Consider the following 72,089-nt stretch of genomic DNA (forward strand, 5'->3'; position numbering starts at 1 on the left):
AAGTCGACTGGTCAAATATCAAGCATAGGTAGAGGTCAAAGTAGTCCACCAAACTCCTCTAAATTGGTGTGGCAGATAGAGGAGCCTATATGTGGCAGGGCAATGTTAAAAGTCAAGTCGACTGGTCAAATATCAAGCAGAGGTAGAGGTCAAAGTAGTCCACCAAACTCCTCTAAATTGGTCCATCCGACTCTTTTAGCTTGGTTATCAAACTCCTATAGATCCTTCATCCGACTCCTTCTACTTGGTTATCCGAACATTTTACTCGGTCAGCTGACAGCTTGGTCATTCGACTCCTCCTACTCGATCATCCCTCCATCAACTCGATAACTTGACTCCTCTGACTAGGTCAAAAGGCTCCTTCAAATCCATCAGACTTTTACTCGATCATCTGACTCCTCCTACTTGGTCGCCCGACTCCATCGGTCACTCTTCTCCTCTGAGTTGGCCGGCAAGGTCCTTTAGCCCAATCACTCTTGGTTGGGCCCTACATCCTACGTGGCTCGTTGAACTATTTCTTCGAAAGACGTGGACAACATAGTGGTTTCTTCTCGAAGACATGGATAATGTAGCTGTTTTGCCTTGAAGACGTGGCAACATAAGCATTCATGTCGGAACACATGGGGAACATAAGAGCACAATTACAGCTCTTTAAAGGCCTCTTGCTTCCACGGGCATAAGTATGTGCACATAGACATTCAAACTTTTCTACTACTCCATTGCTTTTCACCTTTTCCTAGCCCTTGTGCTAACTTGAGCATCGGAGTGGTCACACCGAGTCCAACCTTAGCGCTCATTCTAACTTCTTGCTGAGTGTTTGTAGAGCTTTATGGTCCCCCTTTGCCATCTTGTCATTTGCAATCTTGTCCACGATAATTGCTCTTCGCTGATTCACCTGACAGTGATCTAAGACAAGAACAAATGGTATGAGACATCTAAGGGAATATAAGACAAGGAATATTATAGTGCAACAATGATGGTAGTTGGAAGTGTTAGGAACCGTGCGACCGACAAGAGAGGAGTTGAATTGCCTATAAATTAAAAATGGACCTTTCTCGATCTTTCAAACAAGATTAGTAGTACAATTAATTTAAAGCAATTTAACAACTAATGAAATAAAGAGGCAAAGAAAGTTACTTGATTACAACCTAGGTGGTTGTTAATCTAAGATAAAAGAAAGCACTAAAGATCTTTGTGTTGATCCGTAGGTGATACAAAATCGTATTTTATAATTAATAGAATTTTAAAGTAGGTTTTGAAGAATACCTCCATGTGCTTCTTCTACGTTGCGAAGTCTCCCTCAAATTTCGACAGGAAGATGCTGGATCCGGCCATTTCTTTTGCTTCGGATGGTGGTTAGTCATTTTGAAACGAACCTGAGACACATCAAGGAGGACTGCCCAAAGATGAAAAAGAAGGATAATAAGAAGGGACTTGCATTGATGGCAAGTCATAGGAGGAGGAGAGCATAGATTAAAGGGGAGACTCTTCAGAAGAAAGTTGCAGCGAGGAGGAAGAAATAGACTTCAGAGCGGATCTGGTAAGTGAGGTATGTTTACTACCCCCTGACTAGTTATACTCAGGTATTAAATCTATGACTATATCACTATGTAAGCTAAAATTGAAAAATAATAACTTAAAAAGAGAAGTTCTTTAATTAACAACAAGCTTAGCAAAAACTTGCCCTTTAAAAATATATGATAAGTTAAAGGAAGAAAATGAAAAATTGAAGGACCAAATTAAAAAATCTAAAAATTCTGCACATCTTAATAAAAATACCTGAAAAAATTATAGAAGTCTAAATTGGTATCTTAAATATCATAAGGGATAAATTAAAAAAATATCACAAAGATATGTTCCAAAGAAATTTCTTATTAACCCTGTAGTTAAAAAATTATATTGGGTCACAAAATCTTTTTTAGAATAAATAAAGGATTATGCATGTTTAGAAATATTAATTTGCAAAACCAAGTTTGCATGCTTACTGTTAATAATTATTGCTGATTTTTTTTGTTACTAGAATAGAAAATCTCTTAGTATTAAACTTTTCAGAATTTTTCTTCAAATAAAATATTTTTTATTAAAAATAATAATTTAAAACTTAAAATTCTTCATATAAGTATTTTGAAAAATCTAAGTTTATGAAAAATTACAGTTATGTTCTGAATACATAGAAAAATCAACCTGATTTTTGGACTAATAAAACTATTTTTAAAATATTTATTTCTCAAAAGAATCATAACTGGTCAAAATATTTTTTTTTTGTATAATCTTTCTGTAAGAAATTCTTATCCAAATTTTTTCTACTAAAAGAATAATTGAATTTCTGTTCGAAAATATATTTTTTATAAAATTTTGATAAATAATAAATTTTCAATTGATTATTTATTGAAAACTTTATTTTTAAATCTAAAAAAATCTTGAAACTTTATTTTTGAAAATTTTAATTTGTTTGTACTAAAATACTTGTAAATTTTTCTGTTGAACTTTAAGATAAATTTTTAAAATTTAAACTCATTTTTTTTTACAAATGTGGTTATTAATCGTGGAAATTTAGTTTTTTTTTAATAAAAATTGAAATATGTTTCCTTACCCTTAGATAAGTTTCAAATTCTTTATCTAACTTTATTTTTTTTTCAACTTTATTTTTTGATGTGATCAAAGGGGGAGAATGAGAGTTGAGAGCTTAAGTCAAGGGGAAGATTATATTTACTTTTCCCAACTTTATTTTTTATGATGTTTTTCCTAACTCTAACTCGGGTTAATGCACATCAAAAAGGGGGCGATTGTTAGTACCCCGAGGTAGTTTTGAAGTGGCCAACCGAGTTAAGTTAGATCCTGTGTGTATTTGATGCCTTGTGTCTAAGTGTGTAGGAACTTGTGAGCACAGGAAGTCAAGCGAAAAACATAGATAGCGAGAAGGACGACACTGGAGAGAGTCGATGGATTTGGTGCATCCGAGGGATGAGGTACTGTGTAAGAGGACGTTGGCAAATGAGAAGGAAGCGGGCGATGTTTCTGAGGGATAAGAAGCCGGAGTGGAAGCTTGCTCAAGGAGAAGGCCGGAAGATGGGTCCGGGTGAGCCCAATTCCGGATGGACGAAATCACCCAGGCGATCAGAGCATTAGATAAGCAAATGGAGTACTGTGGAGTTGCTGGAGGCACCCTCAACAACGTTGAAGGCGCCCTCGCGCCTTTTTGGTGGAAGGCGCCTTCAATCTCTTGAAGGCGCCTTCGCGCTTTTATGGAAGGTGCCTTCAACCCTTTGAAGGTGCATTCGATTGAGGAAACAGTAATTGTTAGCGAAGATAAAGTTTATCTTTGCACGGATAAAACTTGCCACGCTGGAGGCGCCTTCAAGCTTATTAAAGTCGCCTTCCAATCTCGAATAGAATTGTTTAGGGGCTATAAAAAGACTCATGGAGTTAGGAAATATTCAACAACTCAAGTATTCGTTTCCTAGTAACTTTCTGAGCATTCAACGAGTGTAGAGGCTTCTACGCCTTCACCGAAGGAGATCTTTAGTACTTTCTTTTATCTTGGATTAACAACCACCTAAGTTGTAATCAAGTAACTTTCTCTGTCTCTTTATTTTATTAGTTGTTAAATTAGTTTAAGTTAATTGTGCTATTAATCTTATTTGAAAGATTGAGAAAGATCCATTTTTAATTTACAGGTAATTCACCCCTCCTCTTGTCGGCCGCACGGGTCATAACAGGAAGAAGGTGAACTATGCAGATGACACATGAAAGATGACACACGGAGTGAGTCAAAAGCTTGGTGCATCTAGGGGACATGTAACCTAGTGGGAGATGACCTTAGTAATGGTTATAGAAGATAAGCTTTTGTGTGAGTTGTGAGTGTTGAGAGACATATATTCTTTGGAGAGGTAGGTTTCAACTTAAGCAAAGACTCGATCATTAGGATAACTATAGTTGGGGCTCTAGTCGTCTGATTAGTGTTCCTAATCGATTATTGAGACGAGTCGATTTAAGATTGGTGGCTCATGAATAAAATGTTTTTATTTGTAGTTTGACTAGACAACCAACTGATGAATTGAATCAACCCAGAACTCAGCTCTAGCTTGGATCTAGTTGATTGATTGACAATAGAATACCAAAACAGTAAGTGAAATTAAAGAAGAATAAAGGTTACAAAAGGAGAATCAAGAACATTTGAAGGCTTTCAAGTGAACCGAGAGTACCAAGAGGATCAAGTAGATTGTATATCTTGGAGATTAGATGACCAAGCTAGCTAGAGGAGGTGAATAGTGATCATTACCTATAAATCATATTTTATCTGCTCTTGCTCTCAATATCAAGGTCATAACAAGGATTGCGTAGAATAAACATCAACAAACATTCATACTTATCAATTGCTAACACGTTTGTTTAACATGATTCAATAGACCTTAGACTTCTACTCTATTCTATTATATGTCGATAGATCACTCTTGGAATATAGTACTATCTTTTTCCTTCTCGATCAAATATCAAAGGTGGAGAAATCTCTTACAAGTTTAATATTACAAAAATTACAAGAGAGGAGAGCACAAAAGAGAATACAAGGCTCTAATATGTTAATTAACGCCATTATATTTCACCTAGCTTAGAAACCTCCACTATTCCTCTTTAATAGCCTTTGAATCCTCATTGTAAGTTTGCTTGTCGCTTTAACAATTGACTAATATGTTGTCATTAGTTGATTAGTCCTCATGATTTGTACTATTAGAGTGCAGCAACAACCCTTTTTTGCATTTTACGTTGATAATAATTCCATTAGTCACTTAACCATTCTATTTGCTAGCCCCTTAACCTAGTCATCTACCTCAGTTGACCAATCATCTAGTATATTGGAATCCATATCAATCGACTATGACCAATTCTAAGATCAAGTCCACTTATATTAAGCTTTACCTTTATCCCCATAGATATATGTCACTCAACACCTAGTTAATTGGAGCCTTACCATTACATTTCGACTTCATCCCTTGACCATCTATTGTCAGGTTATTCATCCCTTGGATGCACTTGAGCTCTCAATTCCTCTACATGTTATCCTTCATGCTTCAAGCCTATGTAATCTACCTCCAATGACTATTTTCCTCACTATCTCAATGCTCCTCATTCTGCAGTCCTTGGTTTGTCTTATGCAATCTTCTCTAATTTATACAGTGTTGGTGCAAGAACCATCAGATGATCGAATTTAAGTTTTAATAATGACAAAAGATTCAAAGTTAAGGTTTGTTGTTGTTATAATAAATTTAAATAAGTGTACAGGAAATTCCTAAGTAATCTTAGGCAAGGTGAAAGTCCTAGTTGAGGCTAAATAAAGAAGTCCTAGTGGATACTAGATAGGTGGAAAGTCCTAGTTATGGCTAGGCAAAAAGTCATGGTCCGAGGGGCTGCCAAAAGTCTTAGCAAGATGAAGACATCAAGTAGAAAATTCTACGGGTCGAGGACAATTGATGAAAGTTTTGGTGGTCGCGGACACCAGGTGGAAGATTAGACGGGTCATGGTTTGGATGCCCAACGAAAAGTCCTTAAGTTTCGGATGCTGAGCAAAAATTCAAACGGTTTGAAGGACCGATTTGACAAAGATAAACTCTCCTAAAAGGAGTATGTGAGGATGAGTTCTCCGTAGAGAAAATAGTAGGCATCGATATGACCAAAATTTCAGCAAAGCTCAAAGTAAGGATCAGACAATCACAAGACTGTCCAAATTATATTATGTCTATTTATTCTAACTCTGTGGTGCAGGATATTGAAACTGGAAGCTGGCTGAAGAAGGAGCTCCAGGCGCCTAAACATAGTCCAAGCGCTGGGACTGGGTTGAACCCAGGCACTCAAGAGCAAATGAGGTGGTGCTCACTAATTAGTCGACACACGTCACAATCCGGGCGCTCGTAGATGGATAAAGTTCACCGAATAGAATTTCGACCAGAGCACGCCACGCCATCCTTGTGGGGGCGCCCGAGACCAGTCTAGGCACTCGAATAGGGCTATAAAAGAAGGGTTCAACCAACACCTCCGAGAGAACTTCTTCAACTTTCATTCTTGCACGGTGCTTTGAAAAGTTCTCGACGATGCTCAAACGCTGCTTCAACAACCTACGATCAAGTTCTGCCGATTCTCTTGTCAAATTTTCTTTGTAGTTCTTGTACTTAAATCTTGTAATCTTATTCAAACTATTAGTAGATTGCCTAACAAAAGTGATCGTCGATCGCAAGCCTTGAATAGGAGTTATCACAGGCTCCAAACTAAGTAAAAGAAAAGTGTTAGCGTTTGTTTTCTTTTGCTATTATCTTTATTTTGCTGCATTTACTCTGACTATTTTGCAAAATTATGAAAAAGCCATAAGCACGATTCACCCTCCTCTAGTGTTTTTGATTCTGCATATGGATCTCGAGCCATCAAGCTGCTAACTTGACCACGCTAGATCAACACTCTAGAGTTGCACCAATGCTACTTTAATGCTTCTTGTTTTGTAATCCCTTGTGATCCTGTCCGAGAGTCGAGACAATGGATGCTGGGGACGTGGCGCTCCTGATGATTGGTGGCGGACTCCTCGTCAATGAAGCTTGCAACCACAGCAACGTCAGTGCCGAGCCGGGGAGGGGTTTCCCAGCGATGGCCCTCCGACGCTCAAGTCAAACACCGGAGATGCAGAAGAAATGAGGAAACGAAATGACAGAGTAACTGTGGCTACAGTAGAGATTATGCATACCTCCGTCGAAACTTGGGGGTCTTTATATAGGATTCCCTAGGTGTGCATGCACGCTCCTCAAAACATACCCTGAAGAGACGTGTCAGAAAAGTATCCCTGACACCATACCTTAACGACCCGAGCATATCTCTGACAAGACAGCGGAAGCTTCCATCGTACGATCTTCTGCCTGACCATGCCGCCATGCATGCCGTCTATCGACAACATAGGTTCCCAGAAGGATATCCTCTGATCCTCCTTTTGTCTGTTACAGGTCGAGCAGAAGAGCCGCTCGGCCATCTATCGGTCGTCCGGGCGATCTTGTGTTGGTTGCTACTCGGAAAACCATCCTAGTTCCCCTGTACAAAAATTTGTACAAGCATAGAACTATCCTAGCTACCCATGTGTTCTACTAAAGTTAAATTTAGATTGCAAACGATGTTTAATATTATTAATCTAAATCCACCCATGTTACAAAGTTGATTAAATATTTATTTCAAGGATCGGCTTCGAGGTTAAACATGGCGAGGCACTAGGCCTTCTTGGGTATGGGATCATCCACCACTTCCTAGACAAAGCCTTTCAACGAAATTCAATATTTAATCTCCTTATAATAACCCTAGGTTTAACCACTAAGAACAATCGAATCACAAGATCGAAAAAACAAAAGAAACACAAAATCGAATCATAAATTCGAAACCTAGAATCATTAGCCTCTTGTGTTTGGTATTTCAAAATCCATATAAAGAAAACTAGTATGATGCGGAATAAGACAACTAGTTATACCTTTCTTTGTAGCTAAAGACCTCTTGATCTTCTGTTGTATTCCTCACCTCCTCTTGGACGTCGTGTGGGCCACGATCTACTAAGATAAATTCCACCAGGACCACTTCTTCTTCTCCAAGACTCTTGAGCCATCAATGGATGTCAAAATAGGAAATTTCCTTCCTCTTATTCTCCTCCAAGCAACCGACCACCTAGTGCATCTCCTCTTCTTCTTCTTCCTATCTAAGTAACCGACCACAAGGACTAAGGAGACCTTGATGCCGCCGACCCTAAGGAAGCAAAAGAGGAGACAAGAGGTAATGATGTCGCCGGCCATAAAAGAAGAAAACAAAGAGAAGGAAGAGATGCAATGGCCAGCCACCAAGGAAGAAAGGAGCATGAAGGGGTCGGCCACACCAAGGAAGAGAGGAAAAAGAATAAGGGTTGTATCTCATGAGGCACCCTCTCCCTCTCTTTTATAATCCTTGTTCTTGGCAAAAAAAGAAAATTTTAATAGCAATTAAAACCTCTCTCTTTTAAATTTCCTATTGTACATGACAATAAAGGAAAATTTTAAAATTAATCTCTCTCTTTTAAAACATGTAGACAACTACAAAGAAGGAAGGATTAATTAAAACTTCTCTTTTTAAAACATGGTTACAAAAAAGTAAAGTTTTATCAAAAATTAAAATCTCTCTTTTAAACATTATAGATAACTACAAATAAGGAAAGATTTTAACAAAATTAAAATCTCTCTTTAATCTTTTGTAGATAGCTATAAAAGGAAAGATTTTAAAATTTTAAAACTCTCTTTTAAAACCATGAGGATGGCTATAGAAGGAAAATTAAAATATTTCTTTTAACCAGTGTAGATAAATACAAAAAAGGAAAGATTTTAACAAAATAAAATCTCTCTTTTAACCATTGTAGATAACTACAAAAAAGGAAAGATTTTAACAAAATAAAATCTCTCTTTTAGCCATTATAGATAACTACAAATAAGGAAAAATTTTAACAAAATTTTGTTTTAAACAAAACTTCATTTTCCTTTTATTCTCCATGTGCCCGACCCTTAGCTTGGGCACCAAGCTATGGCCAACCACCTCTTGGCTTCCAAGCTCATGCTTGGTCGGCCCCTTGCACCAAGCAAGGATGTGGCCGACCCATTACTTGGGTAAGAAGTGGACTTTGTGGATACAAGGTTTTATAGAGGCTACAACAGGGGCCGAGAGGAGAAATTAGTTTTGGTCTTCCGATGAGCTTGAGCTTCCTGTGTTCGCCCTGAACACCCAACTCAAGCTCATCAATAATAACTCATACCACTAAAGAGTTATTATTGAACTACCGCATCAATCCCAAATTACATTATGGGCTCCTTCTTATTATGAGTGCATTAATCTCCCTGTGTTTAAGATATAGAATGCCCACTAATTAAATGAGTTACTGACAACTCACTTAATTAATATCTAGCTCCAAGAGTAGTATCACTCAACTTCATTGTCATATCAGACTAGGTCCACCTACAAGGTTTACATAACAATCATTATGAGCTCCTCAAGGGGACATCATCAACCTAGATTACTAGGACACAGTTTCATTCTATAATCAACAACACACCATATAAATCATATCATTTTTCAACTTATTGGGCATATTGATTAAACCAGCTAAATCACACCCTCTGATAAATCAAAGAAATAAATATTAAATATACATGCTTATTATTATATCATGATTAAGAGCATGCACTTCCATAATAATAGAGGTTTTGTTCTCTTATATAGTCAGTATAAAAAGAAACTACCTCAGATGGTCCTGCTTAATACACTCATAGTGTACTAATGTAATTTTATAGTCTAGATAAACTAATACCAAATTACACTACAACACTCCAATGGTTTGTCCATTCCATCTTGGTTATGAGCTACTATTTATAATTTATAAGGACCTAATAACATGATATTCTGTGTGTCTCCTCACATCATGTTATCTACAATATAAATTAAATGGACAACTACACATAGCATAAATGTAGATATTTGACCAATGTGATTCTTATTTTTAAATAAATGTTTATACAAAAGCTAAGCTTTTAGTATATATTCCAACATCTTGTCCTCGGACCGAGCGGAATGGTCGCTCAGCTATCACCCGAGGTCCAGGCTTTGCTGCTATGTAGAATGACACTGTGCCTGAATGTAGTCTGCTCGGTCGTCCCTGTTTTGTCGGTGTGAGTCCGAGCGGGCTTGCCGCTCAGCACATACCTTGTCTATCTGAGCGCCGGAAGCTCGGTACCTGGCTGAGTTGTGCTAACGTCTGCTTCATGTAGGCTCGACGGTTCTTCCTCCTGGTCGGAAAAGGGGGTTGCCCGATCGGACGATAATACTGAGACGTTGACCAGCTTGACTTTGACTTCCACCCTGTCATTGACCACCCTGCTTACCGGGGCCCCTCCTTATCACAGGATCATATGCCTCCCCCTCAAGTCTAGTTGAAGGAGGCTGCAAGTCTGACTGACTAGACGAGCTAGTCTGGAGATCGATTGGCCGAATGACAGTGATACTGGTTGGAACTCCGACCGATCTGCCCAAGGGTATCGGACAACCCTGCGATTGCTGTCATGCCCCGAGGGAGTCTCTGTCCGAAGAAATTTCGGCAGCACCTCCCCTGTACGGGTGACAATCTGAAGCACTTCTACAGGCATAATATACCTCAGCCACATGTGGCTGGAATCATAACAATAAAAGAAAACAAACACCACGCAGTTAATATCAAATTCAGCCTCTGGCTGACACAACCACGCAGTTAAAAGTAAAGCAACCCACTCGGCTGTACCAAAACCAAAACACAACAAAAACTGACAGAAGCCAAATATAACCAAACACAAAACTGCTAGCCGGCTAGGCTTACACAATCAACAACATAACACCCGGAAACAAAATCAGAACACCAATCGAAATACAGAAATTTCATATACCAAGATAAAACAACAGAAAAGCAGCGATATGTCTTTTGATGTGACGCGGGGACCAGCAGACAGGATGCTCCAAGCGACACCATAAATAACCTGGTACCTGAAAAGATAGTGTCTACGGGGGTGAGTTCAACAACTCAGCGAATACCAATAGACATGCCTAGTAAGATATATCTAACAGCAATAAACATGGAATACAGCTTCCGAATAATATATAGGAAATATACAAAACTGAAAAGTAACCAAGGAAGCTGTACTTACCAGGAACTCCTATCCTGAACTAAAGGGTCATCAAACCGATACTCAGTATGTCTCCTGTATGCATGTCAAACAAATGCATCCACCAAAATGCAGCATATAAGTGCAGCAAACGCAAGCAAATAAATACAATCAATGCATGTGATGATCGTGCACTCTAACATCACTGCTCCTGAACAGTGACCGAGTGGACGGAATGCTGTCGGAGTACTCCTGTCCTGTGACCCCAAATCATAAATGGGGGAGCTCAATGCTCTCATCTCCCGGTACACGATGACGGGGAGGAAATCTCTGCCGGCTACCACGCTGAGTCACCTGACCAACGGAGCCAAACAGAGTCCACCGTCTGCCGGCTACCACGCTGCTACACTAAATGCCAGCGGAGCCAAACAGAGCGGAACTGTCTGCCGGCTACCACGCTGAGTCGCATGACCAACAGAGCCAAACAGCAGAACCGCCACACACCTGCCTGATATACCACTAAACCATGAGTGGGGGTGTGTGCAGTACATGTAACTGGCGATGGGCTCAACCATAGTGGAGCCGACAATCGCACAGCATGCAATCATGATGCATGTCACTATGCATAGCAAAAACAGATCAACATAACCATATCTATATATACAAAATGGGTACTGTAAAAGCGATGGTCACATACCAAAATCTAGAGTATACAGGTCAGATAGAATATCAAAACATATGTCCTGAACATAACAAGTATGGTATATCCCGATCAGCATAGAAAAATCCATATATATATAATATGGGTACCACAGTATCAGTAGGTCAAATCCACGGATCTAGGGTATACAAGTCCTCTAAGGTATAACAACCTAGATCCTAAACATATTCCCCTTCCATAACATATGTACCAACTATATACACGGATCAAAGAATCAAGGTCTAGGTACACGAATCATATATGATATACAAATAGAGGTACTCAAATCTGGTATGGCACAAAACCTAAGTATCAGATAATTTAGATACACATGCCAGAAACAAAAATCCAGAACCTAATCCTAATCTCAGTAAAGCATGGTATGTCACTCTAGAAACTAAGATACTCATGGCAATAAGATACTCATGGCAACAAATCACGAGATATAAGCATGGACACATCACAGACGACAAACCTAACATGCTATGGATATCAAACAGTGACATACCAAAGGCAAACATGTTCATTGCTTGTAGTTATAAAATACTATGCATATCCAAATGACAATATCATAAAAGATAAGTCAAGAGGTACCCGCCTCCAATGTAGATCGTGTTGTATGCCCTCAAATCAGAGCTCTTGTCTCAACTCAAAAACCCAAAACAAGCATCCAACTTCCATCCTCACAACCTTGATAGTTGATCCACATCACACAACTCTGCAGAAAAGAACCTTACTGTTGGAATCAACGAATCAAGAACAAGATCAAGCAATGGAATTTATGGATCAAACATCAACCCAACTCACCTTTTGATTTAGCCGGAGAAGTGTTGCCTCAGCCTATAGCTCCCTGTTGGAGCAAATCTACTGTTGGAGTAAGGTAACTAGCCCTACAAGAAGTTACGGCCAGAACTATGTTGCCGACACTGCAAACAAAACTACCATCAGGGACATCCATCTCAGTCAATACCACATCCATAAGTTCGGAGCTCGTACGAATCAAGAACGCAACCAACTGACTTACCCAATTTCACATGCTTGAATTGTGCCGATGCTAGGACACCGGAGATGCCAACACACAGTGATCTAGAGCTAGATCAGAAAGAGGCGACCCGACGGCAACTCTATGGCACTATCAGAAGCATGGCTGCCGAGAGCCCCATGGGTACCTGCGGCCAAAAGTGGAAATCCAACAATGGCAACAAGCAGATCAAAGCGAGGATGCGCAAGAAAGAGGAAATCTAGGGCACGGGAGGAAATCGACAACCCTACCTCGACCGGCGGTGTCTCGACCGGAGCAGGCGGCGGTGGAGACAACTAGGGCCCCGGTGCTAGGCAGAGGGGAGGTGGCGCCCGACGACAAGGTGGCGCTCGGCGCCGTCGCTCAGCGAAAAGGAAGAGAAGATGAAGAGGAGGGCTCGGCCGCAGAGGGAAAAGGCGTCGCTAGGGCACGCGAGGAAGGGAAAGAAGGAACTGCCTCGAAGCGATTTTGGGTGCGGCGTCGGGGAGGCATCGGGTAAGTGCACAGCGCAAGGAAGAGAATCCGTGCGGCGCCGGCGGTTAGGGCAGGAGAGTCGGGCGCGAGGAGAGCTCGGGTGCGCAAGTTCGGCGAGAGAGATGAGGGAATCAGCGAAGATGAGAGGAAATAAAGGAAAAAGAAAAAGGAATATAAAATAAACATTTCCTCGCTTAAATGGGTCGCCTAAACAGGCTTTTCCCGGACCCCGTTTTCATCCCCGTTAACTCGTTCGTACGAGTTCCGAAAAATTCCCGAAAAATTTCCAAAAATTTCGGAAAATTCCCTTATTAATATTTCTCTATTTTCCAGTATTTTACATTGTCCCCCACTAATAAAATTTTGGTCCCCAAATTTTGTTATCTACCAAGTACTAACAACAGCTAAAGCGTATATATGCTGAACGACAAACTAAATCACATACCTCAAGTGAAAAGATGGGGATATCGAGCTCGGATCGTATCCTCGAGCTCCCAAGTAGTCTCCTCGTCCGAATGATGCTGCCATCCGATTTTAACCAGCTAGATAGTCTTGTTCCGCAACTGACGCTCCTTCCGGTCGAGAATCCGTACCGGAACCTTCTAATAAGTAATGTCAGGCTGAACTGGAACTGAGACATCTGTCAGCACATGCGTCGGGTCAGGTACGTATCTCCTCAGCATAGATATGTGAAAAACATCGTGAATGCCTGACAGGGACAGTGGTAGTGCCAGTTGGTAAGCTACCGCTCCGATCCTCTCCAAGATCTCGAAAGGGTCAATATACCGCGGGGCCAGCTTACCCCTGAGGCCAAATCTCTTCACCCCTTTCGTGGGTGAAACTCGCAGAAATACATGGTCGCAAATGGAGAACTCTAAGAGTCTCCGACTCCGATCAGCATAGCTCTTCTGGCAATCCTGTGCCTCTAACACTCTCCGTCTAATAATCGGACCAACTCCGCCTCATGCTGAGCTCTATGAGGTCCCAACAACTGGGCCTCCCCAACCTCATCCAGAGAGTAGGTGTCCGACAAGGCCTACCATACAACGCTTCAACGATGGCATTTGGATAGCCGAATGCAAACCGTTGTTGTAGACAAACTCTACCAATGGCAAATGATCCTCCTAACTGCCCCTAAAATCCAATATACAAGACCTCAACATGTCCTCTTGAGTCTGAATGGTCCGCTCTACTGTCCTTCTGTCTGCGGATGGAAAGTTGTACTGAAACAGAGCTGCGTGCCTAAGGTCTGCTGCAGACTCCGCCAGAAACGAGACGTGAACCGGGGGTCTCTATCTGAAATAATACTCAATGGGCCACCACGTGATCTAATGATCTCCCGACAAAACAGATCTACCAATCGATCTAGGAAATCTGTCCTCCGAATAGCTAAAAAGTGCGCGGATTTGGTTAATTGATCAACGATTACCCAAATCGCGTCTTGGTCTCGTCATGTCCTCGACAAACTCACCACAAAGTCCATAGTAATATGTTCTCATTTCCACTCAGGAATAGAAATCTGCTGAAGTAAGCCGGCAGATCTCTAATGCTCGGTCTTCACTTGCTGACAGACAAGACATCTAGCTACAAAATCCGCGATGTCTTCCTTCATGTCGTTCCACCAATAGAAACACCTCGAATCTTGGTACACACGGGTACCGCCTGGGTGGACAGCAAATCATGAGCGATGAGCCTCCGGAAGTAACTCTTATAAGACCGGATGAGACTGAAGTACGCAATATCTGCCTTGGAAGTGTATAACACCCTCCTCGTCTCGTGTGAACTCGGTCTGCTACCCGGAAGCTATCTAGCTGCAAATAAACTGCCAATACTGATCAGTAACATAGGGCTCTCGGATCCTCGTACTGATCGACGACTGAGCAACCATGGTAAGAAGAATACCCTGCTCTTCAAGGCCCAATTCGGAGAATCCCTGAATCAAGTTCATAACCACAACTCGGTGGCAAGCCAAAGTCTCTCTGGACTTTCTGCCAAGTGTATCGACAACCACATTAGCTCTCCCTGAGTGATAGCTAATGGTACAATCAAAATCCTTCAGGAACTCCATCCATCTCCTCTATCGGAGATTAGGTTCCTTCTAAGTAAAACAGATATTTGAGACTCTTATGGCCAGTGAGAATCTCAAATGTAACGTCATATAAATAATGTCGCCAAATCTTCATGGCAAAAAATAATGGCGACTAGCTCCCGATCATATACAGGGTAGTTCTTCTCATGCTTCTTCAACCGATGAGAAGCATAGGAGACTACTCTATCGTGCTGCATCAAAACAGCGTCCAAACCCGGTAGAGGTGCGTCAGTATAGAGCACGAATCCGTTCTCTTCGAAGGGTAAAACCAAAATCGGAGCCGACACTAATCTCCGCTTCAGCTTCTGGAAGCTGGTCTCGTAGTCCTCGGACCACGTGAACTTCACGCCTTCCCTGGTTAAGCGTATCAGTGACATAACTATGTGAAAGAAACCCTCGACGAAAGGTCTGTAATATCCTGCCAGTCCCAAGGACTGCGGATCTCCTGCACTAATTTCGGCTGCTCCCAACGGTAACAACCTCTATCTCCTGTGGAACCATGGTATACTCCTACCGGTGACCGTGTGTCCCAAACATCATCACAAAAGACAATCCAAATCAGCACTACTGATAATCACATATACATGTTCTCGTCGAAACATCTTTAGATCTATACAAAGGTAGTGTACGTGACTCACCTCAGATCCGTAATAAATCACAACATCGTCAACAAAGACAATGGAAACCGATCCAAACATTCTAGGGATACCCAAATCATCGAGTCCATGATAACATCTAGGGCACCACAAGCACTAATGGTAAAACCAAGACACATAATGTCCGTATCACAGACATTCCTAACCATAAGATCCTGAACAATAAACAGATCTAATCACCAACGATATATAATCACCAAAGAATAGAACCTCCAGTGTGAGAGCAATGCTCTATCACACGAAATACCACATATGTGGGAGCAACGCTCTACCACAAGAAATCCTCCATATGTGGGAGCAACGCTCCACCACAAATAATCCAAAATATGTATCCACAATAAATATGGGAGCAATGCTCCGCTACAAACAATCCGCAATATGTAGGAGCAACGCTCCACTACAAAACAATCCCAATATGTGGAATCCATCACAAAGCTATCCCTAAACACGATCCATAACATGTGGGAGCTACACTCTACCACAACAATACATAAGTGCCCAAAGCACCTAACTATCTAGCTAGAGACTGCACAAGATCTCTCTACCACAGATCACTGTGGGTAGCCTAGGGTATAACCACCCAGTAAGCAAATCAAATCCATAGTCAACTCTATCATCCTCCTAGTGGGTCGGTCACCCACTAATGGGAGAATTAGTTGACAGGGTAAAACAACCAATATCATAACGTAGACATTTAATATTCTACATTAACATAGATAGAATCATCATGATGCTACCAACCATACATCTGACACACGTGCACACACAACATATGTATGATCGACATAATCCTCCAATTGGTACACACCAAAAATACTCACATCATAGGTATAAATCACCGTGATACCTCCAACAATGTATACCGAACCCGTGTGCATATATCATCATAGGTAAAATCAACAATACCCCTCAAACAACACTCACATGACAAATATACACATATGCCAAGAGTATAATCAACATATACTTCCAATAAGGCATACTAAAACCCAGGTGCATTCACAAATCACACATAATCAACAAGATACCTCGGATACCACACCAAACACATATGTACATATCACAACACCGATGTAGTCGACAAGATACTTCCAACATGACATTCACACCCATGTGCACATACCACGACACAGATTTAAATCGATAAGATACCTCCAATATGTCAATCAGGCACGTACAGCTAACTAAATAGCTATAATCCACAAGGAACCTACAATAACCATATCTAGATGGGAATACCCACACTATCCACAAATGAACTATCCATCATAGAACTCCTTCAACTCATAACAATCATATGTACACTTCATAGATATGCATAATCAGCATATTTAATCCAATCTACCACACAAACTCTATGCCACCTTCTAAGTTATCCTACAAGATACAAACAGTCTAAATTTAAGGTACCCACGGAATAGGATAAATCAATCCTCTAAAGACTGACCAAAATCGACAATGATATACGATCAACTCAGTCTTTTCCACGTCAGTACAAAACATGTACTCAAATGTGCTCTAGATACCAAACTAAGCACAAACAACCCAAAGATCAGCATCTCCATAAAAATAGGGTATGATGGTCCTCTACTGATCGGTCCAACAAAACTAAATCCGCCATCTACCAACTTATCAAGATTACATTAATCCCCTTCAAGAAACTATGGTAAATCAAACTTCTACTGACCGATCTCACAAGAGTAGATCAATTATCTACTAATGAAATTAACTAAGATAACATGGTATACTACTGGCTAGGTTAAGATAAAGATATAAATACTATCCACTACCCAGCTATTAAAAGTAGAGGCTGGTATGTGACTCAATCTGCTAACCAACTAGTAATAACATAAGCTAAAAACTACTAGTGTATGATATGATAAATCACCAGAAACTGTAACCCTTAATCTCTATCAAGGTCGATCATCATCAGGGTTTTACCTAATACATAAAATATCTACTATCTCAACTAGACAGGTACTAGTAAAGAGTGCTAATACATGTCACAAACTATAATAGTCAACGGTGCATATACTAACAAAAGTGTAGGATAACAGTATACCAGCATACCTCCTATAGCTTGGAGATGTCTTGCTGCTGCCAGGTCCCAAAACCCGAAAAGTCACATCGAGAAGACCAAAACAGAAAATCCGAAACACCGGGAAAATAAGACTCGTAAGCTGATCTCTGATACCAAATAAATTAATATCAGATAAATCTCGAAAATCCAAAACACATAGAAAGTATCGTATACCTGCTCTGATACCACTTAAATTGTCACGCCCGAGGAGTCTCCGTCAAGAAATTTCAAGACTCCCTCAGACGGTGACAATCAAGCACTTCTACAGTATATATACCTCACCACATGTGGTGGAATCATAACAATAAAAGAAAACAAACACGCGGTTAATATCAAATTCAGCCTCTGGCTGACACAACCACGCAGTTAAAAGTAAAGCAACCCACTCGGCTGTACCAAAACCAAAACACAACAAAAACTAACAGAAGCCAAATATAACCAAACACAAAACTGCTAGCCGGCTAGGCTTACACAATCAACAACATAACACCCGGAAACAAAATCGAACACCAATCGAAATACGTAAATTTCATATACCAAGATAAAACAACAGAAAAGCAGCGATATGTCTTTTGATGTGACGCGGGGACCAGCAGACAGGATGCTCCAAGCGACACCATAAATAACCTGGTACCTGAAAAGATAGTGTCTACGGGGGTGAGTTCAACAACTCAGCGAATACCAATAGACATGCCTAGTAAGATATATCTAACAGCAATAAACATGGAATACAGCTTCCGAATAATATATAGGAAATATACAAAACTGAAAAGTAACCAAGGAAGCTGTACTTACCAGGAACTCCTATCCTGAACTAAAGGGTCATCAAACCGATACTCAGTATGTCTCCTGTATGCATGTCAAACAAATGCATCCACCAAAATGCAGCATATAAGTGCAGCAAACGCAAGCAAATAAATACAATCAATGCATGTGATGATCGTGCACTCTAACATCACTGCTCCTGAACAGTGACCGAGTGGACGGAATGCTGTCGGAGTACTCCTGTCCTGTGACCCCAAATCATAAATGGGGGAGCTCAATGCTCTCATGTCCCGGTACACGATGACGGGGAGGAAATCTCTGTCGGCTACCACGCTGAGTCACCTGACCAACGGAGCCAAACAGAGTCCACCGTCTGCCGGCTACCACGCTGCTACACTAAATGCCAGCGGAGCCAAACAGAGCGGAACTGTCTGCCGGCTACCACGCTGAGTCGCATGACCAACAGAGCCAAACAGCAGAACCGCCACACACCTGCCTGATATACCACTAAACCATGAGTGGGGGTGTGTGCAGTACATGTAACTGGCGATGGGCTCAACCATAGTGGAGCCGACAATCGCACAGCATGCAATCATGATGCATGTCACTATGCATAGCAAAAACAGATCAACATAACCATATCTATATATACAAAATGGGTACTGTAAAAGCGATGGTCACATACCAAAATCTAGAGTATACAGGTCAGATAGAATATCAAAAACATATGTCCTGAACATAACAAGTATGGTATATCCTGATCAGCATAGAAAAATCCATATATATATAATATGGGTACCACAGTATCAGTAGGTCAAATCCACGGATCTAGGGTATACAAGTCCTCTAAGGTATAACAACCTAGATCCTAAACATATCCCCCTTCCATAACATATGTACCAACTATATACACAGATCAAAGAATCAAGGTCTAGGTACACGAATCATATATGATATACAAATAGAGGTACTCAAATCTGGTATGGCACAAAAACCTAAGTATCAGATAATTTAGATACACATGCCAGAAACAAAAATCCAGAACCTAATCCTAATCTCAGTAAAGCATGGTATGTCACTCTAGAAACTAAGATACTCATGGCAATAAGATACTCATGGCAACAAATCACGAGATATAAGCATGGACACATCACAGACGACAAACCTAACATGCTATGGATATCAAACAGTGACATACCAAAGGCAAACATGTTCATTGCTTGTAGTTATAAAATACTATGCATATCCAAATGACAATATCATAAAAGATAAGTCAAGAGGTACCCGCCTCCAATGTAGATCGTGTTGTATGCCCTCAAATCAGAGCTCTTGTCTCAACTCAAAAACCCAAAACAAGCATCCAACTTCCATCCTCACAACCTTGATAGTTGATCCACATCACACAACTCTGCAGAAAAGAACCTTACTGTTGGAATCAACGAATCAAGAACAAGATCAAGCAATGGAATTTATGGATCAAACATCAACCCAACTCACCTTTTGATTTAGCCGGAGAAGTGTTGCCTCAGCCTATAGCTCCCTGTTGGAGCAAATCTACTGTTGGAGTAAGGTAACTAGCCCTACAAGAAGTTACGGCCAGAACTATGTTGCCGACACTGCAAACAAAACTACCATCAGGGACATCCATCTCAGTCAATACCACATCCATAAGTTCGGAGCTCGTACGAATCAAGAACGCAACCAACTGACTTACCCAATTTCACATGCTTGAATTGTGCCGATGCTAGGACACCGGAGATGCCAACACACAGTGATCTAGAGCTAGATCAGAAAGAGGCGACCCGACGGCAACTCTATGGCACTATCAGAAGCATGGCTGTCGAGAGCCCCATGGGTACCTGCGGCCAAAAGTGGAAATCCAACAATGACAACAAGCAGATCAAAGCGAGGATGCGCAAGAAAGAGGAAATCTAGGGCACGGGAGGAAATCGACAACCCTACCTCGACCGGCGGTGTCTCGACCGGAGCAGGCGGCGGTGGAGACAACTAGGGCCCCGGTGCTAGGCAGAGGGGAGGTGGCGCCCGACGACAAGGTGGCGCTCGGCGCCGTCGCTCAGCGAAAAGGAAGAGAAGATGAAGAGGAGGGCTCGGCCGCAGAGGGAAAAGGCGTCGCTAGGGCACGCGAGGAAGGGAAAGAAGGAACTGCCTCGAAGCGATTTTGGGTGCGGCGTCGGGGAGGCATCGGGTAAGTGCACAGCGCAAGGAAGAGAATCCGTGCGGCGCCGGCGGTTAGGGCAGGAGAGTCGGGCGCGAGGAGAGCTCGGGTGCGCAAGTTCGGCGAGAGAGATGAGGGAATCAGCGAAGATGAGAGGAAATAAAGGAAAAAGAAAAAGGAATATAAAATAAACATTTCCTCGCTTAAATGGGTCGCCTAAACAGGCTTTTCCCGGACCCCGTTTTCATCCCCGTTAACTCGTTCGTACGAGTTCCGAAAAATTCCCGAAAAATTTCCAAAAATTTCGGAAAATTCCCTTATTAATATTTCTCTATTTTCCAGTATTTTACAATTGCTCCTTGAGGTCGATCGGTACTTCGCCACTCGCACTTGGAGAAGTTTGTAGTTTCTATCCTTGGCTGAGAGCAGTCAACGCTGACATCATCTGAATCCCTTCGGAATTCGTGCAAATCTTCTCCATTAAAGCCGAGCACACGCCCACGCCTGCTAATAGCATTTATTAAATGCTGCCCTGTAGGCGTGTGCCATGTGTCACTGTCGCCGTCATCGCACGCCTGAAGCGACAGACGTTGATGTGATGTTTGGCGGTTTAAATTCAATAGCTGGATATGCGCTCCAGCTTTCGTGACATGGATCGGACGCCCCCGGTCGACCGAGCTCAAGCTTTATAAAGCCGTGATGTCGGAGTCTTTCTCTTGCGTTTTTTGCGAAGGCTGTCAGCGTTCCTCTGCGTAACCAGTGTTCCGGCGATCTCCGCTCCTGTTTCCAGCGACCTTTTCTTCTCTTGTAAGCTCTCCTGTTCTTCAATATTTTCGTTACTTAGTTGTTTTTCATTATCCGCTGTGTTCTGTGTCTGTCTTTCTTCTCGTCGAACCTGTCTTCTTGTTCTCCGGCAATGGCCAGTTCTTCACAACTTTCGGACCCCTCGCATGGGCTCTGATATTATACCATGGAGACCAGGTTCGATGCGGGCGATGCTGAAAGCCTTAGAAACACCTTCAGAATCCCTTATAACCATGAGGTCATTCTGGCTTCTTCGTCTGATCGACCACATTACCCACCGTCCGACACTATCTGCTTGTTCCGAAATCGGTTTGTGGTCGGTCTTCGCTTCCCGATCCACCCTTTCATCCTTGAAGTCTGTAATTACTTTCGTGTTCCTCTCCCCCAACTAGTACCCAATTCCTTTCGTCTGCTGTGCGACGTTGTCGTCCTGTTCCGGCTGCACGACATTCCTTTAACCCCTCAAGTTTTTCATTATTTTTACTACCCCAAGCAGTCTGAGTTGGGGACCTATCTCTTTCAGTCTTGGATCGGTCTAGTATTTTTTGATAAGATGCCTACTTCGAATAAACGCTGGAAGGAGTATTTCTTCTTCATGCGGCTTCCCGAACGGCCAAGCTTCCGGACCCAATGGCAGGTCGGACTACCACCTCCGCCTGACTTGAAGAAGTATAAGAGTCGATCAGATTATCTTCACGTCGGGAGCATGCTGGCTGGTCAAAAATATGATATCCACAAGCTGTTGCTAGAGGGTGTCATGTATATCTTCGGGCTGAGTCCAATTCGCACGAGGCTCCCGAGCGGCTTAGGTATGGAATTTCTTGGCTCCTTTCTCTTGAGTCTAACTGATTTACTTTTTTTCTTTTGCAGCCAACGTCATGATGCGAGCACACGTGACCGACATAACAAAGCTGAAAGATGCTAAGATCGAAGCGGCTGCTGCTAAGAGATGGCGAGCCTTGGCCTAGTGCCGGTCGACTCCAATGAAAGCACGCAAGCCGAGAGCGGGGAGACCCCTACCGTCGTTCAGACAGCCAGCATCGAAGAAGTTACTGTGCCGCCCCAACACTGGAAACACGACCCACCGCTCAAACCGAGGGTATCGAGTCTTCGATGAGGGGTTGCCACTTAGTAGGCGCAAGAGGCGTCGTACGGAAAACACCTCCCGGTCCGCCACCTCAGCCGTGGGTACCACCGAGGGCACTTCGTCTACTATGGTTGTCCCAATAGCGGAAGCCACCTCGTCCGATCGAACACCCTCCCTATCTGAGCCACCATCCGAAGTCATCGCTGCTCCCCCGGTCTCCTTTTTGTCGCCGCCCCGAACCCTACGAAGACCTCGGGTGTCCAGGATCGATCTGACATCTAACGTCGCTCCTTTGGGTCCAGCGGTCTCCTCCTCGTCAAACCCAAGTGGTCGGCGATCGGTGACGGCGACTATCAACCTGCCGATGGAGGACTATCTTGAGCAGTGTGCCCGTCCGACCATCCCCGAACACAAGATCCTAATCCGTGGGTCGCTTGCCGGTGTTTAGGAGGAGGCGAGGGCTCGAGCGGCCACAATGTCTCTCGGGCAGCTCAGCAACAGCCATATGCGAATGTCTACGGGGGTACGTTTATCAGTTTCAGTTCACGCCTTACCTCTGATCGACGCTTGACCTTTATCTTTTTATTCGCAATATTGGGTGGAGAGTGTGACCATATGTCAACTACTCGCCTTCGTGGAGGAAGAACTGAAGAAGCTCAAGCTTTTGGGTGAGGCTTCTTCCTCCCAGGGACCATTAGTCGCCCAGCTGCAAGCCGATCTGGAAAAGGCCCAACAATTCCTCGAGGCAGAGCAGCAGAAGTCGGCCGATCATGCTAGTAGGCTAGGCCAGATCGAGACCCAGTTGAAGACCTACGACAGAAAGCTCGAGTTGGCCTCCACAAGGAAGTAGCGAGCCATCGCCAACCTGGAACTGAAGAACCAAGAGGCTCGACGGCTCGCCCAAAAGCTCAAAGAGGCCGAGGACTATCTGATCGCCGAGCGGGCCTGCCGAGCGGCTGGAGAGGAGTCTCTGAATAAGAAGCTCAAGGGGGTCGAAGATGCCCTGGAGGCCTCCTGTTATGCCCTGACATTCTACCAACATGAAGAGCTGAGCCGCTTTGCAGTGATGAAACAGGAGTATCTCCGCTCGGACCAGTTTACTGAAAAAGTTGTCCAGCGGATCATCCGAGCGTTCGAGTTAGCCGTTGATGGGACCCTCCAACAGCTCAAGGCGGGCGATCACCTCCTCGAATCCCTTACAGACAACGTTATTAGCCGCAGTCAGCTGAATGACTCCATGCCTGATGATGTATTTGATTATATAGAGTGAGTTGGAGTCTTGTAAAAGTTTTGAGTCTTAAATGTAATCCTGCCGCTTCGTAGTATCTTTTTGCGAAATGAACGTTTTGCCTGCTCTGCAGGGCTTTTCTTCACGATTTATTTGTTTCCATGCTTGTACCAAGTGTTTTTGCTCGGCTATAATAATGGCCATCCCGGTGACTTGCGGGTCATCGATCGGCCATTTGACGATTTCAAACAAGGTTCATACCTTTTCCTGGGTTTAAGGTCGTTGCTCGACCGTTGTTGGAAACCGGGGTTTAAGGTCGCTACTCGACCATTGTTGAAGACTGGGGTTTAATGTCGCCGCTCGACGGTTCGGAGAAGACAGGGGTTTAACGTTGCCGCTCGACGGTTCAGTGAAGACAGGGGTTTAACATCGCTGCTCGACGGTTCGGTGAAGATAGAGGTTTAACGTCACCGCTCAACGGTTCGGTGAAGACAGGAGTTTAACGTCGTCGCTTGATGGTTAGACATGTCGTTCGGTACAAAGCTTGAAGGTTAATCTTTTATTTCATGTCCTGCATTCAAGGAACATAGGGGAATAAAGGTACATTGATCACATAGGTGCACCTCTCATCCGGCTCGGTAAGGCTGGAGATGGTTCGCACTCCACGATTATTCTAGTCGCCGCCCATCCTTGTCCTGTAAATAGTAGACACCCGAACAAAGCTTTTCTACGACCTTGAAGGGGCCAGCCCACGGAGCTTCCAGTTTGGTGACGTCGCCAACCGACTTTACTTTCTTTCACACCAAGTCACCAACCTGAAACGATATCGGGATCACCCTTCGGTTATAGCTCTGCCTCATTCTATGTCGGTACACCATCAGCCGGACGACCGCTTTAGCGTGCGTTTCACCCACCAAGTCCAGCTCCAGAAGTCTCCGCTCAGTGTTGTCTTCGTTGTAGTGTTGTATCCGGTTGGATTCAACCCCAACTTCCATGGGGACGACCGCTTCGCCGCCATATACTAGGTGGAAGGGCGTTGCCCCAGTCCCTTCCTTAGGAGTTGTGCAGATCGCCCATAGCACGCTGGGGAGTTCATATACCTAACTCCCTTTGACGTGGTCAAGCCGAGCGTGCAGGATCCAAAGTATTTCTCGGTTGGCAACCTCCGCTTGCCCATTGCTCTGAGAGTAGGCTACCGAGGTGAAGGATTGTTGAATGTCGTACCCTTCGCACCACTCCTGAAGCCTCTGACCCATGAATTGTCTCCCATTATCGGAGATGAGCCGACGCCGGATCCCGAACCGACAAATGATGTGCTGCCAAATAAACTTCATGACCATCTGCTCGGTTATCCTCGTAAGCGGCTCGGCTTTAATCCATTTGAAGAAATTGTCCACCGTGATGAGGAGGAACTTCCTCTGACCCGTCGCCATGGGGAAGGGGCCCATGATGTCCATGCCCCATTGGTCGAACGGACATGCCACTGTGGACGCCTTCATCTCCTTGGTCGGTCGGTGCGAGAGGTTGTGATACTTCTGGCAGGACAAGCAGGTGGCAATTGTCCGCACGACATCCTCCTAGAGGGTCGGCCAAAAGTATCCGACAAGTAAAATCTTCCTTGCCAATGAGCGACTGCCCGGGTGTCCTCTGCAGGATCCTTGATGTACCTCCTACAGTATGTAGTTGGCATCCTCCGCCTCAACACACTTAAGTAGGGCCTCGATAAAACCTTTTTGTAGAGCTGATCTCCGATCAGGGTAAACGAACAGCCCTCTTTCTCAATAAGCGGGTCTCCTTCCGGTTGGATGGTGTAGCTCCCAATCGTAAAAACTCTGTCAACGCCGTCCTCCAGTCGTCTGGGAAGGTAAGTCCTTCCATCCGGTCAATGTGAGTCACCAAAGCCACCTGCTCGATCGGTTGCGATATGATGATCGACGATAACGAACTGGCCAGTTTGGCTAATTCATCTGCAGCTTAGTTCTCCGCTCGGGGGACCTTCTGTATTATGACCTCCCGAAAGTTGGCCTTAAGCTTCTCAAAAGCCTCTGAGTAGAGCCTGAGCCGCGTGTTGCTTATCTCGAACGTTTCAGCTAGCTGCTGCGCGACCAACTGTGAGTCTGAGTGGATGAGGACCTTGATGGCTCCGACATGCCGGGCAGCTTGTAGGCCAACTATAAGTGCTTCATATTCAGCTTCATTGTTGGTTGCCCGGTAGTCTAGCCAAACGGACAGTCGCATCCGCTCCTCTTGGGAGGAGATGAGCAGTATTCCGATCCCGCTCCCTTGCCGAGTGGCCGAACCATCTACATATATTCTCCAAATAGCTTATGTTTCAAGATTTTGTACCTCAGTGAAGAAATCCGCCAAGGATTGCGCTTTGATGGTCATTCGGGGCTGATATTAGATATCGAACTCGCTGAGCTCCGTCGTCCATTTGATTAGCCATCCAGATGCTTCTGGATTGAGAAGGACTCTCTCTAAAGGACTGTTGGTCATCACGATGATGGAATGCGGGAGGAAGTAGGGGCGAAGCCTCCGAGCAGTGAGCACCAACGCAAAAGCCAATTTCTCGAAATCGGTGTAGCGGGATTCAACATCTTTTAATATATGACTCAGGAAGTACATCGGTTGTTCCTCGTCGTTCATCCTAACTAGAGTCGAGTCGACCGCATGCTCGGTTGAGGATAAATAAATCCTGAGTGGTTTGCCGACAGTTGGCTTAGCTAATACAGGCAATGAATTGAGGTACTTCTTCAATTCTTCAAACGCTCGGTCGCATTCTTCGTCCCATTGAAATTTGGTGGCTCGGCGTAAGATCTTAAAGAACGACCGCAATGAATTGAGGTACTTCTTTAATTCTTCAAACGCTCGGTCGCATTCTTCGTCCCATTGAAATTTGGTGGCTCGGCGTAAGATCTTGAAGAACGACAAGCTTCGATCGGCTGACTTGGAGATGAACTGAGACAGTGCAGTTATCCGACCGGTGAGACGTTGGGCTTCCTTGAGATTCCTTGGCAGGGGCATATCTTGTAGTGCTTTCACTTTGCTGGGATTCACCTTGATGTCCCGCTCGGTGACGATTTAACCCAGGAATCGTCCGCTCTTTACGCCGAACAGACACTTGCATGGATTCATCTTGATTCCGTACGTCCTAAGTGTCTAGCAAGTATCCTTGATATCTGCACATAGGTTAGCTGCTCGGAGGGATTTAATTAGTATGTCATCGACATATACCTCAATGTTTCGACCGATCTGCCTTTGGAACACTTTATTCATCAGCCTATGATAAGTAGCGCCAGCGTTCTTTAGTCCGAACATCGAATGACATGACATTGTAGCAGTAGGTTCCATCGGTCGTGATGAAACTGACCTTCTCTTGATCTTCTCGGGCGAGCGACACTTGGTGGTACCCTTGATACGCATTCAGCATGCATATTAGCTCGCACCCGGCAGTGGAGTCTACCATCTAATCGATCCAGGGCAACGGGTAGAAGTCCTTCGGGCATAACTTGTTGAGGTCCCTGAAGTCGATGCAGACTCGCCACTTGTTGCCTAGCTTTGAGACCAACACTACATTCACGAGCCAACTCGGGAATTGAACCTCACGTATGTGGTCGGCTTCCAAGAGCTTTTCTATTTCCGCTCGGATGATCAGATTTTGTTCGATGTTGAAGTCCCTCTTTCTCTGCTTCACTAGCCGAGCGTCTGGCCGGACATGGAGCTTGTGCTGCGCGACGCTCAGGGAGATCCCGGGGAGCTCGTGCGTCGACCACGCGAATACATCGTGGTTTGTTGGAGACAAGCGACCAGCTCCACCTTCTGCTCAGCTCCCAGGTCAGACGCGATGAAGGTCGTTGCCTCCCCTCGGTAGGGGTGGATCTGTACTTCTTCCTTTTCTTCATAGACTAGAGTGGGGGGCTTTTCAGTGATGACGCTTACCTCTAGTCAGGGCATCTTCCAAGCGGTTCTGGCTTTGGTTTTGACCATCTCAACATAACAGCGCCGAGCGGCCAATTCCTTTAACCTCTCCAACCCGATCTTCTACCGGGAACTTGATCTTCTAGCAGTATATTGAGACTACCGCTTAGAATTCGTTGAGAGCCGTCCGGCCCAGAATGACGTTGTAGGCTGAGGGGCCATCCACCACAATGAAGTCCGTGGTCTTGGTCCTTCTGAGCGGCTCCTCTCCAAGTGACATGGCCAACTTGGCTTGGTCGATTGGCAAAACCTCGTTGCCGGTGAGCCCATATAATGGGGTCGTCATCGGCAGTAACTCGCCTCGGTCGATCTGGAGCTGATCGAAAGTCTTCTTGAAAATTATATTCACCGAGCTCCATGTGTCAACAAAAATCCGGTGAATTGTATAATTGGCGATTACCGCTCGGATGATGAGGGCGTCGTCATGAGGGACTTCCACTCCTTCGAGGTCCCGGGGTCTGAAGCTGATCTCGAGTCCGCTCGCCCTCGCTTGACTACAACCCACGACATGAATTTCCAAGCGTTGAGCATATGATTTTCTGGTTCGATTGGAGTCTCCGCTGGTCGTTCCACCGGTGATGATGTTTATCTCTTCTCGAGCGACATTGCTTTTGTTTTACTCCTCCCGAGCGCTAGGTCTGTGTCGCTCGTGTGAGGCTCAGGGATGGTCATTACTCCTCTGTTGATGGTGGTGTGGCCGCTCGGGTGACCGCCTGGCATCTTCTCGTCGCTCGACGGTTTGATGCCCGTGTCGCCGGTCGGGTGAAGGTGATCGGCGGCGATAGCCCCTTGGCGCTGATCGAGCGATCGGTGTAAACCCGCGATAGTCCCGGGTGTTGTGTGACGCTGACTGGTGGAAGGAACAAAACATAGGCATCCATACCTTGCCCTTCACTATTTTTGGCTGATCAGAATGTTGGTGCAGGAAGCATCCGACGATCGAACCTTAATTTTGATAATGGCAAAGGGATTCAAAGTTAAGTTTAATTATTATCTAATATGTATGATTGAGTGTTTCAGGAAAGTCCTAACTGTGGTTAGGCAGGTGAAAATCCTAGGGGGTGGTAACCCTAGGTCCTAGGGGGTGGTAACCCTAGGTGGAGAAAAATCCTAACTGCGGTTAGGCAAGGAAAAACCTTAGGGGGTGGTAACCCTAGGTCATAGGGGGTAGTAACCTTATGCGGGAAGTCTTGGCGGGTCGACGCTTCGGGCAAAAATCCTAGAGGGTGGTAACCCTAGGTTAAAATCCTGGCGTCGCGAACCGGGTAGAAGTCTGGATGGGTTGAGGACCGGACATCCAGCATGAAGACCGGAAGCATCGGACGCTGAGCAAAAGTCCAGTCGATCTGGAGGATCGAATTCGCAACAGGTAAATCTTCTGAGAGGAGTAAGTGAGGACGCGTTCCCTGTAGAGGGAACAGTAGGCGTCGGGTCGACCTAGGGTTTCCGGTCAGAAACCCGAAGTCAGACCCGGACAGTCCGATGACTGTCAAATTAATTTCTATATATTATCCTTTGTGTTCTAACTCTATTTTGCAGGAAACTAATCTTTTTGTGCAGGGTTAGAACTGACCGGGATCGGTCGACCGAAACTTAGATTCGGTCGACCGAACCTCCAAGATCAGGTCTCCAGAAGTTGGACCAAGCTCGATCAGGGATCGGTCGACCGGACCTCGGGATCGGTCGACCGAACCTGGGATAGGTGTCGACTGGATCAAGCCGAGGTGAGCGGGTCAGAGGAGACTGATTGGTCGACCGAACAAGGTGATCGGTCGACCGAACCCAGGGATAGAGTTTGACCAGATCGAAGCGGAGCGACAGATCGACGAATCAGATGCGGTGGTGATCATCTGATCGGTCGACCGAACATGAGGATCGGTCGACCGATCCGCTTCGGGTCAAGACTGATCCCGAGACTTGGGATCTGGATCAGTGTCTACAGAGCTATAAAAGGGAGCCTTGGGTTGCAGCTTCGAGAATTAATCACAGAAGCAAACTTTCTACTTCCTGCTGCTACCAAGTCAATCCCGAAGTGCTGTATCATCATTCCGACGACCCGGAGCTCAGTTCTTCCATCTTTCATTGTCGTTGGTATATTTTATTGTTATTAATTATTGTACTTCAAATTGTAATAATTTAATGAGCCTATAGTTGTTGCCCACCGAAAGCGATCAAGGATTGCGGGCCTTCGAGTAGGAGTCGAGCTAGGCTCGGAACGAAGTAATTCTACTGTGTCTTCTGTGTGTTTGCATTTACTTTCCGTTGCGTTTAAATTACTCGAACGATTTCGGAAAAACGTGAAATAGCCGCGAGCGCTATTCACCCCCCCTCTAGCGCTTTCGATCCAACACAGAAGCCACATGCTGCACAGCTTGGGCCCTTGCTTCTTGGTGCGGTCGGCCTTCAGCTCTTGGCTCCCTTGGTGGTTGGTGGCTGCTAGGCGGTCTCCGTTCGATTGGCACCGCGAGCTCTGATGGTGCCTCCTTCCTTCTGGCTGCCTGGGCCTCCTCCACGTTTATGTATTCATTAGCCTTCATGAGCATATGGTCATAGTCGCGAGGCGAATTCTTGATGAGCGATCGAAAGAAGTCTCTCTCCAAGAGCCCTTGAGTGAAGGCATTCATTATGGTCTCAGATGAGACCGAGGGGATATCCATAACTACCTGGTTGAATCACTGAATGTATGCTCGAAGGGTTTCTCTTGGCCCTTGCTTCAAAGAGAACAGACTGACGCTTGTCTTTTGGTAGCGTCTGCTGCTTGCAAAATGGTAGAGGAAGGTCGTTCGGAAATCCTTGAAGCTTTGTATTGATCTATCTGGCAGCCTCCTGAACCATCGTTGGGCCGAGATGAACAGTGTTGTGAGGAAGACTCGACACTTCACCCCATCTGTGTATTGGTGAAGTGTAGCAACGTTGTCGAACTTTCCCAAATGATCATCCGGATCAATCGATCCGTTGTATTCCCCTATTGCCAATGGAGCGTAGTGCCTCTACAATGGGTCTTGCAATATTGCTTCGGAGAACTGGCGGTTGATCCGCTTGGGAGATGCATCGGCTCGGGGCGCCTTGCCTTTCCTTACATCCCGAACGGGCGCTTCATCTGCAGAAGATCCCTTCTCCTGATTTGCTTGCGCAATCTCTGAGGGCGTTTGGAAAAGAGCCCGATGAAATGGAATAGGCGCAGGTGGAGCTTCTCCATGCATGTCGGTCGGCAACTTATTTTGCCCCCAAATAGAATACTTCTCCGGTCTGTCGTCGTGAGTTGCTCGGCCTCCAAAGGCCGACGTTGCTTGTTGCGCTAGTCGGTCGACTAGTGCCTTTTGCTACTGTTGCTCGATGATCTTTGTCGCTCGCGCTTGTATTAGCGCGTCGAGCTCTTCTTGAGTGAGTGTCACGGTGTGAAGTCGTCTAGCTTCTTCCATTTTCCCGGTTCGGATGCAAGTGCGTTCCCACAGACGATGCCAAATTTGATCATGTCCGAGAGTCAAGGCAATAGATGCTGGGGACGTGGCGCTCCTGATGATTGGTGGCGGACTCCTCGTCAATGAAACCTGTAACCACAACAACGTCAGTGCCGAGCCGGGGAGGGGTTCCTTGGCGATGACCCTTCGACACTCAAGTCAAACACTGGCGATGCAGAAGAAACGAGGAAGCGAAATGGCAGAGTAACTGTGGCTACAGTAGAGATTATGCATACCTCCGTCGAAACTTGGGGGTCTTTATATAGGACTCCCTAAGAGCGCGTGCACGCTCCTCAAAGCATACCCTGAAGAGACGTGTCAGAAAAGTATCCCTGACACCATATCTTAACGACCCGAGCATATCTCTGATAAGACAGCGGAAGCTTCCATCGTACGATCTTCTGCCTGACCATGCCACCACGCATGTCGTCTGTCGGCGACACAGGTTCTTAAAAGGATATCCTCTGATCCTCCTTTTGTCTGTTATAGGCCGAGCAGAAGAGCCGCTCGGCCATCTATCGACCGTCGGGCGATCTTGTCCTCAGGCCGAGCGGAATGGCCGCTCGGCCAGCATCCGTTGTCCAGGCTTCGCTGCTATGTCGAACGACGCTGTGTCTGAATGTAGTCTGCTCGGTCGTCACTGTTTTGTCGGTGTGAGTCCGAGCGGGCTTGTCGCTCGGCACATACCTTGTCTGTTTGAGCGACGGAAGCTCGGTACCTGACTGAGCTACGTTAACGTCTTCTTCATGTAGCCTCGGCGATTCTTCCTCCTGGTCGGAAAAGGGGGTTGCTCGATCATACGATAATATCAAGATGTTGACCAACTTGCCTTTGACTTTCACCCTTTCATTGACCACCCTGCTGACCGAGGCCCCCTCCTTATCATCAGATCATCTTGGATGTCTTATATCATCCTTCTCCAATCTCCATCTACTTCCAAGCTACAGAGCATGTCACCCTGGTCACACCAAACTAGCAAACTCACCAAGTTCTATGGGCATTCTTGCAGTCTTACACACTCAAACAACATCAAAACACAAGACAAATTCTAAACCTTTTGCTTAAATATCAAAATCGAAAGTCACGTTAGAGAAACAATTATTTCATCAACAATATAATCCATTAAAACTTATCTCCACCTCTAAAAGTTTATTATAATAAGAGATTTATCCATCTCTAACAGTCATTTACAAAAGAGAAATATAATGGATTTAAGAATTCTAAATCATGTTATTGTCAACTTGTTAACATTATATTAGCAAGAGTAAAACATGAGATAAATTTTCTAATGGGTAATTTTTTATCATATAATTTTTTTAGATAAGATTTTTTTTTAAAAAAATTAAGATCTATATTAGAAAATATTAATACCAGATGATCATGCCCTATTTAATTTAAAATTCAAGATTAAAAATGAGTTTTTTTTACATAATCTACGTATTTGAGCCTTGAGCTCAATTAATCCGGCAGATGATAATCTTCCCTTTAGTTTGCTCACCAGGTAATTCGGAAGAGCTAATAGCTAACATCCCATATTTTTTATTTCATTGAAGAAAAATATCTTATATATGATTGGTATAATTAAAATTCAAACCGCGGATAGTTGGATAGTCTGCCTACAGCGCTAAAAGACAGGATATTTAAAAATAGATTTTTAGAACCATCCCAATCATAAATGAACAATACATTCCAGCTTAATAATTTATAATAAGTGATGAATTTAAAAAAAGTACAAAAATTTAAATTTCAATACATGAAATACTCTTGAATGGTTTGAACATCTAATAATATTGTCATTTAAAGTAATAATAAAATTATTAAATAAATTTAAATAAAACTAAATAATAATCCAAAATAATTCAAGTATTTCCTTTCAATAACTCTATCTTTTATTGTAAACTAATACTTAAAAGTTAAAATTGAAACCAATTCGTTTTTGATAAAGCTATTTGATAACTTAAAACAAAGTTTAGCTCAAAAGTAATTTTTATATATAACAATGATAACTAAACCTTATCCCATTAGATGAGATTGATTATATAAATTTTTTTTCACCATTGAACTCTATCTTCTAATATATAATTATTTATATTTAAATAAATTTTATCTTATTTTATTATTGTTAAATAAGTATTTTTTAATCTTTCTCTTCCTCGTTTGATATGCGTGTTTATTATATTCTCGTTTAATATATATGTTTACCATAAAATTTTTATAGACAAATTATTTTTTTATTCATATCATAAAAAAAACCATTCTCTCAAAAGTTATCAAAATAATATCCCATCTATACTTTTTTGCTCAAAATACTCTTCATCCCCTCATCTTATAAATGTTTCATGCAAATTAATATTATTTTAGGACTATTTTATATAAAACAATACTATTTTAGAATTTTTATTTTGATAATTTAGTTGTATTTTCTATTTACCATTAGGATATATCGAAAGTACCGATAGATCATAATGGATGACTCAATATCATAAGTTTTTTAATATCTTTAAATGTAATATGTCATGAGTGAGATTTGAATCCTTATTACTTAGGGAATCAATCCCATCTCTTATCATCGTACCATTGTCCAAGTAGTAGCGTTGTTTTAAATAAAATTAAATAAAAATAATTTTAAGATGGAGTTATCTTAAAGCCATTTTAATTAAAACTTGATATAAATAATTTTAAGGTGGAACTATTTTATCAAAATAATTTTAAAATGAAAACTTGATCTAAATAATTTTAAGGTGGAACTATTTTATCAAAATAATTTTAAGATTAATCCTGTTTTGGTCATAATAATTTTAAAATAGATTACATCTTTAACAAACCAATTAAGGTGATATAATTTTAATTAAAATAGTTTCAAAGTGGAGTACATATAGATATTGTAAATAGGAAAAAATAGGTGGATATTATTTTGATATTTTATTTATAAAGTGGGGGCATTATAATAGTAATAAAGAGCGTTTTTTTAAAAAATGTTCTTCCTATATAAATTTTAATTTTTAACTATTTAAAATATCTTTCTTTATCTAAAACAATATTATTTCAGTAAAAAAAAATGTTGAAATTTCTAAGAAAATGTAGAAATAAATGCACACAGCACCATCTTACTTTTACCCTTCCTTTTCTCCTCCCCTAGCAATTCATTACACCTCACGCCTAACCCACCGCTGCCTATTGGGGGGCGCTCGAAGAAGTAAGAGCCGGGGGGCGGAGAGAGACTTCGGCGAGATATCGACGCCGCAGATGCATCGGCGTCGGTTGCCACTCCACATCCCATCCATCTCCTCGTTCCGCTGCCTTGCTCGCTTCCTCCACTCGGAGCCCCTCCCCTCCGATCCCCGCCTCGGTTTTGTCCGCCAAGAGTTGCAATCCATTGATCACCGGTCTTCGCCACTGCCTAATGGACCGCAGCAGCATTCCGTACATCACCCGAGGAGCGACGTTGCCATAGAGGTGGAGGTATCTCACCCGTGGCCGGAATGGGTGCACTTCATGGGGCTCCTCTTCAGAAAGGGCTATTTGGACCGCTCTAACGTGCAGGCGCTTCATGGGTCTTCTTACTCTTTCAGCGCCTCTAAAGATTCTAATAGTATCAGGACTGCATGCCTCAATTTCGCAAGAGACCGACTTGATATCGTCAGGCAAGTTTTGTTGCATTCACCTGAATATATTCAGATATATATTTTTTGTTTAATATTGATTGTGTCTTCTGATGTATCTTGCGATAAGGAGTAATCTAATAGATCAGGCAAGAACGTAGAAAATGAGCTGGGTTTGTTCAACTTTATGTGCCGTGGCGAGCAAGCTGCATGTTAACCTGAAAAATAAGAACCTGAAAGATTTGAGTTTGCTTTATCTCAGCATATTTTGCTGCATAATCTGGGATTATTTGCTCAATGGACATCCTAGAGAGTTAATTATTGCCAGAATGCTTGCAGTGAGAATGAGACTTTCACTTGACTTTGATTCTTCAAAATAAAAGATCTTTTAAGCTAGGCAAAGTGTTTGAGATTATACACGCCAACAAGAAAAGATACTGGTGATTAGAAATGATAAGCTTACTTTAAAGAGTTTTCGTCAACTGAAAAGGTTGGAAGTTAATATTTATTTTAAGTAAATCAAGGTCAAACATGATGATGAATTTCACAATTCAAATAATAGGATAAAAATAACGTTGTTAAATATTAGTATATGGATTTTTTTCTGAAAAATATCTAAATGGGTCAAGTGAAAGTTCACCCTAATAGATTAGGATAGGAATACATAAGTAGTTTAAACTAGAGGCCAGTTACAGTGCTCCTAAAGTAGACAGTAAAAAAAACAAACAGTTAAAAGCTTAGGATAGGAACAAGACTACAAACAAAGCTAATAAGTGATGTTATATACCAATATATCCTGTTTGATCCTCTATCACTGCTGCTAAAAGTTTTTTCAGCAGCTTAAAGTAAAAGCCACAACACTTCATTGACACTTGAAAATCAAAATCTTCAAAGAAGAAATCCAAGCAAACAGTGACGTTTTGATATTGAACCACTGTGCTTAGAAGATTTTAGCATCCCATGCTCTCCAGATTCCCAGACCATCCTGTACAAAGGTGTTAGACCACCATTTTGTAATTGATGGCTCGTAGAAGCTCCTCACACCATCTATCTTGTTTGCTGTTCTACAAGAATACAACTGTAGAGAAGAACAGTATGGACTTTCTTACATATAGGAATGACAGTGAGTTGGTCACCTTCATTTTTGGGTAATACCTCACCCTGGTCACTATCAAATATTAGCTAACTAAACCCATTTAATACTTGCTCTAAATGAGCAGTCTCCAGTTGGTATGATGTTGGTGGTATCATGCAGCTTGGATAAGGAAGAGATTGCAACAACTTTTGAATAAGAAATGCCAATTTCATGCAAGCAGGTGAATTGATCAGAACAACTGTTATACAATATTTAATCCTAAGCTCCTCAAACCATAAACCACGCCAAAAAGGCATTTCAAGACCTATACAAAACTTGTTCTGCAGTAAGCTACAAAAATTTTGCCTTAATAAATTGCTAAAGGAAAACCTCCATGTTATGTGCAAATGAACTAGAATGAAGTGGTCAGACAATAAGAGTGCTTAGGTGATCAACGATATAGAGCAGAGTTTCAGCTGAAACCTTACCCAAAGAAATGTTAAATGGACAAAAGAAAGAGTATCGATGCAAACAACTAGATATAACTGAAATCTTGTAAAAGGAAATGGTAAAAACTGGAAAGAAAACACTTACATGGTCAATGACATACAATAGAGTTTTAACTGAAATCCTTATGCATTTAATTTACAAATGTTTAGTAGACATGAGGTGAGAAGCTAAAGTAGTAACTCAGTGTATCTTCGTTGGTGTGTGCTCATACATGTTCAACAGTAGGGTATTGTTCATGCTAAATTTAAATGAGATAGGATAACTGCAGTTGAACTACTAGCATAATTTGTTGTTGTGGATAATCTAAATGAAAATCATTGAACACTTCAACTTTGAAAATTCAATTCTCATATACATGATCGAACATGGTAAAAGGATAAAAAACAAGGTCTCTCAGTAACTGATGCTAAGTTTGGAGGGAGGAAAAATGATGCTATGCTTGAAGTATAAAACAGTATTGAGGTGAGTACTTTAGCTGAAACAAAATAAAAAAAAAATCCTTAAATATGTTTAAATATGTCTAAACATAGGGTAGTAGTGTTGGATATACGCCTCAAACATAGTATCAATAGAAAGAAAATATATACAATTCCTAGAATTAAGTGGTGGAAGTTAAAGGATGGGAAACAACATATATTTAAAGAGAAGGTAGAAGTACAAACATTAGATGAAATATACGATGACTCTAATACAACATGGGATAAGATGTTATCAAAGTTGAAAATAGTAGCTAAGAGTGTCCTCGGTGAGTCAAAGGGGCATGCACCGCTAAGTAAAGAATCTTGGTGGTGGAATGAGAAAGTACAAGAGAAAGTGAAGGAAAAACGAATAGCTTATAAGGAATTATATATTTGTAAGAACGAGGAAAATTTTAAAAAATATACAATAGCCAAGAGTAAAGAAGCTAAGAAAGTAGTGAGTGAAGCAAAAAATGAAACTTTTGAACGGTTATATAAAAAATTGGATACAAAAAAAGGGGAAAAAGACATCTATAGAATAGCTAAAGTGAGAGAAAGAAAAACAAGAGATCTTAGCCAAATAAAATGTATTAAAGATGAATGTAATAGGGTATTAGTAAGCGATGGAGAAATAAAAGAGCGGTGGAAGAGGTATTTTCATCAACTTTTTAATGAAAGTTTAGGAGACCAACTTAACTTAGGTAATTTAATTAGGTCAAATGAGCATCGAAATTTTAATTTTTATCGTAGAATTCAAACTTCAGAAGTAAAACAAGCTTTAAATGAGATGCACAATGGAAAAGCCGTTGGACCAGATGATATTCCGATAGAGGTATGGAAGTGCTTAGGGAAACAAGGTATTGAATGACTTACAAAATTATTTAACATGATATTGAAAACGAAAAAAATGTCTGATCAATGGAGGATAAGTACTCTAGTTCCCTTATATAAGAATAAGGGAGACGTACAAAATTGTGCAAACTATAGGGGTATTAAACTAATGAGTCATACTATGAAACTTTGGGAAAAAGTAATAGAAAAAAGATTAAGGAAGGAGACCATAGTGACAGAAAATCAATTTGGATTCATGCCTGGAAGGTCGACAATAGAAGCTATACATCTTCTTAGACAATTAATTGAAAAATATCGGGAGCAAAAACAAGATCTACACATGGTATTCATTGACTTAAAAAAGGCATATGATAGAGTCCCAAGAGAAATTATATGGAGAATTTTAGAAAAGAGAGGTGTTAGCGTAACATATATTGAACTAATTAAGGATATGTATGAGGATGTAACAACCAGAGTAAAGACTTCAGGTGGAGTAACTGAAGTATTTCCAATAAAGATAGGGTTACATCAAGGATCAACTCTAAGTCCCTATCTTTTTACATTAATTATGGATGAACTCACTGCACACATTCAAGACACAGTACCGTGGTGCATGTTGTTTGCAGATGATATTATTTTGGTATATGAGACACGTGAAGGAGTAAATGCTAAGCTAGAATCTTGGAGGGAAACACTAGAAGGGAAAGATTTTAAGTTTAGTAGATTAAAGACGGAATATATGGAATTTAAGTTTAGCAATATTAGAAGTAATGAAACAATTGTTAAGATAGGAGAGGACGAGTTGCCTGGAATCGAGAGATTTAAATATTTAGGATCATTTTTACAAAATGATGGAGGGATTGAGAGAGATATCTTACATAGAATACAAGCAGGATGGGTGAAATGGAGGGGAGCGTCGAGTGTTTTATGTGACTGTAAAGTACCTCTTAAACTTAAAGGTAAGTTCTATAAAACCGCAGTTAGACCTGCTATGTTATATGGAGCTGAATGTTGGGCTATGACTCGAGCACATGAGCAGAAGATGAGAGTTGCAGAGATGAGGATGTTAAGGTGGATGTGTGGACATACGAGGATGGACAAAATAAGAAATGAGAGCATTAGAGAGAAAGTAGGAGTTGCATCTATTGAGGAAAAACTCAGAGAGACACGTTTAAGATGGTATGGACATGTACTTAGACGACCAATAAATGCTCCAGTTAGGCAATGTGAAACTATGATAAACATGCATATAAAACGAGGAAGAGGAAGACCAAAAAAGACTTGGTTAACAACAATAAAACAAGATAAAATTTATTTAAATATAGATGATGATATAATAGGAGATAGAGCTCAATGGCGTAAAAGGATTCATACAGCCGACCCCACCTAGTGGGAAAAGGTTTGGTTGTTGTTGTTGTTGTTGTATGTCTAAAGAGCAGAGCTTACATGGAAAGGGAATCATATAGGTGAAAACAATTAATGTCTTATAAGTTTGAAAAGTTCAAAATGAGTTGTCTTTCTCATAGCTTTGCTGATAAGATAACAGAAAGTAGTCTTTTTTTTTGTTTGCATATGAGCTTGGATTCTACCTTATGCAGAGTCTCCATGGTAATAGCTCATGGATTCAGTTGATAATTTTGTTACGTAAGAGTTGTCTGAATTGATTTCTCACATGTTAGAAGACTATGTAATTTTTCATGGCTTTTGGTGAATATTGAATCTTGAAATTTCACTTCTATCTAGCAGAAAAAAGTAGTTATATTGCTATTTACTGGGACTTGGTTTTAATGCAGATATTTGTCTAGAAGAGACATTTATATAATTGGGCAATGTGGATGTCCCAGCCTTGACAGAAAAGTAGTCAACTCAGGAAAGCGCATGAGGGCTCATGTGGGTATCCAGGAAGGAGATGTAAGTTCTGATAACATATATCAGAATACATGCTAAATTCATGGTATATGAGTTTTAAGCAATACTGAATTTGCGCAATTATATGATATGTTTTATGAACAATAGGTTTGCAGCTCATGCAGTCTACGAGGAAATTGTGACAGGGCATATGTTAAGGCACGTGAAGAGGAAGTTGGGAGAACTGTTGATGTGATGCGCATTCTTTTGACCTATGGACTGGATGTTATAACTGGATCAGTAGAGAATCCAGCATGCTTAAACAAAACTGTTCATGAATCTGTCAAGAAACTACTGAATGAGATGGTGGAATTTGGTTCGAAGGATGTTAACTCAAACAGTCTAATGTCAGCATCTAAGAGGCATTTTGCCAGGCAGGAAAAATCAAGCACTCCTCTACTTTTTAAAGGCCAGATTTCTGTTCCTATGAAGCAAGGAGATTGGATCTGTCCAATGTATCTTTTCTGACATAATTTAAATCATCGGAGATATGTCTAGTTGGTGCAAATTGTAGTAAATGCCCCTATTTTCTTATGGTAGATGCAATTTTCTGAACTTTGCCAAGAACATGAAATGCTTGCATTGCAATGGGGAGTCCCAAGAGAGATTTAAGAGGTTGCAAGAGGATGAAAATCATCTTCCTCTGAAGAAAGGTGATTGGATATGTGAAAAGTAGGTGCCCCCTATCTTTCTTGATTCAATTTTTTCTTTCTGTTTTCTAATCTGGTTTGCAGGTGTAATTTCTTGAACTTTGCCAAGAATACAAAGTGTTTGCAATGCCATGAGAAGCCATGTAATCGGCAGCTCAATCCTGGAGAATGGGAATGTGTCTCGTATGTTTTTCCCCCAATTTTATAAACCTTGATTCTGATGTTCCCTTTTTGCATTAATAAGTTGTGACTTTGACAACCTTTCTTGTCTTTAGAATCAGATGATTGCTGGTCGCAACTTTAACTGTCAATTTCCTTTTGAACCTCCTGAAATGATATTAATAGTAGTTCCAGTTATTGCAACCTAAGTACTGGGTTTATGTTTGGTGTAATTCATTTTCATATTTTCTTGACAGGTGTAATTACATTAATTTCCGAAAGAATGCCTTTTGTTTAAAATGTGGCTGGAAGCGACCAAAAGCAATGAATGATTTTTCTACATCCCAACCTGATGGTCAAACAGATGGGAAGAGTTGTGGTTTCACATTTGTTAGAGATAGTGTCATCACTGGAAACAAGTCTGTGACACAAGATTCTGAACTCGGTTTTCCAAGTTTTGTTGAGGCTGAAATTGATGATAGCAATGGCAGTAAGTTCGATTTACGGGAAAGTTTTGATAATTTTCCAATAATTGGAGGTAGCAGTGAAGTTTCACAAAATCCTACTGCAAGGCAGAGGTGGAAGGAAAAAATGTTTAAAACAAGGCATCAAGAGCCCATTACTGAATCTATATATGAAACTGACGGTTTGGTAGCATCTGCAAGACATACCTAATGAGAATGACATGGCAGAGTGATTTGGCCTGCCTTCTGATCCACCAAGGTTTCTTGATGATGTTCAATAACACTGTTGTCCATTTTTTTTTTTAACATACTGCTCTTTTTTACTCTCATTTATTTTCATGTATCACCATATTAAAAGGTTACCAAAAGTTTCTTTTCTCACTTCAAGAAGATAAATGTCACCTGTCTATGCGGTTCATTCATTATCTTATTAAGAACGAGGTTCATTTTCTTATTCAGAGAAATTACTTTGTTTCTTGTTTACAACAGGCAAATTGGTGAGGGAAAAACGATGCATTCTCTTTCAGATGGCCTTAGGTGTTTAAGAGAATCATGCCAAAGAGACTAGAATAATCAACTATCATTCTTCCATTGGTATGCTAGTTTTCTAGCACAATTCATAAAATTATATTTTTTGAAGAGATATACATCTGTCAAGGAATTGGTGCTTCTACAATAAACTTGTATGAAAGAAGCAACTTGTGATTTCTTATTGCAGTTATAACTATTTAGTCGAACCTAACTAGTTGTAATATATTTGCGTGTACTCAGCACTATCTATACAGCCCTTGAGTTGATTTTGCTTATTTGCAGCATCTTAGGAAAATGTAGACATCGTTGATCGTTTACACTCGTCTTCTTTTTATTTGGTGTAATGGAGAGATGAGAATAATAGATTGCTTTCCCATCTGGTAATATTTCTAATTAATGAGCCTGTTCAATACTGTGATCTGAAAATTTTGCTACATTCCATGATGCACCATTATAAACCATCATCATCATATATGTTTTGCCCAGTGGGATTTTTCTTAGAGTTAGCTACATTGATCTTATCCGTTGCTGAACTTTGTTCAACACTTGCTAATAGAATTCAAATCAGGCCGGGTTTAACTTGTCTACATGTGATAGTTTGATGAGTACTCTTTATTCTTCCATTCTCTCTCTACTGTGGAAATTCATATTTAATAATGCAAGTATTACTTATTTTATTTGGAGGGTGATCCTGTCCGAGTGCTGAGTCGACGGACGTGACGCTCTCCGCTGACTTCGACTGGTGATGTGGATCTCCGGCGGACCTGCAAAGAAGGCGAGCCGGGAGGGGTTTCCCGGCGACGACCCTCCGACGTTCAAGTTAGGCAGTGAAGAAGCAGAGTAACGTTACTGTGGCTACAGTGATCAAGATTGCATACTTCCGTCGAAGTCTGGGGGTCCTTATATAGGACCCCGGGGATGCGTGGGCACGTTTCTCGATGCGTGCACGTTTCCCCAAACATACCTCAGTAGTTCGTGTCAGAAAAGCATGTCTGACGTCATTCCGCAATTGTCTGAGCATATCCCGGATGTGACGGTGGAAGCTTCCACCGTACGATATTCTGTCCACTCCTGTCGCCAACCATGCTGTTTGTCGGCGACAGGTGTCTCGAGGACGAAGTTACCCGTTGTCATTTTTGTCTCTTTGCGTCCTTACTTATCTCCGGGTCGAGCGGACCAGTCGCTCGGCGCTCATAGCCTTTGGGAATGCTCCGGTACCTTAGACCGGGCGGGAAAGCCTTGCTCGTGTACTCGGATGGGATTGCGCCTTCTTGGCCTGTGACTCGGCCGCTCGGCTTAGAGACTCTTTTTCCTTGAGTATCGGAAACCCGCACCATGGTCGGGTTGTCTTTCGTCCGGCCGCTTGGGAGATTCGGGCCAGGTGCCCGGTCAGCCGGATGTTCGGGGATGGTTCGCCAGTCCGCTCGGCGCTACCTTGGTGTTGACCCTCTTGACCTTTGACCTCTACGTGTCATTGACCTCCCGCTATCGAGGGTCCCTCATCCTTATTACCGAATCAGAGGGGATTGTTCAGTTTTGTCTTTTCTGTTCTTTTCTTTTTGTTCAAAAGACAGCCGTCATGTTTATCATGTGTCTTATCATAAATCTTCTTATCTGCCATATTGTTTAATCTTTATGAAGTGTGACCCTATCACCTTTGAAGTTTGCAAACAATTCCTTTCAAGTTTGCAAACAATTTGAAATATCATGCCACGGACATGCAGTTAGCCATTTGGTTCGACCCTAGCATCGTTCACACGGATGGACCGAGTGGACATGAAGCACATGGATGGGCCAACACGAATAGGCGGACCAATGCATAAGTATGCATTTGTCCACACGGATGGACCAGTGTGCATGCGCACAACATTGCACGAAAGGATAGGCGAACGCATGCGCCAATAGGCAGTTGAATGGTCGAGCCGTTGCTAATTGCTAGTTGCAATTGCTGATGGTTGTGAGCAGTTGCTGAAACCCAGCTCCCGTTGACCTTACAAAAGAGGGTAGTCCGGTGCACGAAGTTTTTATCATGTGGGTCTCGAGAAAGAATCCATTATACACAATCTTACCCTGCTTTTTGCAAGAAGTTGTTTTCAGGATTCGAAAACGTGATTATTTGGTCACATGACAACAATTTTATCGTTACGCCAAGGCTCCCATTCTGACCTTACAAAAGAGGCAGCGTGCAAATTGTATGTAGAGAGATTTCGCCTAAGTTATAAAACTTGGACAAAAATCAAAGAGCGCTTCAAATTAAGAGAAACATCAAACGAACATCTCTATTTTTTTTATAAAGGAAATCAAGTAGGAGCTCCATTAGTGATTTTATCTCGAAAATATCCTTAGATTATTCATTAGTTGTTACGTGTAAAAGTTATCCAGTAGTTATTATAACGTGTTTAGGATGAGTTTAATATTAAAGGTTTAAGGTTTATATCGTGTAGAAGTTATCCAGTAGCTATTACAATGTATTTAGGGTGACTTTAAGATTTAAGATTGTAGTAACTACATAATATCTTCTATAATTGTTTTAAAATGATTTTGATAAAATTTAAATAATTTTGATCATGTTTGTAGATGATATTTTGATATAATATTATTCAGAACTTTAAATCCTAAAATCTTAAACCTTAAAATCACCCTAAACATATTATAGCAGTTATGCTACTCTACATTATAGAAGTTATTCAGTAACTTTTATACGGTATAAATCTTAAATCCTAAACTCACTCTAAATACTTTAAATATATTGTAGTAATTACTAGATAATTTTTATATGTCCTAAACTCTAAAATCATCCTAAACATGTTGTAGTAGCTACTCGGTAGCTTCTATACATCGTAGGTGTTATTGATAACTGCTACAACAATGCTGGGTCAAGAGGTATTTTCGAAATAAAATTATTGAAGAGATGTCCTTTTGATAATTTATAAAATTTAGAACACCTTTTGAGTTTGTTGACAAAACTTTGCTTCCACTACAACCATCTTGGTAATATAGGGGTAATCAAGAGAGGCCACATGATTGAAGAAGTTAATAATTCTGCTATGGTGGTAGTCAAAAGTCAACAGTAAAAGTACTCCTTACTTGGATTTTGAACACCCGGCTAAACCGAAATGATCTTAGCTATTAAGAATTAAAGTGACGAATTGTTATTTATTGAAGACGTGTACAACGTAGTCGTTATTTCAAGGAAGGTGGAAAATGTAGCTATTCACTCCCAAATAAATATGTAGTAAAGATTATTTATTTCCAAAAATGTGGTAATGATCACAAGAAATGAGGGAGACGAGGAGAACCTGGTAGATATTCATAACCCTATAAAAGACAGTCGGTCCTCATGAGTAAAGGTACACGCACATAATACATCAAACCCTAATTTATTATGCATCTTCCATCTCATTTATGAAGATTTACATGAGCATCGGAGTGACTGCGTTAGGGAATCCTTGGCCGTCATTCTAACCTCATCTTCCTAGCCTATTTCCTTCCCAGGCCCCTTGTAGAAGTTTAGCAAGACCATATGGTCAGATGACAAACACGATAGTTAATCTCAGCATACAATCACTGTTGAGTTGAGCATTCTTGGACAAGATCACATGGTATTCAACAACTTTGGTATTTGGTAGTCTGCTTGTGGGAGGGAAAAGTAGAATTTTGCCTAGCAATTCGAACTCCTTGATATTTAGGCAATTTTCGATAAAGTCATCGGAGAGTCGAGGGGGTGACTTGATGACATAGAGGCCACGTCGAATGCTCATTTTTTGAAGAGTACTCATGAGGCACCATGTGCTATTAGAATGGATGTGACAAAATCTAAGGTGTATAAAGGTTCACGAGCAGCCAAGGAAATCAACAATTGGCCAGGGTCACTTGATAATTATTTTTGTCTAATGGACGTGCAAGTTTAATCATGTGAAGGCTATGTCCATGTATCTTAGTGACATAATCCCACAACCATTAACAGATAACCCATCACCCACGGGCTGAGAGTTCACGAAGGAATTGCAGCTCAATTCTACGTCAGAGTACAAAGCTTGGGGACTCAAAGAATAACCACAAGGCAAACTTGTGCTCCTACGTGCCTTTGTTCTTGACACATAGGGTGCGAAAAATGGACATTGTTCACTCTGGCCATCTAGATACGGGAGGTAGCTTCTATTTGTAGGTGCATAGTGAATGAGTGCAACCATCGACTCTGTGATTCAAGTGACATAAGGAGCACACAATGACGAAGAAGTGTTCTTGACATTGCAGTTTCAAATGAACCATTAAATGGATATGTGAACGAGGAGACAACAGAGGTTGTCCTGGAGAAATTGATGCTGTTTGAATTGTTCAAGTAGCTCCTACCAAGGAGGGAAGTCGACCTGCCATCAAGTTGGAGTCAGGTGCCCGCTCGACCTCCAGCCATAGCTTATCTTTGGAATGGTAAACCAAAGTCTGTATTTCTTGTTTCGAACTTGGAATTACTTTTCATGTGGTCAATGATTCCTCTTTCAGTTTGTGGCACTTACATGACCCTGCGACAACTTCCAGAGACAGATTACCCAATTGGTTTCATTGTATTGAATAAACTGATAGTAATTTGAAGGATTCTTAGACAATTTTTAGTCATTTTTTGGATTTTAATTTTCACATTCATAAGCTAATGGAGAAACGGAATAACTTGTACGACTAATGGTTGGCGCGAAGATGAACTCAGAATTATTTGGTGGCGATGAACTATCCTTAGCTCAGAATGTACATTGTAGTCTAAAGTTGGAGGTTTATATATGAACTGCTTACATTCTTGCTTCAGTTCTGTTCGGTTTAGATTTCAGCAGAAGAAGCGAACGGGGCAACTGTTAAGTTGCAATTAATCAGAGGCACCCAAACGGGGTTGCTTGCTATGTTATTACCACAAATTTGATACCGATTCCCTCGCACACTCACTTCTCCATCAACCACATCAAGTCGTAAATTTTGGACGATCGTCCTTCCGCAGGGGACTCGCACGGCGCCCTGAACCATCACTAGTTTTCAAAAAACGAGGAAACTAATTGACCATAAAATTTATGTGGAGAAGAAAACAGCATCCATCTCTGGCAAAGGAAGAAGAGGAAGAAGAAAGAAATCGATGCCGGACGAAACACGAAGTACACGCGGACGATAAGATGCAGAAAGTGGGTAGCAGAAAATGCCAATCTGTATGTGAAACAGAGCGAGCATGTACCACACAAAATTCACCATCCAAATCCCCAGACCAACCTCCGCCTCACAACTGCTATCCTTCCGGCTTCCTCTCCACCTTTAACTCAAACTACGCAGCTAGAGCTAAGGCAGAGGCCACGGAGAGCGCAGACGTTTCAGCCAGGACTAGCGGCGATGGCCTCGGCTACTCTTCTCAAGTCTTCTTTCCTCCCCAAGACTTCTGAATGGCTCACTGCTCGGAAATCCTCAACCCTGCACCAGCCGCCCACCACCGTCTGCCTCGCCGTTCGTGCCAGTGCCTACGCCGACGAGCTCGTCAAGACCGCAGTATGTATAATTATATATGAGCTTGAACTGATTTGAATTTTAACGTCGAGCTTAATTTGCGATTAGAAAATCATCGCCTCACCGGGAAGAGGGATATTAGCCATGGATGAGTCGAACGCCACCTGCGGAAAGAGACTCGCATCCATTGGGCTGGAGAACACCGAGGCGAACCGTCAAGCTTACAGAACCCTTCTTGTGTCAGCTCCTGGTTTGGGCCAGTACATCTCCGGGGCTATCCTGTTCGAGGAAACCCTTTACCAGTCCACCGTAGACGGCAAGAAGATAGTCGACGTCCTCATTGGACAAAACATAGTGCCCGGTATCAAGGTTGACAAGGTAATCAATCATTAATAATCGAGCCAGAAACTGGAATTCTCGCTTAGCTTCTTCCACCTTGTTTCACTTCATTTTGCTGTTTGATCAGGGTCTTGTTCCACTGGTCGGTTCAAACGATGAGTCATGGTGCCAAGGGTTGGATGGCCTTGCCTCTCGATCTGCTTCGTACTATCAACAAGGCGCGCGGTTTGCCAAATGGTAGAAGATTTTCGAGACAATTAATTAATACTCTAAAGCCATTATGTATGCTCACAAGAATTGATCACGTATATATGGATATTGCTTCATGTTTCTAGGCGCACAGTGGTTAGCATTCCAAATGGCCCGTCTGCTCTTGCAGTGAAGGAAGCTGCATGGGGCTTGGCTCGATATGCTGCCATTGCTCAAGTAGTATACATGTTCCTTCACTGTATAATAACTAACTAAAATAGTTGCTAGTATGATCACGTAGGAGCTCATTAGTTAAAGTTGATTGCAGGACAATGGGTTGGTTCCAATTGTTGAGCCAGAGATACTGCTTGATGGAGAACATGGAATCGACAGAACCTTCGAAGTGGCACAAAAGGTGTGGGCTGAGGTGTTCTTCTACCTAGCCGAGAACAATGTGTTGTTCGAAGGCATCCTGCTCAAGCCGAGCATGGTTACTCCTGGCGCCGAGTGCAAAGAAAAAGCCACACCGCAACAGGTTGCTGAATACACCCTGAATCTTCTGCACAGGAGAATCCCTCCTGCTGTCCCCGGTATCATGGTAACTATCTAAAAGTCACTCTTCCATATACATTTTACCCATGGGAGTTAACTGACATATGAAGTGATATTGGGGGATGCAGTTCCTCTCGGGCGGGCAGTCTGAAGTCGAGGCAACCTTGAACTTGAATGCAATGAACCAAGGGTCCAACCCTTGGCATGTCTCGTTCTCTTATGCCAGGGCACTGCAGAACACTTGCCTCAAGACATGGGGAGGAAGGGCAGAGAATGTGAAGGCAGCTCAAGAGACACTTCTGATCAGGGCCAAGGCCAATTCCTTGGCGCAGCTCGGCAAGTACACAGGAGAAGGTGAGTCTGCAGAGGCCAAAGAAGGCATGTATGTCAAGGACTACCGCTACTAGTCCTCCAGTCTTCTTCACTGAATACATAGTTTTCATATCTTATGTCTTCTCTGGATTTGGGTTGCTAGCTGCATCGTTCTCTACTAGCTGAATGTACTTGTCTACTTGATCGTAACACTAGCAGATGAAAATGGAAGCCATGTTTTGAATTGATAAAGTTTGGCATTGAACTGACGGCACTTGTATGTTGATTAAATATAATATGATTGGAACCAAGTTGCTTGATTATCATGTTCCAATCCTTTGCAGAGAGCTTCACCTCTAGATATCTCATTACTTTTAAAATGTAAAATCCTTTTGGTTATAATGGAGTAAATTAATTAGACGAGTAAAACAATAGCTGTTCCTATGAACAAAATACACAAGAAGTGACAAAGAATAAATATTCATTAGTTTGATTTAATAGAATCAGTATTAAATGGGCGCTCATCATTTGCTTTTTGTCAGTTGAGTGGCTCATTTTATATTAAAATCAAATGAGTGACCCTCTGTGCCCCTTTTCGGCCGTGTAAAAGCTAGCAATTAGCTTTAACAATTGTAAAAGTTAACATCTAACTTCTAGAACGTATAGAAGCTAGCAACTAGTTTCTATAATATATTATATGATCATTCGACGATGTAGAAATGAGGTTTCTAGCTTCTACAATTGTAAAAGCTAGTATATAACTTCTATAACAGTGATTTTTTTATCATTTTGATTTTAATTTTCTGAATGATAGCTTGAAAAAAAATAATATTTTAACAAGCAAACCAAACGATGAGCACTTCATGATACTCATTACATTTCAAATGAACACAATCTAAATATGATCAAACATATAGAAATTATTGGCTAGCGTCTACAACAGTGTTGAATCCATATAATACAGTGTATTATAATTGGACCCAGAGATGATGTGTCAGTCAAAGTCAAGGTGAGGTGGTGGTTAAAGTCAGGTGAGGTGACAGTCAGAGTCAAAATAGATACATCCGAACGGATTATTCTCATCGAGACTTAACTCCTCACTCAACATTATAGCTCTCAGAATAAAGCTGACTGCCCCAATAGCCGGTTAGACTTAAGGGTCTTAGTTCCCTATTCTTAATTTGGGAACGAGTCTCTCTGTATACGGTTAGTCGACTTTAAGAACCGACCGGATTGGGAGGAATTATCACTCCACTTGATGCTAAGATATACAAGATAAACCCAAATGACCCTAATGTTGGCCTAGCAAACGAGTGTTATCTCCCCATCTTCCAGAAGTATTCTTTCAGCACACAGCAAAGGTAATATCTCCCAACATATAGCCGGCCAAGATGAGATCCGGTCGGACTTCCAGATCCCAGCATAACAGTTCAGGGGCAAGTCTTGTTACATATGACTACTTGGTCTAAAGTGCCAGACGGATCTAGGGTTGAGCTCTCCACTTCACAACAAAAGCACTCTCAACATGAAGCCGATCAAACTCAGTGCCATTCGAACTTAGAGGACAACTCATTTCTCACTGCTACAATACATCTCAGCATTAGCCCGGTCGGCCTAATAGTCGATCATGCTGGAGGGACTTAGTTTCCATTCTTATTAGTCTCTTATTACATATAGCCGGTCAGATATGGGTCCGGTCGAATTACCTCTAGGAACAATATTGTCAGAGAATCATAACAACCCGTTAGAGAATAACAGCTATTCACAAATGAATATTTTGATATCTGACACATACATGCAATAAAACCTTCTTATGAGAGTGGCTACTCAGCTTCTATTATTATTAAGGATGTTACAAAAGACTGTCCATACACATGTAATGGAAGATTCCTTAGAGGAAGACTGTACGCCTTCCATTACTCGACATCTTCTGGCATCGAATATTCTTTGTCACCTCATTATTGCGGAGGTTATGAGAGACAATATAAAAAGGGGAGTTCTCTCTGTTGGAGAGGTATGCAACATTACTCTTTAATATGTTTTATTACGTACTAGCATCTGTTGGGTTTAGAGCGCAGCGGAAGACATATATTGAATCATGGACCTTTTCGTGGTACATATAGTATTACACAAAAGTAACATAAAACATACCTCAAGTCCTTGATAGGCTTGAATGATATCACTCGACAGATAAGAGCCCCACGTGTGACTCCTCTAGCGGTATCCACACGCACTAGATCACAAACTTGAGATGAACCGTTAGGTGCTAGCCTCTTGGATCGACAAAGCCTTCGAAGCACTACCGATCTCTTCCGGTGGAAGAAAACGAAGAAGAAGTTGACGAAGGAGAGATGGAGAGAACAAAATCTACTCTTGAATCTTTCCGAGGATGACTACTTATAGCCTCCAAGAAATACGAAGAGTTAAGTTCTCAATAAATTCATCATTTATGATTTTCATTAATTAGGAAGATGAAGAGTTATAGCCTCCATAAATTCTTTATTTATGAGCTTCATTATGATGACTCTTCAACTTTTCCATTAATTATCATTATGATGACTCTTCGAATTCTCCATTAATCATCATGATTATGACTATTCGAATTCTCTCTTCTTTGTATCAAATAAATTCATATTTAATCTTTATCTCGATTAGCTTCCAATACCATTGTTCATGTCTACGTGCTATGCGTACGACGCTCTAGGTTTTATACACGAAGGCAATGTAAATCCATACACAGACTAAGGTAACCGTCTAGCAACAGTTTTTAGCCACCCAATGTGATAAAATTAATATCAGCCATAAACTGTAAATCACTATGAACTGATTACTGTGTAATTCAATCTTTTCATCTAAGCCTACATCCCAATTAATTCGATACATTATGCATCATTACCAAATTAATTATTTTACTTGATTTCCAAGATATAATAGACTCTTCTTGAATGATAAATCATTCCTCCCATGGCCATGGATTTTGAGTCACTAATGTCTTTATCAAATGACCAGGATGTTAACTCCTAATCCAAGAGAGCGATGAATCCTCTATTGACTCAACATTATTCTCTCTATGCTTTGTCATACACCAAACTACTGTATTAATCACAATCCGATTAAAGACTGCTTTTAATGGCGTCAAAGCACATAACTCCATGCATAGAATAAATGAAGGTCTCAAGTCAAAAGATCAGTTACACTCGTTCATAAGAGGAATAACCAATGATACTTAATATGTGGTCTCCTCTTGAGTGGGTCATGTCCAGTGTACCTCTAAACTCAAGGCACCCCTAAGTACAACTTGGATATCCATCCCTCGGTTTATCTCGACCTAGTCATACTCAGCATTGATCTAGATATCCATGTCCCATCTAGATATCTATCCGATTAAGGACTATTTTCAGATTAATATATCCATTAATATGTGGGACTTTATCGTTAATCATATACGTACAGAAAAGTAAATAATTAATGATAAATTCTTGCCTTTATTAAATAATTATCCATAAAATACATAAGGTGTGTCTTGGCACATAAGTACACACACTAACAATCTCCCACTTGCACTATTGCCAAACACTACGGACTCTCAGTCCTAGGCTCCTCACATGTGTTTCATGTTTATATAGAGGTAAGGCCTTTGTAAGTGGGTCTGCGACATTCTCGCTGGTATCTACTCTACTAACCAATACATCACCCCTCTAAACAATCTCTCTAAGCAGGTGATACTTCGTTAGTACATGCTTGGATCATTGGTGAGACCTTGGCTCCTTTGCCTGTGCTATGGCCTCATTATTGTCACAATATAGTACAATCGGATCAACAATGTTAGGAACCACTTCAAGCTCCGTTATGAAGTTCTTGATCTACACAACTTCCTTTGCTGCCTCTGAAACTGCTATGTATTCAGACTCAGTTGTTGAATCTGCAACTGTCTCCTGCTTGGAACTCCTCCAGCAAACAACTGCACCATTCAGACAAAACACATATCCTTGCTACGATTTCAGATCATCCTGATCCATCTGAAAACTTGCGTCAGTATATCCTCTGACGACTAATTCCTTGTCTCCTCCAAAAACTAAGAACATGTTGTTTGTTCTTCTAAGATACTTGAGGATAGTCTTTACCGCAGTCCAATGACTCTCTCTAGGATCTGACTGATATCTACTCGTCATGCTAAATGCATACGAGACATCTGGTCGAGTACAGATTATAACATACATTATAGACCCTATAGCCGAAGCATAAGATATCTTATCAATTCTACTTCTTTCCTCTTGTGTTCCTGGACACATAGCCTTGGAAAGATGCACACCATGTGACACTGGTAAATATCCTCTCTTGGAGTTCTGCATACCGAATCTATTCAACATTTTATCAATGTATACACCTTGACTCAACCCTAGTAACCTACTTTGCCTATCTCGGTATATTCTAATACTTAGATATAGGTTGCATCCCCAAGATCTTTCATTGAGAAAAACTCTCCCAACCAAGTCTTCATAGATTTTAGGCTAGGGATGTCATTGCCTATAAGAAGTATATCATCAACATATAACACTAGGAACGTAATCTTGCTCTCACTAATCTTCTTGTAAACACAAGGTTCTTCTGGATTTTTGAAAAAATAAAAAATTTTAATGGCTTCGTCAAATCACAAATTCCAACTCCGAGATGCTTGCTTTAGTCCATAATAGACTTCTTAAGCCTACATAACTTATTGGCATTCTCAGATTTTATAAAATCGGGAGGTTGTACCATATATACTTCCTCCTGTAACCTTCCATTTAGGAAAGCAGTTTTAACATCCATTTGCCAAATCTCGTAGTCCTTGTAAGCTGCTATAGCTAGTAAAATTCTAATGGACTTAAGCATTGCAATGAACGAAAATGTTTCATCATAGTCAATTCCTTAACGTTGATTGAAACTCTTTGCCACAAACCTAGCTTTATAGGTACTTATGTTCCTATCCATGTCAATCTTTTTCTTGAAGATCCATTTGTGCCCTATGGATTTTACCCCAACTGGCACATCAGCCAACTCCCAAACTTAGTTTATGTACATGGAGTCCATTTCAGATTTCATAACTTCCAACCATTTCTCAGAATCATTTGAAGTAACTGTTTCCTCATAAGTCAACGGTTCATCATCTTCGATGAGTAACACTTCCTTATCTTGGGTTACCAACCAACCATATCTGTTTGACCTCGAACAAAGAAAGGGCTCCTATGTTCGGATCAAGAGGATCAGACACCAGGCAGGAAGTCCTAGTTGTGACTAGGCAAGGAAGTCCTAGTAGGTCGGGTGGACTGAGGGGCAAAAAGACCTGGTGTGTCGAGGATCGGACATGGGAAGCCTGTGGTCCTTTGTTTGAGGGTGGATTGTTGGTGTTGCAAGGTTACAAACATAGTCCCACATTGAAAATACATGGGAAAGATCATGAGTTTATAAAGAGAAAGATATCTCAATTGACATGAGACCTTTTGGGGAGAGCCCAAGAGCAAAGTCATGAGGGTCTAGGACTAAAGTGGACAATACACACCATTGTGGAGATATCTAAATTCTTTTCGATCCAACAATATACTCTCCTCTAGCTTGAACTTGCAATGTCCCACAAACATCACTATGTATGAGTTCTAGTGGTTCCTTTGCCCGTTCACCTATCTTGGTGAATGACTTCTTGGTCATTTTGCCTTATAAACATGCTTCACATGTATCTATGGACTCTAATTCAAAAGAGTTCAAATACCCATTATTGAGTAACCTAGCGATGCGTTTCTGGATTATATGACCAAGTCTATAGTGCCAGAGATATGTTAAGTTTGAGTCATGTAATTTTTGTTTCTTACTTTCAATACAATAGATCGGTTCATCTAAGTTAAGAACATAAAGACCATTATTCAGTGAACCATTCCCATAGAATATATTATTTAAATAAAAGGAACATAACTTGTCATTGAATTGAAATACAAATCCCTTGGTGTCTAAACTTGACACTGAAATGATATTCTTTGAGAAACTAGGAACAAATAATAGTTTTCTAAATTTAAAACAAGTCCACTAGGTAAATTTATTGAATAGGTTTCTACAGCTAATGCAGCAACTCTCGCTCTATTAGCTACTCGTAGGGTCATTTCGCCCTTGGACTGTTGGATCGAAAGCGCTAGAGGGGGGGGGGTGAATAGCGCTCGTTGTTATTTCGTTCGTTTCGGAATCGTAAAACAATCGAGTGAATAAACGCAGCGAAAAAAATAAAAGAGCACACGCTAACACAAGTTGGTTACTTGGTTCGGAGCCTGTGGTGACTCCTACTCCAAGGCCCGCGATCGTTGATCGCTTCCGGTGGGCAACAACTATAAGCTCGAAAGTTGTTATTACAAACTAAGTACAATGTAAAAGCAGTAAACAAACTTTATACCGACAACGAAATACTGAAAGTTGAAGCTCCGGGTCGTTGGGATCTCGTTGCAGCACTTTGGGATCGTCTCGTAAGCAGCTTGTAGCAGAAAGATCGCTTGGAAGAAGTTGTTCTGAGCTGTTGTTCGAAGTCCCCTTATAAACAGTGCTAGAGGCGCCTCCAAGGCTGTCTGAGGCGCCTCCAGCGAGCCGATTCAGCCGTGTAGATCAGCTCAGACTCCTTCTGCACTTATCGTCCTCAAGGTTCCTTAAAGGCCAGTCCAAGGCACCTTGAACCCCAGCTCCAAGGCGCCTTCAAGTCCATATAGGGCGCCTCCAGTGTTTCTGGATAGCTGGCTTCGGCTAGCACCCGAGGCGCCTCCAAGCCCCATGGAGGCGTCTCGGACACTGTTCATCCGAGGTTTGAGTTGTTCCTTTGTTCCTGCAAATTGTGTTAGTTCCAAACACACCCCTGCAAAACAAAGTTAGCACAGAAATAATATGATAGATAAACTTGACAGTCGTCGGACTATCCGGGTCTGACTTCGGATTTCCAACCGGAAACCTTAGGTTGACCCGACGCCTATTGTTCCCTCTACAGGGAACGCGTCTTCACCTACTCCACTCAGGAGATTTACTTGTTGCCAGTGCGATCCTCCAAATCGACTGGACTTTTGCTCAGCGTTCGAAGCTTCCTAACTTTCTGCTGGACTTCCGCTTCCCGGCTGGTCCAGTCTTTCACCTAGTTCGCGACACTAGGACTTTCCACCTAGGGTTACCCCTCTAGGACTTTTGCTTGAAGCTCTCGACCCGCCAAGACTTTTCGCATAAGGTTACCACCCCCTATGACCTAGGGTTATCACCTCCTAGGGTTTTCCACCTGCCTAACCGCAGCTAGGACTTTCCTGAAACACTCAATTAAGTATGTTAGATCACAAGACAACTTAACTTTGAATTCCTTTGCCATTATCAAAACAACTGTCGATCGTCGGATGCTTCCTACACCAACAATCTCCCCCTTTTTGGTTATGACAACTGAAATTCAAAGCTAAGTGAAATAGATACATAAAATTTAAGTAAGCAAGTTTAATAGATTTTAAATGCACGCATGTTTAAGCTAAAACTTAAACTTTGTTAGGCTCCGCCTTAATAAAGGCATTCTTTAAAAATTTTCTTTATAATAAATTTTTGCTTTTGAATTCTGAATTTTTCTACTCTCCCCCTTTGCCATTTATTAAAAAGAATGAACATGTTTGAAAAAAATCTTAAAAAATTTTTAGACCAAAGGTGATATTTCTTTTAAATCAAATCGCTAAGTAAAAATAGTCTGAGCTCGAAATTAATTTTGCTAGAGAAAGATATTTCTTTTATAGCATAGTAACTTTAGTTTTAAACAACTTAGTCAAAATTTTGAAACCTTAGGCTTTTAAAGGGAAAAAATATTTTGGTAACATTTAGCTTTTTATAAATAATATTCTTAGCTAAGTGAAACCAAGGTCTAAAGAGCAATTTTTCTTTTAAAAAGCTAAAAGGTTGACTTTAAAAAGTACTTAGTTAAATTTTCAATATACTTTAGCTTTTTTAAAAAAAATAGCCAGAATTTTGAACACTTAGCCAAAGTTTTCAAAAAGTACACAAAAATGATTCGAAAGTTTAAGGTTTTGAAAACTTAGCTTAAAGTTTAAATTTGAAAGAATTTTTCTTTTAGTCAAATAATTAATTTAAAGCTTTTGAGGGCAAGGGAGGAGCTTTAATCCTTAATGTCCAAGCATGAGTTGAGTTAGATTGATTGTAAATTAGTTAATTTCACTTTAAGTAAGGTATCAGAGCCCTAATGTTCATGCCTAAAAAAAAGGTTTAAAAATCAAGCACTTAGTTTCGCGGCCACATGTCTAACCAGTTAGCTACTACCTAATTACCTAGAGGGCAATAGCTTTTACTTGGTTAGTCAAGTTAAGCCAATAGATCCAGTTAGATTTGACTAGTGCTGGAAGACTCGACTTGATTACTGTTGACTAGGTATTTAACGCCCAGACTCATATTGATGCACAGATATAAGCATTCTTGAGTCCAGGCTGTACCCTATGCATCTCATGCCGTTCTATGTTTTTCAAACACAAGCAATGTAAGCCTAGGTATTTGTGAGATGCTCTGGCTGAATTCTAGGGGAGTAAGATTTCTAGGGTAGAGCCTAAGCTGATTTCATAATTTTTGAAAGTCTAGTAAAATTGGAATTTTAAAAACAATATTTTCCTAGAATTTTTAAAACATACGATGATTTTGAAAACTGTACGAAGTTGTTTTGAAAATCAAAAACTATTCTACCCAACACATACCTTTTTGCCTTCTAAGTGTACTGAACTCAAATTCAGGTAAGGGTTTAGTGAAAATGTCAGCTAGGTTTGACTTGGACTCAACATAACTGAGTACAATTTCACCCTTAGCCATATGATCTCTTACAAAATGATGTTTTACCTCTATATGTTTGGTCCTGGAGTGGTGAATTAGATTTTTGGTTAAGTTAATTGAACTTATATTATCAATTAAAATTTTTGTATTCTAGCTGATAATCTTTTAGTGTATGCATCATCCACAAAAGTTGGGAAGCACATTCTCCTAGTGCTATGTATTCAACTTCAGTAGTGGATAGAGCAACACAGTGTTGCTTTCTGCTTGACCAACTTACTAGGCACTGACCTAGAATTTGGCAGCTCCCACTTGTGCTTTTTCTATCTAACTTGCACCCGGCATAGTCTGAATCAGAGTAGCCAACAAGGTCAAGGGTGTAAGTTCTAGGGTAGCAAAGTCCTACATTTAGGGTGCCCTTAATGTACCTAAGTATCCTTTTAACATATGTTAGGTGTGACTCTTTTGCATAGGATTGGTATCTTGCACACATACCTACTGCAAATAAAATATCGGGACGACTTGCAGTTAGGTAGAGTAGACTACCTATTATACTTCTATAGTACTTTGGGTCTACTGATTTTCCATCTGAATCAGAATCAATGTTGCTATTTGTTACCATTGGAGTATTTATAATTTTTGAGTTTTCCATGCCAAATTTTTTAATTAGTTCTTTAACATATTTGATTTGGTAAATGTAAATTCCATCTTTGGTTTGCTTAATTTGTAAATCTAAGAAAAAATTTAGTTCCCCCACTAAACTCATCTCAAATTCGTTTTCCATTAAACTAATAAATTCTTTTAAAAGTTTAGTGTTGGTTGAGCCAAAAATTATGTCGTCAACATAGATTTGGGCAACAAAAATGTCTTTTTCTATGGTTTTGACAAATAGAGTCTGGTCTATTTGACCTTGGTTAAAGCCTTTGGATATTAGGTGATTAGATAACCGTTCATACCATGCCCTAGGTGCTTGTTTTAGTCCATATAAGGTCTTTTTTAGTCTAAATACATGGTTTGGATGATCTAAATCCTCAAAACCTGGGGGTTGACCTACATATACCTCTTCTTTAATAAATCCATTCAAAAAGGCTGACTTGACATCCATTTGGTATAACCTAAATCCTTTATGTGCTGCATAAGCCAACAACATTCTAATGGATTCATTACAATAAAAAGCCTGGAGGTTTAGAGTTTGAATCCTGGGGGAGGCAAAAATCCACTGACCAGGGGTGGAAAGTCCTAGTGAGTAACGGCACGGCCAAGGGTCGTCGGTTGACGACATTAGAGGTGGCCAAATGGGCTGACGACATAAGGGCCGACAGTCGACGACATGAGAGGTCGTCAAATGGGCCGCCAAATGGGCCAAGAGGGCCGGGTCGTTACAATACTTGGTTACCAGGATTCATAAACTTTAATACTTAAGCTTGGAGGTTTAGAGTTCGAATCTTGGGGGAGGCAAAAAATCCACTGCCAGGGGTGGAAAGTCCTAGTGAGTAACGACACGGCCAAGGGTCGTCGGTCGACGACATTAGAGGTCGCCAAATGGGCCAACGACATAACGGCCGACGGTCGACGACATGAGAGGTCGCCAAATGAGCCGCCAAATGGGCCAAGAGGGTCGGGTCGTTACAAGGTCGACCTGACGCCTACTGTTCCTTCTACGGGGAACGCGTCCTCACCTACTTCACTCAGGAGATTTACCTGTTGCCAGTGCGATCCTCCAGATCGACTGGACTTTTGCTCAGCGTTCGAAGCTTCCGGACTTTCTGCTGGGCTTCCGCTTCCCGGCTGGTCCAGTCTTTCACCTGGTTCGTGACACCAGGACTTTCCACCTAGGGTTACCCCCCTAGGACTTTTGCCTGAAGCTCTCGACCCGCCAAGACTTTCCGCATAGGGTTACCACCCCCTAGGGTTTTCCACCTGCCTAACCGCAGCTAGGACTTTCCTGAAACACTCAATTAAGTATGTTAGATCACAAGACAACTTAACTTTGAATTCCTTTGCCATTATCAAAACAACGGTCGATCGTCGAATGCTTCCTGCACCAACATGGACAACCATCTGCAGTCACTTAGACCCTGCATGCTCATACAAATATGAGAACTACTTCCAGAATCTATGACCTATGATGAAGAAACAGAAATATTACACTCTATCATAAAGATACTTGAAGCATCCGCTCCACTAGCATTCTTCTTCATGAAAATATAGCAATTTTTCTTCCAGTGACCTTTCTTGCCACAATGGAAGCACATGACCTCCTTCTCATCGGATTGGGGTACCTGCATCCCTTTCTTAAGCTTCTTCTGAGCTTGATATCTAGGATTCTTCACTGCATTAGTCTTGGGATTAAACTTCCCGGTGCTAGGGTGCTTGTTGGTCTTTCTGACCATCATTGCATGTAGTGAAGGATTTACCTTCATATCCTTCTCAGTAGTTTTCAGCATTACCATCAGATCAGTCAAACTCTTGTCCATGTTGTTCATGTTGAAGTTCAACACAAACTGGGAAAATGATGGAGGTAGTGATGACAAGATTAGGTCAACAGCCAAGTCCTAGTCCAACTTGAAACCTAAGCTCTCGAGCCTTTCTATGTACCCGATCATCTTGAGTACATGAGATCCAACTTGGTTTCCTTCCTCCAGCATGGTACAAAATAGTGCTCGAGAGGTTTCATACATCTCTACTCTCGTACTCTCTTGGAAGATCTCATGCAAGTGCTGATCAATCTCCCTAACACTCATGTTCTCATGTTGTCTCTGTAACTCGAGAGACATAGAAGACAACATGATGCATTGCACATCCAGTGCATGTTCCATATACTGAGAATAATATGACTGATCTTCGTCTGAAGCATTGAGTGTAGGCTCTTTCAGTGGTTCATCTTCGAGCACGTAAATTTTTCAATGCTCACCCTTGAGCATTAAACCTCTTCACAATGCTCATCCTAGAGCATTCATCATTCCAACAATGAATGTCCCATACCCTTCATTGTAGCCAATGCTCACTGTTGAACATTAAACTACTTCATAATGCTCATCTTTGACCATTCACAACTTAACAACGAAGATATCCACTCTCCATTATTTTTCAATACTCAACCTTGAGCATTTACTCTAAAGAAGGTTAACCACCTTCTAAGGTATTTGAAAAAAAAATTAATTTTCATGTCCTTAAAGAGTAACTCCCCCTAAATATATCCTCCAAACTTCTGTCATTGCATCAACAATTACTGTGAATCCCTAAACCTTTAGGAAACTCAGAAACTTGATGTTTTGAGGTTTAACAGATTTAATATTGAAACCAGCCTCATTCTAAACTTCAATCTAGTGTTCCTTAACCATTTATCCTTGTTTTCATCATGAAAACTACCCTTAAATGTATATAAATATATTCTAAAGGTTTAGGAGTGGTTAAAGGGACTAAAAGTGGCTTAAAGTGCTGAAATTAGACTTTTCCAACCAAAATCAGCCTTTTCAATCGATTCGGTGGGACTCAATCGATTGCCACTCATTTCAATCGATCCACTGATCAATTCCGCAAGCTGCTGCTCGCAGAAAACCTGCTTGAATCGATCGACTTATCGATCCAGCAGAGTTGAATTGATCGACTGATCGATTCAACGAGCTTCTGCTCGCGATAATTAATGTGTACTAAAATACATACAAGTCACCTTATAGTCTTTGTGAGATGTAAATTTTGATTTTGCCCTAAACTAGAGATCATGCATATCTATCTAGACATTTTAGGAATTATGAACATCCACCTAGGATGCCACTTGTTAATAAATGTCATTGTCCTTAATTACAAGGAAACTAAAATAATGCATGATGAGTTATGGCATACATAATAAATAAATAATTTTTAAAAGAAACTACAATATTGCTACATGATGTATGTTTGACATGACATGATATTTTTGTTTATTTTTCATAATAAGCATGAATACAAAATATGATGTCATGGCTGTTGATACAGTCTGACCTGGCTGTTATTTTGATGTTGACACTGATTTAAGTTTGTATCAGATATTAATTAAACTCAGACTGATTAATGATCAAGGTTGATCATGAGGAGAGGAAAAGTCCAAGTACGGATACTTGGCACGTGAAGTCGGAGAGGGCTTGGCAGCTCGTTCTCCGGACTAGGTCAGAGAGGGCTCGGTAGCTTGTTCTCTGGACCGGACGAAGTCGGAGAGGGCTCGGCAGCTCGTTCTCCGGACTAGGTCAGAGAGGGTTCGGTAGCTCGTTCTCTGGACCGGACGAAGTCGGAGAGGGCTCGGCAGCTCGTTCTCCGGATTAGGTCAGAGAGGGCTCGGTAGCTCATTCTCCGGACCGGACGAAGTCGGAGAGGGCTCGGCAGCTCGTTCTCCGGACTAGGTCAGAGAGGGCTTGGTAGCTCGTTCTCTGGACCAGGAAGACATTAGGGTTTAGGGCTGGGAGGCTCTAAAACTAACACAAGGACATTGGATCGGTCTGTTGACCGATCCAGTAATACTCTGGTTGTCTGGATCGGTCGGCAGACCGATCCAGTGATACATTAGTCACCTGATCGGTCTCGTGATCGATCAGTGACCACACAGAAAGTCTCTGTGGGTTATCTGATCGGTCTGTAGACCGATCAGTAACCACACAGAAGCATTCTGTGGGTTATCTGATCGGTCTACAGACCATCAGAAAGAAGCGATCAGAAAGACGCTGGGACTCAAAGCGAGAGGGGGGATCGGTCTGTGGACAGATCCACCCATAGGCTGATCGGTCCACAGACCGATCAGACTCTTTCCAGACCGATCATGATGAGTCCTGATCGGTCCAGAGAGCTATGGATCGGTCTGTTGACCGATCCACAACATGTCGTTTGTTTCTGCTGCTTCTCTGATATTTCTGATTCACTTCTGATTCACCCGATCAAATCATCTGCTGTGAGATTTTTAAGTTACAGGTTGCAGGTATCGTGCCATTGGTTAATTTCAAATGAAGCTCCATTAGAAGAATAAGAACAAGTGGCCTTTATGCTGTATTTCACTGCAAGTGATGCAATTTGAGCTTCAACATTCACTGGCCGCGATCAGTTGGACTCTTGCTCATTGGTTCGAGCTCAGAGACACCAGTGAAGACCATGGATGATATTGGTGTGAGTTCAGAGAACCAGATGAGAAGGAAGAGTGATTGGCGACGCCTGAGTTAATTGCAGTGATTCGACACAGGTGACAGTGATTCGGGACAGTGAGAAAGCAGAATAAGAAGAAGGAAGAAGAGAGGTTTGCTAAGGTTCTGGAAAAACTCTCTGTCGATCAAGAGGCTGTGTTGTTGAGCTCTTGACTGAAGACTTCCTTCTGTCTTTGCATGCATTTTGCTTCGTGGCTGTAAGTTTCATTTGTTCATTCCGTTAGCCACAAAACTCTGTAAGTCATTGTGCTTTATTTTCAAATCTATTCTGTGACTTTTGTGGAGAGGTTACTCCATCGAGAAGGAGAAATACTTAGCCGGAATTTGTCCGGGGTGTGATCTACCAAAAGATTAAGGGATCGTCCACCTTACGGACACGTCGAGGAGTAGGGGCAAGTTATCCCCGAACCTCGTATATACTTGTGTAACCTATGGTTTGGTTTTCTTTCCTTGCATCAGTTTTTGTTTTGTTTATTTCCGCTGTGCTAACAAAGTTTTGTGAGGAAATTGATTAAGTTTTTAGTGGAGGCTATTCACACTCCCCCTCTCTAGCCATCCGAAGGTCCTAACAAGTGGTATCAGAGCAAGGCGCTCTTCATTCGGATTAACACCCTAAAGAGCAAGAAGATGGCTATGAAGGAAGGTTTTAGTACCAATCGCCCACCCTACTTCGATGGAGCGGACTTCTAATATTGGAAGAGCCGTATGGAGTATTATCTCAAGACCGACATCTCCATGTGGTTCTCGGTCAAGGAAGGTTTCACACCACCGAAGGATGAAGAAGGTAAGGAACTAGAGTCGTCAGGTGGTCCGCCGAGCAAACTCGCAAAGGACAAGTCGATGCTAAGGTGGTGGTCGCCCTACAATGTGGAATAGCCAAAGATCAGCTTGTCAAGGTAGGTCCATTTGTGAGTGCAAAGGATTTGTGGAACAAACTCATTGAGCTCCAAGAAGGAACTCGAGACTCTCGGATCGCCAAGAGAGACTTGTTCCTAAACCAACTACAAAATCTCACCATGAAGGAGAACGAAACGGTAAGTGAACTACACGGAAGGTTCAAAGAGATCATCAATGGTCTTCATTCCGTGGATGAACGCGTAGAAAATCGCGATCTCGTAAGGTACGCTCTCAAAGCCTTTCCAAGGAATGCCTTGTGGTCATCTATGGTAGATGCCTACAAGGTCTCCAAGGACCTTTCAATTGTTAAGTTAGATGAATTCTTTTGTGAAATGGAACTTCATGAACTCGCTAACAAGGGTCAAAGAGAGAAAGACATTGCTTTAGTTGCAGGAGAAAAGAGCAAGGATGGAAGAAGGAAGAAAGAAAAGAAGAAGGAGAAAGAAATTCCTACATCCTCATCCTCCTCCGAGTCCGATGATGAAGGAGGATCATCATCAAGCGAGATGGCCAACTTTGTGAGGAGAATCATGAGAAGGAGCCGGAGATACAAAGGGAAAGGTAAGTCTATTGATCAAAATATTGATAAGACTAACGTTACTTGTTATGAGTGTAGCAAGAAAGGACACTATCGGAGCGAGTGTCCAAAACTCAAGAAGAAGGAAGAAAGGGCCAAGAAGAAGAAAGCTCTCAAAGCTTCTTGGGATGAATCCTCCTCAAGCTCATCGGAGGAAGAGAAGGAGAAAACCACTCGTCAATTAGCACTCATGGCAAGGGAGGAATCGGACTCCGAAAGTGATACATCAGCCGCGGCTTCATCATCTTCGGATGATGAAGAGGTAACTTCTCCACATTTAGAAAAATGTTATAAAACTATTGTACATTTATCAACTTTGCTTAAGAAATCAAAAACTGAAATCAAATTATTAAAAGAAGAAGTAGAACACTTGAAGACTCTTAGGGAAGATGAGGTTGATGACCTTCATCAAGAGCTTCTTGAGGATGAAAACAAAGCTCTAAAGAGTGAAGTTGAGAAACTCAAGAAAATGCTTGAGAAATTCTCAACTAGCTCTAAGACCTTAGATATGATTCTAAATGCCCAAAGGGCGGTCTACAACAAGGCTGGATTAGGATATCAACCTAAGGAGTCTAGTTTCATTTCCTTAGTGTCTAGAACCCAATTTCATAGATCACATGCTTCTAGGGTTCATGAGACTAGGAAGGGTGTGACCAAGGCATGAGTTCCTAGGTCTTTCATTGTAGATGCATTAGGTCCCAAGATTTGGGTACCTAAAACATCTATCTTTCGTGTCTTGTAGGCATTTGTCAAGGGGGAGCATCTATCAACTTGGTTTGTTGATAGTGGATGCTCCAAGCACATGACCGGGGACAAGTCACTCTTTACTACCCTTCAAAACAAAAATAGAGGTAATGTGTCCTTTGGTAATAATGGTAGTCTTAAGGTTATAGGAGTTGGAGATATTCAAATATCCGAATGTCTCCAAATCAAAAATGTCCTTCTAGTCAAGGGGATGACCTTTAATCTCCTAAGTGTCAGCCAATTGTGTGATACGGGTTACACAATTGAGTTTCATTCAAGTCAATGTCTGGTCAAACACATTGACACACTTGACACGGTACTAGTAGGCACAAGGGTAGACAACATTTACCAAGTATCTTTTAAAAGTGCTACTAATGCCTCTGCTAAGTGTTTCATGTCAAAAGAAGAAGAATCATGGCTGTGGCATAGAAGGTTGGCCCACGTAAACATGAAGAATATTCGAAAGCTGGCCAACAAAGGATTAGTGCGAGACTTACCAAGCATCAAGTATCAAAAGACAAAACTATGTGATGCATGTCAAAAGGGTAAGCAAACAAAAGCAGCTCATAAAGGTAAAAGCGCTGTAAGTACATCTACTGCTCTAGATCTATTGCATATGGATTTGTTTGATTGCAGTAATGTTATTTCATTGAATGGGAGTAGATACTGTTTAGTGATCATTGATGATTTTACTAGATATACATGGACATTCTTTTTGAAAAATAAGGATCAAACCATAGATGTTTTTGTTCCTTTTTGTAAAAGAACTGAAAATGAAAAATCGACAACAATTAAAACAATTAGAAGTGATCATGGTGGAGAATTTCAAAACCATAGATTTTTAGAATTTTGTCAAGAAAAAGGATATAGGCATGAGTTCTCTACTCCAAGGACCCCACAACAAAATGGGGTTGTGGAGAGAAAGAACCGAGTCTTGCAAGAGGCTGCACGAAGCATGCTCAATGAGTACTCACTACCGAGCTACTTATGGGCTGAAGCGGTAAATACCGAGTCTTGATACATAGGTTTTTAGGAAAGACTCCCCATGAACTTTGGTTTGGGAAGCCCCCTACAATTAAACATCTTAGGGTGTTTGGTTGTAAGGTGTTTATCTTGAACACCAAGGATCATCTTGGAAAGTTCACGGCTAAGGCTGACGAAGGAATACTAGTCGGGTACTCTCTCACCAGCAAAGCCTATCGAGTCTACAACAATAGGACTAAATTGATTGAAGAGTCCTCGGATATAGCATTTGAAGAAATCCCTAAATCGAATGATCAATCAAAGGATGTAGGAGAAATTCAATTTGAACTTAGAAATCTAAGTTTAAATGATCAAAACATAAAAAGAGTCGAGGCTGACTCCGATGACGATGAGCAAAGGCATGAGAGGGCTCAGTCTGATCCTTTACCTGATACTGAGCCCTTGCCTGTGTCTAGTGAGATCACTCATGAGGCACCGTCAACACCAAGGTAATCTAGGATAGCCTCTAGTCATCCTCAAGACCAGATTGTGGGAGACATTCAACAAAGGGTTAGGACTAGGTCATTCTTTAGAAATGAGTCTAATGAGGTCGCCTTGATCTCAGAAATTGAACCAAAATTAGTTGATGAGGCATTGCACGATCCTGATTGGATCATAGCTATGCAAGATGAGTTAGGTTAATTTGAAAGGAGCAAAGTGTGGGACTTAGTTCCTAGACCTAAGAAGACCACCATTATTGGAACCAAATGGGTCTTCAAAAATAAGTTAAACCAAAAGGGAGAAGTAGTAAGAAACAAGGCAAGACTTATAGCCAAGGGCTATAGTCAAGTCGAAGGCCTCGATTATGATGAGACTTATGCTCCTGTGGCTCGATTAGAGTCCATTCGTTTAATGCTAGCCTTTGCTGCACATAGAGGCTTCAAGCTCTATCAAATGGACGTTAAATCAGCCTTCTTAAATGGTTTCATTAAAGAAGAGGTCTATGTTGAACAACCACCGGGGTTTGTGAATACCGAAGCTCCAAACCACGTGTACAAGCTCAAGAAAGCTCTTTATGGGCTTAAACAAGCACCTTGAACATGGTACGAAAGGTTGTCAACTTACTTATTAGAAAAGAATTTTATAAGAGGTCAAATAGACCCAACACTATTTCTGCGTACAGATGGTGAAAACATATTTGTAGCCCAGGTGTATGTCGATGACATAATTTGTGGCTCAAATAACAAGGGCTATTTGAATGAATTTATCACTCACATGGAAAGTGAGTTTGAGATGAGTCTGGTGGGAGAATTGACATTCTTCCTTGGACTTGAAATCAAACAAACTCGAGATGACATTTATGTCCATCAAACAAAATATACTCAAGAGATGCTCAAGAAATTCAAAATGAGTGACTCTAAGGAAGTATCCACTCCAATGGCAACAAACACTCGCCTTGACAATGATGAGAATGGAAAATCAGTTGATCTAACGCAATATAGAAGCATGATCGGTAGTCTTCTATATCTCACATGTAGTCGACCAGACATACTTTTTGCTGTGGGCATGTGCGCTAGATATCAAGTCTGTGCCAAGGAATCTCATTTAATTGTAGTTAAGAGAATTCTGAGATACCTTAAGAGCACAATTAGAGTAGGTCTATGGTACCCTCGTACAGAGTCTTTTGACTTGATAGGCTATACCGACTCCGATTATGCTGGGTGCAAATTGGATCGGAAAAGCACTAGTGGGGGTTGCCAATTTTTAGGTTCATCATTGGTTAGTTGGTCAAGTCAGAAGCAACATTGTGTTGCTCTCTCCACAACCGAGGCTGAATACATTGCCATGGGAGAGAGTGTATCACAATTGTTGTGGATGATCCACACTCTAGAAGATTATGGACTTTCGTATAAGGGAGTGCAAGTGTTGTGTGACAACATCAGCACCATAAACCTAACAAAAAATCCAGTCCATCATTCAAGGACCAAACATATTGAAGTGCGTCATCACTTCATTAGAGATCACGTAGCTAGGGGAGACATTGCACTCACATATGTTGAGTCAAAGTCAAACCTAGTTGATATTTTCACCAAACCTCTTCCGGAAAATGAATTTAGTCATTTGAGTTGAGAATTGAGAATGTGTTTGGCTCAATAGGCCATTAGGACCCCATCATGATCAATAAGGACAATTAAAACAACAAGAGAAATAGGGAAATTAATTTGGGCAACTTGGGAACATCTCACACAAACTATAAGGTTTAACAAATGATTTTTGTTTGCTAGAAATGGGGTGAGATGCTAGGATCAGCCGAATTATTCAAAATGTATCATGCATCCCTTGAATAATTAGGTTGAAGAGACATAAGTTGAGTATGGGGAAGACCATTACATAATTCATGTGTATTTGGTTCCTAGATCTTACTCATATATTCCAACCAAGGAAACTTGGTTGGACCTTTACCTAGAAATTATGTAACTTTGGTTGATGGACTGTTTGATACATTTGAACGATGCTTTTCATGATTTTGATTGATACTAGGACAAGTCCTTGAAAGAATGATAACAAGCTGGTTATATTTTGACAAACTTGAAACTAAACATAACAAAGGTCGAAAATTTCAGTTTTCAGGCCTTAAGTTGTCTGTTTTCTAAATGTCTGCAACTTTAGGGCTATAAACAAGTTCAGACCATAATTTTTAGGTAATAGTTATGCTTGTAGATCCTCCAGGTTCTAGGTTCTGAACTTGGAAGTTTTCCTAGATAAACTTCCACGAATTATCGAACATCTCTATGAATTTCAGTTACTGAAATTACTAATTCCAGTTACTGAAATTACTGGAGAGATCTAAGTATCAGACACTGATCGGTCTACGGACCGATCAGGTCATCCTGGCACCCGCTACTGATCACTTTCTAATCGGTCTACAGACCGATCAGAGAGTTCCCTGATCGGTCCGGAGACCGATCAGATCAATCCGGTACGAAAGGCCACTGATCATTTTCTGATCGGTCTACAGACCGATCAGGAAGTTCCCTGATCGGTCCAGGGACCGATCAGCGAGTACTGATCGTCTCCTGATCGGTCTGCGGACCGATCAGGATGTTCCTGGATCGGTCCAGGGACCGATCAGGAGGCTCCTGATACCTCCTGATCGGACAGCCGTCCGATCATTTCATCAACTGTACACCATCAGTAAACCCTTAAATCTTCCCGATCTTTTCTTTCCTTCTTTCACGCAGAAGCCCTAGCCGACTCTTCCCTACACCTCACCTCTTCTCTTCTCTTTGCACACGGGAACCCTAGCCGAAGCCCTAGCCAAAGCTCAATGGCACCAAGGTAACTCCTTACTTCTCTAGAACTTAGCATTTCGATTTCATTTCTCACCATATTTGTGATTTTTGTTTCGGGTGTTGGTGGCTCCGGTGCTCATTTACTTCCCATTGTATCCCATTGTTAAATCTTAGGAAGAAACAAGTGGGTGAGGGGACCTCTAAGTCACCTGAGAAGTCTAAGTCTAAGGCTCCCTCTCATCCTCAACCATCTGTCTCGGGGAGATTCCCTAACCACCATTTTGAACAAGCTTTTAAACAACGGACCTTTAAATTACTTCCTTGTAGGTCTGTAGAATGTAAATTCATGGACGAATTTTGTCCAACTGTGTCAGAAATCATTGCTTACTACAAACTTGACTCACTTGTCTACTTAGAACGGGATATCAACTATGACTTAGTCTCTGAGTTTTATAACAACCTTCATCAGACTAATGATGTAAGTTATAAAACAAAAGTTGCTAAGCAGACCCTTGATTTCAGTTTCTCATCCTTCTTTGACTATCTCGGTTGTCGGAGGTGTTCCGGTAATGTCTTTTCGATATATCCTGACTTACCCGATCCTTTACCTCTACCCTTTGATATCTCATCTGACGATATTTATGAGTTCTTCTTCAGACATCCTAGACCGGGTGGCCTTGATGAGCTAGATGTTGACTTCCCTACTTTTGCAGCCTTGAGATTATCTCCTCAAGACTACATTTTTTTTAAAATTGTCACGAACTGCCTTCTGCCTATCACATCTAAACCATTGTCTGAGATCCGACCGTATCATTGCCTGATACTTTATGGATTGCGTCGGCGTCTCGACTTTGACATTATGTCCAGCATTTACTCTTCGATCATCTCCTATAGCGAGCCAAACAGCTTCACTGTTTATATGTCTTATGGGCATATAATTACAGATTGGCTCGAGACCCTTCAGGTTGATGTCTCCAAGGGTAGAATAGTCAAGATGGTCAGGCAAGATTGCAGACTTGGGAAACGGGCATTTTCCAAATCTGGCATCATAGGACAAAATGGGGATGTTCGGTGGAAGGATGGGAGAGCTCTAGGTGAGTTACCACGGGGACCTCCACGACAGGTTGCAGCTGCTCCTGTTGCTGCTCCTCCTGCTGCTGATGATGGAGAGGCCGATCCTGATCTGCGCTGGCAGATCGCCGAGCTGGAGAGTCGCTTTGATCGACACGATGAGCTGCTGGTTGCTGAGCTTCACGGGCTGCGCGTCCGGATTGACCAGCGCTACGATGATTTACGCAGTCAGCAGCTGGCGACACATCAGGCGATTATGGATTGGATGGCTAGATACCCACCTCCGCAGGATTTCCTGGGCTATCCATCCTCGAGCAGCGGCATGCCACCTCAGGGACCCTTTCCTCCCATTGATGATGCTGATGCTCCTCATGATGAGGAGGCTGACTGATACACATTGTCCTTTGATGTCATTCTGATGTTGGATATTTATGTCTGACCTGGATACTTGTTCATTTCATCTATGTATGCTGTTCATCCTCTTGTTTTCCTTATGTTTCACTTCTTATTGGTTTTTAATATGCTGTTCATATGTCATGTCTTGTATGTCTCTCATTTCTTTATCACTGTCTTATAATACACGTAGAGGTATTCTAGGTGAATTAAGAAAAAGACAGTATGGGTTAAGGGGGAGTCCTTAACGTTCTCTTACCTAATTCGCACCTTTTCGGTGTTTGACAAAGAGGGAGAAGATAACTAAGTTTAGAGATAAATGGAAGTTTGGCTTTAGGGGGAGGACCTTGATTCCTCTATCCTTACATGGTGTTGTATCTGTCTTAGGGGGAGGATCTTGATTCCTCCAAAATTAGGGAAATATGGAAATATGAACATTTCTGATCTAAACTTAAATCGTGTTGTCAAACAACAAAACGGGGGAAATTGTTTATACAGTCTGACCTGGCTGTTATTTTGATGTTGACACTGATTTAAGTTTGTATCAGATATTAATTAAACTCAGACTGATTAATGATCAAGGTTGATCATGAGGAGAGGAAAAGTCCAAATACGGATACTTGACACGCGAAGTCGGAGAGGGCTCGGCAGCTCGTTCTCCGGACTAGGTCAGAGAGGGATCGGTAGCTCGTTCTTTGGACCGGACGAAGTCGGAGAGGGCTCGGCAGCTCGTTCTCCGGACTAGGTCAGAGAGGGCTCGGTAGCTCGTTCTCTGGACCGGACGAAGTCGGAGAGGGCTCGGCAGCTCGTTCTCCGGACTAGGTCAGAGAGGGCTCGATAGCTCGTTCTCTGGACCGGACGAAGTCGGAGAGGGCTCGGCAGCTCGTTCTCCGAATTAGGTCAGAGAGGGCTCGGTAGCTCGTTCTCCGGACCGGACGAAGTCGGAGAGGGCTCGGCAGCTCGTTCTCCGGACTAGGTCAGAGAGGGCTTGGTAGCTCGTTCTCTGGACCAGGAAGACGTTAGGGTTTAGGGCTAGGAGGCTCTAAAACTAACACAAGGACATTGGATCGGTCTGTTGACGAATCCAGTGATATTCTGGTTGTCTGGATCGGTCGGCAGACCGATCCAGTGATACATTAGTCACCTGATCGGTCTCGTGACCGATCAGTGACAACACAGAAAGTCTCTGTGGGTTATCTGATCGGTCTGTAGACCGATCAGTAACCACACAGAAGCATTCTGTGGGTTATCTGATCGGTCTACAGACCGATCAGAAAGAAGCGATCAGAAAGACGCTGGGACTCAAAGCGAGAGGGGGGATCGGTCTGTGGACTGATCTACCCATAGGCTGATCGGTCCACAGACCGATCAGACTCTTTCCAGACCGATCAGGATGAGTCCTGATCGGTCCAGAGAGCTATGGATCGGTTTGTTGACCGATCCACAACATGTCGTTTGTTTCTGCTGCTTCTCTGATATTTCTGATTCACTTCTGATTCACCTGATCAAATCATCTGCTGTGAGATTTTTAAGTTACAGGTTGCAGGTATCGTGCCATTGGTTAATTTCAAATAAAGCTCCATTAGAAGAATAAGAACAAGTGGCCTTTATGCTGTATTTCACTGCAAGTGATGCAATTCGAGCTTCAACGTTCACTGGCCGCGATCAGTTGGACTCTTGCTCATTGGTTCGAGCTCAGAGACACCAGTGAAGACCATGGATGGTATTGGTGTGAGTTCAGAGAACCAGATGAGAAGGAAGAGTGATTGGCAACGCCTGAGTTGATTGCAGTGATTCGACACAGGTGACAGTGATTCGGGACAGTGAGAAAGCAGAATAAGAAGAAGGAAGAAGAGAGGTTTGCTAAGGTTCTGGAAAAACTCTCTGTCGATCAAGAGGCTGTGTTGTTGAGCTCTTGACTGAAGACTTCCTTCTGTCTTTGC

The 72,089-nt window shown here is 41.8% G+C and overlaps 2 protein-coding genes and 2 long non-coding RNA genes across 5 annotated transcripts; 2 read left to right on the forward strand and 2 right to left on the reverse strand.

Moving 5' to 3' along the window:
• Positions 1–12,040: 12,040 nt before the first annotated feature.
• On the reverse strand, positions 12,041–12,540 carry LOC122053533. Its single transcript, XR_006132222.1, has 3 exons — positions 12,389–12,540; positions 12,172–12,290; positions 12,041–12,082 (listed from the first exon to the last, which is right to left on the reverse strand). It is a non-coding gene; the product is annotated as an uncharacterized LOC122053533 (long non-coding RNA).
• A 7,277-nt stretch (positions 12,541–19,817) lies between these two features.
• Positions 19,818–20,225, reverse strand: LOC122053534. The gene is made up of 3 exons (XR_006132223.1): positions 20,164–20,225; positions 19,947–20,065; positions 19,818–19,857 (listed from the first exon to the last, which is right to left on the reverse strand). It is a non-coding gene; the product is annotated as an uncharacterized LOC122053534 (long non-coding RNA).
• Positions 20,226–34,316: 14,091 nt separating this feature from the next.
• Positions 34,317–41,646, forward strand: LOC122051089. Of its 2 annotated transcripts, XM_042612040.1 has the most exons (7): positions 34,317–34,827; positions 39,453–39,570; positions 39,676–40,022; positions 40,108–40,239; positions 40,302–40,400; positions 40,634–41,099; positions 41,330–41,646. In XM_042612040.1, exons 1-6 carry the CDS (start codon positions 34,430–34,432, stop codon positions 41,049–41,051), a joined length of 1,512 nt encoding a protein of 503 aa, XP_042467974.1. In that variant the 5' UTR covers positions 34,317–34,429; the 3' UTR covers positions 41,052–41,099; positions 41,330–41,646. The 2 variants fall into 2 exon arrangements, with proteins under 2 accessions (XP_042467974.1, XP_042467973.1); XM_042612039.1 differs by lacking the exon at positions 41,330–41,646 and having other exon boundaries at positions 40,634–41,236.
• Positions 41,647–46,672: 5,026 nt separating this feature from the next.
• Positions 46,673–48,567, forward strand: LOC122051090 (fructose-bisphosphate aldolase 1, chloroplastic-like). The gene is made up of 6 exons (XM_042612041.1): positions 46,673–46,891; positions 46,958–47,227; positions 47,316–47,425; positions 47,524–47,614; positions 47,706–47,975; positions 48,058–48,567. Exons 1-6 carry the CDS (start codon positions 46,739–46,741, stop codon positions 48,334–48,336), a joined length of 1,173 nt encoding a protein of 390 aa, XP_042467975.1. The 5' UTR covers positions 46,673–46,738; the 3' UTR covers positions 48,337–48,567.
• The last annotated feature ends 23,522 nt before the right edge of the window (positions 48,568–72,089 follow it).

This window comes from Zingiber officinale, chromosome 3A (assembly GCF_018446385.1).
Source record: "Zingiber officinale cultivar Zhangliang chromosome 3A, Zo_v1.1, whole genome shotgun sequence".
NCBI lineage: Eukaryota > Viridiplantae > Streptophyta > Magnoliopsida > Zingiberales > Zingiberaceae > Zingiber > Zingiber officinale.

Bases quoted from the DNA above. Each gene is read 5' to 3' on its own strand.
- LOC122051089 (XM_042612040.1), top strand. From the start codon at position 34,430: ATGCATCGGCGTCGGTTGCCACTCCACATCCCATCCATCTCCTCGTTC. The intron at 39,571-39,675 runs GTAAGTTCTGAT...TATGAACAATAG, and splicing joins TGGGTATCCAGGAAGGAGAT to GTTTGCAGCTCATGCAGTCT. The intron at 40,240-40,301 runs GTAGGTGCCCCC...TCTGGTTTGCAG, and splicing joins GGTGATTGGATATGTGAAAA to GTGTAATTTCTTGAACTTTG.
- LOC122051090 (XM_042612041.1), top strand. From the start codon at position 46,739: ATGGCCTCGGCTACTCTTCTCAAGTCTTCTTTCCTCCCCAAGACTTCT. The intron at 47,426-47,523 runs GTAGAAGATTTT...TCATGTTTCTAG, and splicing joins GGCGCGCGGTTTGCCAAATG to GCGCACAGTGGTTAGCATTC. The intron at 47,615-47,705 runs GTAGTATACATG...AGTTGATTGCAG, and splicing joins GATATGCTGCCATTGCTCAA to GACAATGGGTTGGTTCCAAT.